Here is a 72,089-nt window from a genome sequence, read left to right as displayed (position 1 = left end):
TTTGAAATAACGTATTACATTATCCATTCATTAGGTCAATTCTGAATGATTTTTATTAAATGATACAGGGGTATACGGGGGCATGACAGGAAATACCCGAGAATCACCGAATGAGTGGTTGTGTTGTGTTGAGTTACTTTGAGGGGACGCCATCTTGACACCGCTACATTATGTAAGCTGTACGCCGACGAGGAATGGGAGTTCATCCAAGATCCCACACATCTTTTTGTCATGAGTGAAGTGCTCCAGATGGTTTCGCCTTTCGCCGCGAGGCTGTCATGACAGCGGTGTGAAACGTGCAGGGCGGGGCGTGACGTGTGACATAACAACATGCTAATCGGGTCTCCATATTTAACATCATCAGCAAATGTAGAGCGTGGTGGTGTGTGTTGTTTTAATTCCTCAATCCTCCTCTCAATCTTGTGGGGGGGAGGGGGGGGGGCGTTGGGTTGTCGCTGCTCCACATTTCCACCAAGACATCGCTACTACAATATGTACACTTATTTCCCAGCACTTATTAATGTTTAACATACACAGAGTTGTCAATGAGATGATTTCTTTATTAGTAATATTTATGAGCTAACCCCCCCCCAACCTGACACACACACGTATCTTCAGGAGTTTGGCCTGGTTATCAGAAGATGCCTTTAACGGCGTGGATGTTAGCATTGCTAACCATCTTAAAGTGGGACTAAAGGAGGCGCTAGAACGCTGACGTCCAATACGCAATATTCTCATGCAGCAAATGAATAAGCAGACGGCCGTTGTTTTTACTGCCAGGGCTGCTGCTGTTGTTGTAGTGAATGTTCTCATTAGGATTCCTCGAGATTCCAGCTTCCAGACGCCGGAGTGTGCCTCCAGCAGGCTGCACTCTATCAAATTAACTCCAGCAAAATACTTCTTGGCTTATTGCTCTGCAACCAGCGGTGAATTTCTTTTAAACCGCGTCGGAGCGTCCACTGAAGGTTTTCCATTAGCGGCCAGCTACGAAGGCAGAATGCTTTTTTTTCTGTTTAGATGCTATCGCAGCAACTTCACTCTCTTGCCAACAAATTTTAAACGACGCTCAATGGAAGCAATCAGGCTTTATTCTGTTGGAGGGAATGTCATTGAGGCGGAAACGGTCGCCATTTTGACACATTTTGGGGAAAACAGGATGAAAGTTGCATGTAGGAACAACACTTTTGTGGCCGCACAGTCGAGTGGTTAGCATGTTGGGCCACACAGTCGGGAGATCAGAAAGACCAGGGTTTGATTACCCGCATCTCTGTTTGGAGTTTGTATTGGGCTATTGGCGACTCCAAATTGTCCATAGGTATGACTGGGAGGGAATGGTTGACTGTGGGTGGCAATGGTTGTCTATACGGGCCACCTATGCCAGCCAAGGGCTTAATAGGCTCCGGGATACGCTTATCCCAGATGCGGATAAGCAGATCGTCCAAGCATGAGGCAAACTCTTGGGATAGCAGAGTCAAAGAGTCAAAGGAAAGGAAAAGTGAAAGCAGACATTGAAAGACGCTCAGGGCTGCATGCTTGGTCTAAGCCGGGTGTGTTCAAATAAAGCCAAAGCTTTGTGTATCAACATTTCACCTTTTTTCTTGATATTTTTCTAATTTGGTGCACTTTTTTCCCATTTTTTTTTTATTTTTAGTGTCTGATTTAATTTCTACAACATGCCACAGGGTAATAATTTAGGTATAAGTTGCGACTTAACCTTTTCAGAGGAAACGTTCCCCTCCTGTGTGTCCCAAACTGTGGCGTCATTACGCCTATTTTAGGCTTGAGCCCCCCCTAAATAATTTTATATTTTTCATTAATTTTTTTTAATTTATAGATTTTTTTTAACCAAAAAATTATCTGACAAATTTCATATAATAGGGCAAAGGCAGGATAATAAGCAAGCCCATAAGCTAATACTAGCCTAGTAATAATCAGAAGAAGAATAATGATAGTAATAATAATAGGCTAATAAATAATATAATAATGATTATGATATGATTGATGACTGTCCACTGGACAGAATGGTTGCAGAGCTTGAGCAGCGGTTTTGCAGTGTAGACTGTGTGTACTTGTGTACATTTAATGGTGGCCTAAAACTATTGAGTATCTCTACTAAATCTGTCCAAAAGTGGGAAAGTTATATCCCGCTTCTTGTTCCTTATTTGGTTTTTGGATTTTTTTTTAATGTCTACTACATTCATTCATATCCTATGCATGTCCAGGGGGCTCAGCCCCCCCGTCCTCAGGACCTAGTGACACCCCTGGTCCCAAACCTTTTAGACTGTGTCAACATAAGCCACATAATATTTTTGTGTGATCAATTCCAAACACCAAAGACTGAATTTGAATGAGGAATGTTGACCAGGTCATCCATCACAGCGCCCCCTGTCGGTGGAAAAAATATAAATGAATTCTAAGGAACCCCCCACCCCACCTCGTTCTTGTGTTGTAGTGGTCTTGTCCAAGTGGAGCCGAACAAAGCTTTTCCATTACTATAATGACCCTCCTGACACCTCGGGGGGGATCTGAACTGTGGAGGCGGAGGGTTGCTTCCACAGCAAAGCCATTAAATAATACACACCCGAAATCCGCCCCCGGGGCGGCTACCATCGGATGCTGCAACATAGCCTGCGATAATCGATGGCAGCATCGATACCAGAAGAGAGTTGCCGAATTCCCAAGTTCCTTTTCCATAAACCACAACAAGGTTGAAATCAACTTCCATTGTCCGAAAAGACAAACACTCACTCGCATTCGACATTCGGGACCCACGCACAAACCACCTTTCCAAAGATGACGCTCACTTTGAAGCTGTTCTTTGAACAATATGCTAAGAACTGTTCTAGTTAGACTGTATCATATGGCTAACGGTTCCAATGAGGGATGTATGAGGGGGAATCCTGATGGTTAGCAGAAGAGGACACACATGCGCAGTTTGCAGTGTTTGGCTTGGGAATGGGGGGTGGCACCCTATGGATGGATGGATGGAAATATACATCCAGCAAACATCGCAGAGAACAAGCTGATGACAACAAGCTAATGTTTGGTCATGTTTTGGATTTTCTAAGGATTCCGAGGGAAGTGAATTGAACATAATCTAACTGTCCCTTTCATATGAGTAGATGCCTTCAATGATAATGGTAATGGTAATGGTTTAATTTCATTTGAACATGCATCAGATTACAATTGAGTGCATCCCATAATCAGTTCCCAGTTCCACATGTCCAAAAGGAGTAGGAAGAAGCAAAGCTTATTAAATCCTACCCCTCCATCTGGTACTTTTACAATCAGTAACTGTTAAAGTTTTCACTTCCTGCTTTCCTAATATAATAATAATTAATTTTGTATTATTTATTTATTTTTTTTACTTTATTTTATCTTTTTTTATTTTTGTATTTTTTAATTTAAATTAAAAATATATATATTTCTTTATTTTAAATTTGTGATTGAGAACAAACTTTGCCTTGTTCAATATTGAAATATTTCTGGCCACATATTCTATGAAGAAGGAACCCTTGAAGGAAATTCACAAATTTGGACAGTACGTGGAGTTCCACAAGGATCTGTGTTAGAGCCCTCAAAGTTTTTCAATAAAACAGCCAAAGAGAGGCCAAAAATGACCCGCGTCCTTCCAATCTTTGTTGCCTGTTCTGTGAGATGCCAAACATTGATCTACAGGCTATAATAATGATCCGGTATATGATTGTAATTAACAAGCATAACAATATCTAGTATCGAGTATGGTTTGTTGGAGAGAGTAGCAAGTGTACATGCTCTCAAGAATGTAAATGTACATGGTAATGGTCATGGTTTAATTTCATTTGAACATGCATCAGATTCCAATTGAGTGCATCCCATAATCAGTTCCCAGTTCCACATGTCCAAAAGGAGTAGGAAGAAGCAAAGCTTATTAAATCCTACCCCTCCATCTGGTACTTTTACAATCAGTAACTGTTACATTTGTTCACTTCCTGCTTTCCTAATATAATTTAAAATCTTTTTATTTTTTATTTATTTTTGACTTTATTTTATAATTTTATATTTATTTTTTATTTTTGTATTTTTAAAAAATATATATTTTTAATATATTTTTTTATTTTATTCTTTTTTTTAATTTCTGATTGAGAACAAATTTTGCTTTGTTCAATATTGAAATATTTCTGGCCACATATTCTATAAAGAAGGAACCCTTGAAGGAAATTCACAAATTTGGACAGTACGTGGAGTTCCACAAGGATCTGTGTTGGAGGCGGTATATGATTGTAATTAACAAGCATAGCAATATCTAGTATGGTTTGTTGGAGAGAGTAGCATTTGTCTGTTGTTTCTTAACGCTGAGCCTAAAATGCACCTGAAGTAGCATTATGTTGTCTTACATTTGTTCACTTCCTGCTTTCCTAATATCATTTATAAAAAATAAAAAAATATATATCATTTTTTAAAATTATTTATTTTTTACCTCATTTTATATTTTTTAAATTTTTGTAAAATATATATTTTTAAATTTATTTTTGTAATTTTTTGTCACATTGCAAAGTACTCGGTGATATGAGCATCCAATGCCATAATGGGTACCATAGTAAGTGTCAATATAGTGATATATATAGCACATCATGACTGGTTCAAGACTCTTCATCCTTGTATTTAGCAAACATCAACTGCTTGTATTGTTTCTTGAATTGGCTCATCGTTGTGCATTGTTTGATTTCCTTACTCAGTCCATTCCATAGTTTGATTCCACATACTGAAATGCTATGGCTAGCATAACGTAGTCCTAGCATAGAAGTGTTTCATATGTACTTCTTCCCTGAGATCATATTTCTCCTCTCTTGTAGAGAAGTATTGGATGACATTTTTAGCTAATTGCTTATTTTTAGCCTTATGAATTATTTTAGCTGTTTGAAGATGAAGTATATCAGCAAGTTGAAGTATTTGTGATTTTAGAAATAAGGAGTTAGTATGTTCTCTGTAGGCGGCATTATGAATTATCCTTACTGACCTTTTTTGCAGTACATTTAGCGAGTGAAAATTGCTTTTATAGTTAATAGCCCATATTTCCACACAATAACTTAGATATGGTAGAACCAGAGACCAACGATGTGTTCAATGACACCATTTTCACTGTAAGTGCCACTTGGTTCAGGCATGCAACCTGTGTTCACTTTCCTTTCCTTGGCTGCCATCTGAAGAGGCATGACAAGACATGACGGAGGTTAAAGTCGGCCTTCCTCAGCGTATCGATGTGCGAATACGTACAGCATGCACAACCGACAAATATTTGTAATGTATTTGTTAATTGTCAATAAACTACAACAATATCTAATTAAAAATACACATTTTCCCTGTATTCTCATGACGTTTCATCTCCTATTAATGCATTTCGTGTAATTCTAATATTCGTGTTGCTCGTAGTCGGCATATTTCCATATAAATGTGCACAATAATAGAAAGTATTGGTGCCTCACCTGCCAAGTGCGGCAGTGTGGAGCAATAAGAAGAGGGAGCGTCCTCCAGGGGCGTCCTCCTCCCTCCTCCCTCCTCCACACTTCAACCCGATGGCCACGCAGCACTTGCCAACAAGCAGGCTTTTTTGGGAGGGAACCACAGGGGAGCCTTGTGTGCGTGTGTGTGCGTGTGTGTGCGTGTGTGTGTGTGTGTGTGTGTGTGCGTGTGGTCTCTCAAGCCGAGAGATATTTATTCCTCTCTGAGCCTCTCTGGCTCTTTTACACCACTTTTTACACCACTCTTGTCTCTGCAACACTCTGAGTGTGCGTGCAGCTGCTGCATTGTGTCTCCAGAGTATTCCTCCGGCTAATGGAAAACACTCGGCGCTCCATCACAGAGCAGGAGTCAAGTCGTCGTATGGCCAAAAGCAAAGTTTCCTCCAACACGCTCCGAGCCTCAAAGTTTATTTCTTAAATGTTGTAACTGCTGCGTGAGTGTAACACGTACGTCGCCTTGCATGTTTCCTTGAGCATGATCTCTCAGAGCGTTCTAGTGGAAGTCATCAAGTTTGCAGCCGCCGTGTTGGCGCTCTGGGTTCATCTTGTGCTGAGCAAAGACCGCATTTGACGTCCGACAGCCGGCGAGTGCACATTGAAAAGCAGCACAGTAGAAGTACAGTAGAAGTACAGTAGAAGACGACACCGTCCATTCCAAGACACCATTTGCTTACATTGAGAAGTTATTTGTCCTATTGGAAATAGGACGGAGTTGTCCCTCGTTTATCCCAGGTAGTTGGTTCCAGATCCGACTGTGATAAGTGAATTTCCGTGCAGTCGGATTTAGCTCATTAAAAACCTGATTTTTACCAATTGAGCCCTAGACTTATTTTCTCTGATTATATCTACTACATTGGGTAATGTCAATGTACAGGTGACTCTAGGGATGTTATTTTATGTCTGGAGGGCTCTAATGATGTTCTAAACTGCATTTGGAAAATCAAAATAAGGTTTTCTATGCTCTAATTACAAAATATTGCATTTATAAAGAAGGAATCTGACCTTGTGAGTCTGAGACTAATTCACTGCAACAAATGAGGGATTACTGTAGTCTGTTCCAGGGTCAAAATGTGGCCTTCATGGAATCAGGCTGCTACGTCCTGTCCTGCACTTTTATTTTGTATGACGTACTTCCTGTCTGGTGTAATGTGCAGCTGCTGTACCCAAGTGGAGCTGTGTGGAGCAGCTGGCTGCAATTAGCAATCAGCTTAGTCGTTAATACTTCGCTGGTTCCTTTGGTAACTGGGCCTTCAATGGGAGGCCAGAATGATTTTCACCAGACACCGTTAGGAGGATGCACGACCAACATGATTAACTCTTTTTATGCTTATTTTACGTTTTTTGTGCCAGGGGCAAAAAGAGGTGATGACGTAGCTCCACAATAAAAACTACCATATTTTCTGGACTATAAGTCGCTCAGGAGTATAAGTCGCACAAGGCCAAAAATGCACAATTTGGTCGAAAAAAAACATACACAAGTCGCACTGGAGTATAAGTCATATTTTTTGTGGGTACCGTATTTTCTGGACTATAAGTCGCTCCGGAGTATAAGTCGCACAAGGCCAAAAATGCATAATTAGGTAGAATAAAACATACATAAGACGCACTGGAGTATAAGTCGCATTTTTTGTGGGTACCGTATTTTCTGGACGATAAGTCGCTCCAGAGTATAAGTCGCACAAAGCCAATAGCATAATTAGATCGAAAAAATATAGTTAAGTCGCACTGGAGTATAAGTCGTATCTTTTGCGGGTAATTTATTTTATGACCAAAACAGACATTACGTCCTCTTGGAAGGCAAGTTGTAACAATAAAAGAATAGAGAACAGGCTGAATAGGTGTAAGATATGCTAACACAATGCTTATTCAGCTACACAAAAAATAAATATGTGTCCAGTGTTTATGGAACATAAACACTTTTTTCATTTATAAGTCGCTCTGGAGTATAAGTTGCAGGAACAGCCAACCTATGAACAAAAGTGCGGAAAATTCGGTACGTTTTGGCTAAATATATATGGCTACATTTGTGTCAGAGAGAAACTTATGCTTGAAATGTGTCTTTTCACAAAAAGCCTTTTTTGTTGGGAGCTGATATTTTGCTGAAAGTGACCAATGTTCTACTGCTGGTTACTAAAGAACGGAAAAAGGAAGAAATAAACTTTTGTTTTCTGGTGAAAGATGAGAGTCTAATCTTTTGGTAGGTACCATGTTTATATAACCAGACAACACAATATTCTGTGTGCCTGGAAAAATGTGGATTTGAGAAAAATGAGATTGAAATAGTTAACAATTGATTGTTAACCGAGAAACAATACACTAACCAGGATGTACACTAACCGAGGTTCCACCATATATAATGTTGTACTAGTTGTACTAGTTGGACTTCTATTTGGAAAAATGAGATTGAATTAGTTAACAATTGATTGTTAACTGAGAAACAATACACTAAGCAGGATGTACACTAACCGAGGTTCCACCATATAATGTTGTACTAGTTGTACTAGTTGGACTTCTATTTGGAAAGATGAGATTGAATTAGTTAACAATTAATTGTTAACCGAGAAACAATACACTAACCAGGATGTACACTAACCGAGGTTCCACCATATAATGTTGTACTAGTTGGACTAGTTGGACTTCTATTTGGAAAGATGAGATTGAATTAGTTAACAATTGATTGTTAACTGAGAAACAATACACTAAGCAGGATGTACACTAACCGAGGTTCCACCATATAATGTTGTACTAGTTGGACTTCTACGGCCATCATTCTCAATTAAAACGCTACTAAATGCTACTGGTGACTATGTTAGCATTAGCATGTTGGCACACGCAGAGCCAAGGGTGAAAAAAGATGGAGGTGTGATTTTACACACAGCAGGGTCAAGCAGGACAAGACACAGAGGACTTCCTCTTCTCTTGTACTTCAGCAGAAAAGCTGAAAACACTTTTAGCCTCAGTCTGAAGCACACGGACTCTTTAAAAGTCCAACGTATCCACAGCACACCTCCGTGTTTTTATACACTGGGAACAAACACGGCGCTAATGAGGCCCACCAGCATGCATGATGTCCTCTGCAGTCTTGCTTAACCCTTAGATGCATAAGTGGGTCAAAAATGACCCGGTCAGGTTGTTTTCTTATCTATTATCTTCGTAATGAAAAATTGTTATCATTTCATATTCCAGGTCTTATCTTTTATACATTTTAAGAAATTTTTGTTTTTGTGTTACTACCCCAACCTTCCATAAAAATGACCCTGTCAGGTTGTTTTCTTGAAATATCCTTATAATGATTTTTTTTTCTTGAAATATCTTTATAATGAAACTTGTTATCATTTCATATTCCAGGTATTCCTCAAAAAACACGTTTTTGATATCATGTCACTCACATTTTTAACTTTTATACATTTTAAGAAATTTTTGTTTTACTACCCCAACCTTCCATAAGTGGGTTAAAAATGACCCGGTCAGGTTGTTTTCTTGAAATATCTTCGTAATGAAAATTTTTTATCATTTCATATTCCAGGTATTCCTCAAAAAACGTGTTTTTGATATCATGACACATTTTTAACTTACCTTTATGCAACACACAATCGATCCTCACATTTTCTATTGTTGTACGGGGTCATTTTCTTTTTCAAAGATGTAAAAAAGTGAAAAATGAAGATGTTTCTAAGATGAAATCATTCTTGTGTGGTCCTAAATATAATACTAAATATCATACAAGTGATTATTCCTAACCAAATGGCAAAATTGGCATAAAAACGCATTGATTCTAATACAGGTCATTTTTGACCCACTTATGGAAGAGTGTAGGGTCCAGTCACTCATGCATCTAAGGGTTAAACAGTGTAAGCCGCCACTTTCACCACGTGGCTCCACCAAAAGGCTGCTGCTGCTGCTCTGTGATTATTGACACCTAGAGTATTTACTAATAACATGTCATTAAATAAAGTAACCACCGACATCAGTTCACCGACTAACCATTGGTGTTAGTCAAATATTTTACAGCGTGTGAAAGCCCACACTTACTGGATGCCATTAAACACAACACAGCAGCACTGCAAAAACACGGTGGACATGCTGAAGTGAAACACGTATTATGTCCAACTTTATTTCATCCAATAAGCCGCTAACAACCCGCCAAGAGCGCAACACTAAGAATCCTAGTAAATTCTCATCTGGAGTCCGATAATTACCACATCACCATTACAAAGGTCATGTCAATGTGGCGTGATGACACACACACACACACACACACACACACTCCTCCATTCGCTGCCACCTCCCTCTCCCTCATACACACACTCCTGGAACCCCCAAGGGGGTCCTCCACTCCACCAAATTAGAGAAGCGCCCCCAGCAGCAATTCCCATAAATATTGACCGGCTTTCAAAGCGTCCCCGGAGAAGCGTTGGAAGCAGCGGCTTGTGAATTAAGTTGCCAGCAGCTAACAACACAACCGCCGTTCGATACCGACACGCAATGACTGCGCCGGCGTAGGCTAAGTCCCCGCCGCTGCCCCCGTGAGGCCTCCTCGGGCGGGATCGGCGGTGTCGTTAATGTAATTAGCAGCGGTGAGAAGGTAAATGACGACATCACGGCATCTCGTGAGGGTTTGGTTTTACACTAGCAAGCGGCAAATGAATAGCGGACACATTGGGGGGGAATCCGACTTTTACAGCATTGGCGTGGCAATTTCCATACAACGAGTCGTGCTTGTCACGCCATCGGGTGCGCTTAATCGAAGAAGGGCATCCATGTGGCTTCCTGTCATTAAATAACTCAGCCGACAATGGCGCAGGTGGGCGGGTGCCGGGCGGATGCTGGGCATTAAATCTCATTTCCCTCAGCCAAAAAAAAGAAGCCAAGCAGTCAGGGTAGAGAACACTAATTTACTAACGAAGAAACACATGATTTGATTTGTTAGCGGACCGAGTGGACCGGACTCCAGGGACCGTGGCGGCAGAAATTAATTCCGCACTCAGTAATCACGTCTTCTGTAAATACTTAAGCTCGTCAAGAAGATGTTTACCTTATGTTGCAGGTCAAATGTGATTTTAAAAAATAGCCTCGTGATTAATAGCCGGAGTCTGAGAAATGTAAAATGCCTTAATGGCATACTTTCATCAGTACAGTTAATGAAGTACACAGTGTACGCTCTGCTTATGTTGTATTTGGTATACTTGCATACTTAAAGCTGAATTACTACATCTTGACCTTGCAACGGTGCTTCAGCAGGGGGTGGCTGAGCACGTTGTGTGCATGTCACTCCAGAGTATAAGTCGTACAAGGCCAAGAATGCATGATTAGGTAGAAAAAAAACATACATAAGTCGCACTGGAGTATAAGTCGCATTTTTTGCGGGTACCGTATTTTCTGGACTATAAGTCGCACAAGGCCAAAAATGCATAATTATGTAGAAAAAAAACATACATAAGTCGCACGGGAGTATAAGTCGCATTTTTTGTGGGTAATTTATTTTCCAAACTACTTGACCAAAACCGACATTACGTCCTCTTGGAAGGCAAGTTGTAACAATAAAAGAATAGAGAACAGGCTGAATAGGTGTAAGATATGCTAACACAATGCTTATTCAGCTACACAAAAAATAAACATGAACACAAAAGGTGTCCAGTCTTTATGGAACATAAACACTTTTTTCATTTATAAGTCGCTCTGGAGTACTAGTCGCATTTTTTGCGGGTACCGTATTTTCTGGACGATAAGTCGCTCCAGAGTATAAGTCGCACAAAGCCAAAAGCATAATTAGATTGAAAAAATCTCACTGTCACACTGGAGAATAAATCGTATCTTTTGCGGGTAATTTATTTTATGACCAAAACAGACATTACGTCCTCTTGGAAGGCAAGTTGTAACAATAAAAGAATAGAGAACAGGCTGAATAGGTGAAAGATTATGCTAACACAATGCTTATTCAGCTACACAATAAATAAACATAAACAGAAAAGGTGTCCAGTGTTTATAAGTCGCTCTGGAGTATAAGTCGCAGGAACAGCCAACCTATGAACAAAAGTGCGGAAAATATGGTATGTTTTGGCCAAATATATATGGCTACATTTGTGTCAGAGAGAAAGTTATGCTTGAAATGTGTCTTTTCACAAAAAGCCTTTTTTGTTGGGAACTGATATTTTGCTGAAAGTGACCTATTTTCTACTGCTGGTTACTAAAGAACGGAAAAAGGAAGAAATAAACTTTTGTTTTCTGGTGAAAGATGAGAGTCTAATCTTTTGGTAGGTACCATGTTTATTTCGCCAGACAACACAATATTCTGTGTGTGATTGTTAACCGGGAAACAATACGCTAACCAGGATGTACACTAACCAAGGTTCCACCATATAATGTTGTGCTAGTTGGACTTCTACGGCCATCATTCTCGATTAAAACGCTACTAAATGCTTCTGGTGACTATGCTAGCATTAGCATAATGCTTCATAGTGCTTTGGCGGGGGGGTGAGCACGTTGTGTGCATGAACGACCACAACTCTTGTTGACTAGCTATTTAAGTTCCTGTGTGCAATAGTAAACCATATAATGTTGTACTAGTTAGACTTCTACGGCCATCTTTCTCGATTAAAATGCTACTAAATGCTTCTGGTGACTATGTATGTTAGCATTAGCATAATGCTTCATAGTGCTTTGGCGGGGGGGCTGAGCATGTTGTGTGCATGAATGACCACAACTCTTGCTGACTAGCTATTTAGGTTCCTGTGTGTTATAGTAAACAATGGTGAGTGAAAGAAGCAACGGCCAGATTGTTGCAGGCGCTGGATCTCGTCGATGTGCTGAAAAACTGTTCATTGTTATTTTACAGTCATACAAGTGCTGATATTTGCATATTTTGAGGGCAGGATTCTCCTCAAATTGAGCCATTGTGTCTTTTGTTTCAGCGTCTGTTATGTAACATATTTAAGCCTTTAGTGTTTGAGTCCATAAATGTCTCTCAGTACCTGAGAGTCGTTGGAAAAGGTGAGTGCTCGGTGATGGACACTTAGTACCCTGAATAGAATCAGTGTACACCAGGGGTGGGCAAACTACGGCCCGGGGGCCACATCCGGCCCGCCAAGTGTTTCAATATGGCCCGCCTGTTTTTTCCAAAGTATTTCATTTAAACTCAACACATAACCTGGCATCGTGGCTTGGGCCAACTTTTTGATAATAATAATAATAATAATAATAATAATAATAATAATAATAATAATGTTGTCAATGATAATAATACTACTATTATATTAATATTGTTGTTAATAATATTAATATAATAATGGTAGTAATATTATTATTATTAACAAAATAATAATAATAATATAATAACATTACTATAACTAATAATAATAATTCTAATAAAAATAACAATAATAATAATAATAATACATTTATAACACACTTTACATCAAATAAATGATTTCGAAGTGCACATATAGCAGATTGCATGACACTTTTACATGTAAAATATGTGTAAAAATATAGGTGTAAAAATGGACTGTTATGTGTAAAATACTACATAATCCCCCCCGTCAATTTTGTTAAATTAATGCGGCCCGCGAGTCAAAAAGTTTGCCCACCCCTGGTGTACACAGTAAACTTGTTGAAGTATTCCATTGGAGACCAATTTAGTTCCTGTGTGCTGCTGTCCCAAATCTATTTACTGGTGTTGCGCCCTTACGGAAATTGACTATGGCGGTGAATTGCCATCACGCTACGACACATTCATCGCACAAAAAATAATACACCTGCCAGCTTTTTTTCACGTCTCATCCATTATCCATGTCACGTCTTGGCACGCTGGTGATGTGTCGGCGATCCCGGGATGCAAGAGATGACACCCAGTTTTTAACACCAGAGAGGAGAGGTGTTTGGCGTTGGCGTTGGTGTGGATGCGGCCTTAGCGGTGTAGTGACAGCAGCTCCTTGAGAAAAGCCAAAGTAACGTATGGTCTTATAAATGAGGCCAGAGGATAACGTCGCACCCCAGATTGATGATGCCACCGTGTCGGCAGTGGATTAGACCGGTGCTAAAAACGACGTCGGCGAGGCTTCTTGGCGTGGCCTCTAACGGCAGAGATAACCGTCCTGTCCTCTCCGCTCTCCTCCAGCCTGATAAATAACGACCCTGCTGCATCGCCGGCCACTCCGACGGCTCGCAGCCGCTGCATAATTTAAAGGCAAAACATTGTTTTGTTTTGTCAGCAGAGTGCGGCGTCATCCGCAGAGATAAGTACACACATATTGATTTTACAGCCGCACGGCGGTGATCAGCATTGACCTGACTGGAAAGTGATGACATCACGCTCTGTCTGTGATGTCATGATGACTGTCAGCATTCATGACTTCTCCTCTGAATGACCATGAGTCAAACGAGGGGTTCACTGGCAGGTGAAGGGCAGATTCCTTTTAAATCCATCCATCCTGCCAACATTGACATTTTATGAGTACTCCACCATCAAACGGAACGATTGCGTAATATTTGTTCTGTTTTGTTGGACTTTTTGGCAATTTTGTGGGAGGGAAAAACCACAAATGATGAACTAAAAAAAGCCGGCCAATCAAATATATCTGCGATTGGAAGTGCAAGTTGAGCTCCAACGAAGAACAGGCGAGAACCGGTGTCCCTTATGTCGACGCCGTGATGCTGTAGCATGATGGAGCCTTTACTTTGAGAGCTTCGTCATGAAATGATGAATTAGCAGTGATGGACACTTACTACCCTGAATAGTCGCCATCTCTGATACGTAGCGGAAGTTGTGTACGCAGTACACTTACTGCAATGATCTGAAGGAAGTATTCCACTGGAGACACAGTACTTAGCTCCTGAGTGTTGCGCATTTTACTGGAAATAGCCACCGGGTGTGAGGATCGGAACCGGGCCAATTATTTTCAGTTGTGTTGAAATACTTCTTAGTCCTAGTTTTTTATTGATTCATTCATTCATTTTCTACCGCTTATCCTCACAAGGGTCGCAGGGGGTGCTGGAGCCTATCCCAGCTGTCTTCGGGCGAGAGGCAGGGTACACCCTGGACTGGTGGCCAGCCAATCACAGGGCACATATAGACAAACAACCATTCCCACTCACATTCATACCTATGGACAATTTGGAGTGGCTAATTAACCTAGCATGTTTTTGGAATGTGGGAGGAAACCGGAGTACCCGGAGAAAACCTACAGGGTCTCCTAGCTGTGAGGTCTGCGCGCTAACCACTCAACCGCCATGCAGCCCCCTAGTTTTTTTAATTATCTGAAATAGTTCATATTTGTAAATAAATTATTTTGGTGTAAAACAACCCAATGTTGTGTTGTTTGATGTGGTATAGTTGTTTAGATATTTGAGCTTTCACAAAAGCAAAACCAACGGTGTCAAAGTGAAAGTTAGGCTTGAAATGTATATTTTCACAAAAATCTGGTTTTCTCCCCTTTTAGTCGGGAGCTGATATTTTCCTGAAAGTCACCAATTTTTTGACTACTGATTACTACAGGACGGAAAAAGGTAGAAACAAACTTGTTTTTCTGATGAAAGAAGGGAGTCTAATCTTTGTATTGGTGGGTTCTATGTTTCTATAAGCATAGCACACAATATTCCGTGTACCTTGAAAGATCAATCAAAATGGCCAGTAGTGAATGAGTGAGCTGTAAAAAGTCACGATGTACTGGATAATAAATGATATTATCAGCAGCATGCTGACCAACAGAAACTGGCAGCAAAGGCTTGCGTACTAAACCGAAGAGATGCTCGAGGCAGCCTCATCTTGTGATCATTCCGCCTTGTATTTGATCAGGAAATGCATGTTCAGCGCTTTTTACTTACAAAATGTTAACAACGATTGGAGCCATATAGAAATATACTTGTATAATAATGGATACTACATGGACTATTAATCAACCAGAGTTCTTCTTCGGGCGAGAGGCGGGGTACACCCTGGACTGGTGGCCAGCCAATCACAGGGCACATATAGACAAACAACCATTCACACTCACATTCATACCTATGGACAATTTGGAGTGGCTAATTAACCTAGCATGTTTTTGGAATGTGGGGGGAAACCGGAGAGCCCGGAGAAAACCCACGCATGCACGGGGAGAACATGCAAACTCCACACAGAGATGGTGCAATTGAACCCTGGTCTCCCAGCTGTGAGTCTACACGCTAACCACTCGACCGCCGTGCCGCCCCTAGGAAGAAGCAAAGCTTATTAAATCCTACCCCTCCATCTGGTACTTTTACAATCAGTAACTGTTACATTTGTTCACTTCCTGCTTTCCTAATATAGTTTAATTATTTTTTTTTTGATATGACCATCCAATGACATAATGGTTACCATAGTGCGTGTCGATATAGTGATATATATAGCACATCATGACTGGTTCAAGACTCTTCATCCTTGTATTTAGCAAACATCAACTGCTTGTATTGTTTCTTGAATTGGCTCATGGTTGTGCATTGTTTGATTTCCTTACTCAATCCATTCCAATCTTAGCAAGACATAGTGAACGATAGTTTCCATTGGACTTTGCGGCAGCAGCATTTTTAGACTCCTACAACTGCTGTTGTTGAAATTGCCGGTAATTACATCTCAATCAGATCATCATTGTCAGCCGTTGGCAGCGTTCTCCTCTCCTCTCAAGGTGGAGTTTCGACCATGCAGCTGGAGATGTTCGTGCATTCAACAATGAGTCACGTAAGTGTTAATGACTGTGGGTCTTTATATAGTGGTGTGATTCCGCAGCGCCTTCCTCCTGCTTCAACTGTAATGTATGTGTTTTCACCTAAAACGCAGCGCGAGGACTGAATAATGAATGGTGGTAGGGGCTAACTGTCCGTCAAAAGTAGGGACTTCTCAGCTGACTTCAGGAGACTTTTAATGATGAAGCTATGAGGTTTGAGGTGCTGCTTCATTAAGTGTAAGCCATGTTTTAAGTCACAAGTTAACATTTTTTTACTGTCAAGAATTCTGTTTCCATTTTGGTAGCCGGCTAATAGGATGCTAATAGGACGAGTGGTTAACGTGTAGGACCTGGGTTCAAATGTGGAGTTTGCATGTTCTTCCTGTGTGTGAGTGGGTTTTCTCCGGGTACTCCGGTTTCCTCACACATTTTTCCTCCCCCATTCCAAAAACATGCTCATTGGCCACTCCAAATTGTCCATGGGTGTTTGTCTATACCTCACAGCTAGGAGACCCAGGTTCAATTCCACGCTCGGCCATCTCTGTGTGGAGTTTGCATGTTCTCCCCGTGCATGCGTGGGTTTTCTCCGGGTACTCCGGTTTCCTCCCACATTCCAAAAACATGCTAGGTTAATTGGTGACTCCAAATTGTCCATAGGTATGAATGTGAGTTTGTCTATATGTCCCAGTACCAGTCCAGGGTGGACCCCGCCTCTCGCCTGAAGACAGCTGGGATAGGTTCCAGCACCCCCAGCGACCCTCATGAGGATAAGCGCTAGAAAATGAATGAATGTTTGTCTATACGTGCCCTACCATTGGCTGGCGACCAGCGTACCCCGCCCCGCTCTTGCCCAAAGTCAGCTGGGATAGGCTCCAGCATACCCTCGTGAGGAGAAGCGGCATTGGAAATTAATATTTTGGGCTTAAACCTGCATTGCGTCATGAGCGAACAATGGTAACTGAAGAGAGAAAGATATCATTAGCTGGTGGTGGTATAAACGCAAGGATCTACTGTATAAACAGGAAGTTACATGAAGTAAGACGGGCCAGCTTATCGTTTTTGCCCACCAATCAAATGATTTAGCACCGCCCCTTTCGGTGCCCCGTTCTTAGCTGCGGAGCGTCTTTGGAGTATCCATTGGCTGAAGAATTTTACAACAAAAGTGTACTGCAGAGTGGAAACTTTTAACAAGTTAAAACGTCGCGTCCTACGTTGGTGGCCGTGCCCTTCTTTCGACCTCCATCCAGAAGTCGTCACAGCAGAACCGGCAGTGACGAACAAGCCGCCGCTCTCTGGCCTCGTCACTCCGGCGGCTGACAGAAGTTAATTTTAAGCCAACTTGTTGCTGGAGCGCTACACGCTAGCATGCCAACCCAATGAAATGAAAGAGTTGTATTATCTGGATGAAACAGGGTGGTCTGGTGGTCGGACATCAGTGGGCAAAAGGGGAAATAATGAGTTCTTTCAAGGCAGCGGCGAGGGCGCCTTGCAAACTTCCCGGGGAGAGCTTAAGGAAACATTTAATTAGAAAGTGACAAGCTTGTGCGGCGAATAACAACGTTTGTGACGCCGCCGTGGCAGCACCGACGCCTCAAAAGACGTGCAATCAATTGATCCTGAAGAGGCTGGGAAAAATAATTAGCCGCCCACGTCGTTGTCCTCCGCTCTGAGAAAGACAAGAAGCCGTTAATGATTCCACGCCGCCAAATGATTTGCATACTCCGCTCTGTGACAGTCCTGTGCCAAATTTCATTCCCCGCGTTAACGTGTGGGAGGCAGGTGCTCGCTGTGACAGTTGGACTAAATAAATTAGTCATAATGACTCACTGCTAGCGTTTTTAGGAGGGAAGCAGCAGCCCAAAACAGCTTTCCACATCCCACATGTCAGATGTAGACTCAACGTGCACAATCGAGGAAGAAGGCTTCTTCTGGAAGCGACACAACAACACCACGCAAGCGCTTTCTGGCTCAATCGTGGCTTTTGGCTGAAACATTTCACTTCCTGTACATCCGCCATCTTTTAGGTACCGTCCCATCGCTGGTGGCACCCAAACGGAAGAGGCCAAGATCTGCACGCTACAAATCAAGCATTTGTTGGAAAACAAAACCACAACGGAATTGAGAGAATTATCTTGTGTCATTTTTCTATATACGTAATGTCGGTCGCCACATCGCGGTTTTTCAAAAATATATGAATAAATAAATCATGCCTGTTTCTGAGAAGCGGATCCCATGATGGTTTCGCTCTGCGGTCCACCACCGGGTGGCACTGAGGCACCCGATGTCCACTCAGTGCTGCAAAGCTGTGTCACCCGAGCCAGCTCCACAGCATCCAGGGCCTTGAGGAACTCCAAGTGGATCTCAACCTGCCATGGAGGAGCCCACTATAGAGTCCTCGGGCACTGCTTCTTCACTCCAAGTATTCCATCCACTCGTCTCCAGTCATGGTCAGCAGCACACCAACCATAGCTTGTGTTGACCGTGCAACTTCCCCCTCCTGAGACGGGGGATGACGGTCCAGAATGTCTTCAAAGCCGTCTGGATGTGGTTCTCTATCTTCTTCTTCTTCTCTTTTTTGGCTTTTCCCTTCAGGGGTCACCACAGCAAATCTATCTCCTCCAGTTGTTCTCAAGGGCTTCCCCAAGTCCGAGTTTTTGCCTCAGCGACTGCCAAAGCCTCACGTCGCTCTGTACTCTAAATGACTCTTTGGAACGCATATTGTTTTGAGAAGCAAGGAACACAGAATGCCAACCACAACTCGGCTCACAGGACAAAGTGGATGGAAATGTGACCGTAGATGTACTACACTGCTGATGAAGATGTCAAAACTTCATGACAATAAATCCAAACTATCCCTTTAACTAGGGTGACCAAGCGTCTTATTTTGCCAGGACATGTCCACTTTTTACATCCTGTCCGGTGTTCACCGTTTTTCATGGGACCATTACACGTGTACATAAATTGGCCGTTTCACAAACAATGAAAATGAATGAGATGATTTTCAAAGAAGGATGTACATTTTTGCATAGAGGCCTACTATCAACAACTGTCAGTCCTCTGCATCAATCTCCTGGTATGGCTGCTAATCCAAGTTCATCATTTTATAAGGCTAATAGATTATTAGAAAACCCATCTAAAAAATCTAAACTAAAACTAAAATCTCTTACCATGCTGTTAACTACTCGAATCAGAGAGCAGCACAAACTGGGTCTAACGAGGACATAAAAATGCTGCACAACTGTGCAAGAAGACAAATATGTGAGAGTGTGTAGTTTAAGACAAAGACGCCTCACAGGTGGTCACCTGGCAGCTGCACTAAATAGTAGCCGTCAAACACCAGTGTCAGTATCATCAGTGAAGCGGCCACTTCAGGATGCTGGACTTCATGGCAGGACTGCCAAGAAAAAGCCATATCTCAGACTGGCCCAAAAAAATTCCAAGTGATCCCAAACTTTTGAGCGATGGTGCTATATAGTCTGGCCCCTCGTCAATTTAGTTAAATCAATGCAGCCCGCAAGTCAAAAAGTTTGCCCACCCCTGCTGTAAAGACTAGGATAAGAAAAACAAGGCTAAAATTAAAACTGCAAGCAGTGATGAGCGGGCTCGAGCACCCCGACGCGGTCGGGGGTACGCGCGGGTCGGGGGTACACGCGGGTCGAGGGCGCACGCGTGTTCGGACGGGCGCGCGGACGCACCGTACGAAAAACCGCAACGATGGGATAAGCGGTAAGGGAGTTACGGCACTTGCAATTTTCCACCCGGAGGGGGCGACGCCGGCGGCGAGGCTGGTGCGCGGTCACGTCCCGTCCGGCGCCCCGAACCGCCATAAAAAAATTTGCGACGATCGGACCGTGCGGTAGGTACTTGCGGCGGATATACGTTTCCGCCTGTGGGTGGCGCTATACAGTCTATGCGCCCACACGGTAACGGACCGGAGGGTACCCCGAACCACCAGAAAAAATTAGGTGCCGATCCGACCGTGCAGAAGGAAGTTACGGCTGATATACATTTCCACCAGTTGGTGGCGCTATAGCGTATGTACACACACTGTCATAGACCAAAGGGTAACCCGAACCACCAGAAAAAAATTCGGGCAGATCCGACCATGTGGGAGGAAGTTACGGCAGATATACATTTCCACCAGTTGGTGGCGCTATAGAGTCTATGGACACGCAGATTCAAAGAGTGGAGGGTGACCCGACCGACCAAAAAAATTTTAGAGACGATCCGACCATGTGGAAGGAAGTTACGGCTATATACATTTCCACCAGTTGGTGGCGCTATAGTGTATGCACACACACTGTCATAGACCAGAGGGTACCCCAAACCACCAGAAAAAAATTTGGGCAGATCGGACCAAGTGGGAGGAAGTTACGGCAGATATACATTTTCACCAGTTGGTGGCGCTATAGTGTCTATGTACACACACAGTCATAGACCGGAGGGTACCCCAAACCACCAGAAAAAATTTGGGGCAGATCCGACCATGCATAAGGAAGTTACGGCAGATATACATTTTCACCAGTTGGTGGCGCTATACAGTCTATGTACACACACAGTCATAGACCAGAGGGTACCCCAAACCACCAAAAAAAATTTGGGACTGATCCGACCATGTGGAAGGAAGTTGCGGCAGATATACATTTCCACCAGTTGGTGGTGCTATAGTGTATGTACACACACTGTCATAGACCAGAGGGTACCCCAGACCACCAGAAAAAATTTGGGGCCGATCCGACCATGTGGAAGGAAGTTACAGGTGATACACATTTCCACCAGTTGGTGGCGCTATACAGTATATGTACACACAGTATAACAGACCAGAGATTGACCCAACACACCAAAAAAAAATTCAAGACAATCTGACCATGAATCAGGAAGTTACAGCAGATATACATTTCCACCAGTTGGTGGCGCTATAGAATCTATATACACACACAGTCACAGACTGGAGGGTGACCGAACCCACCCAAAAAAATTTGGAGACGATCCGACCATGTGGAAGGAAGTTACAGGTGATAAACATTTCCACCAGTTGGTGGCGCTATACAGTCTATGTACACACAGTATAACAGACCAGAGATTGACCCAACACACCAAAAAAATTTCAAGACAATCTGACCCTGAATCAGGAAGTTACAGCAGATATACATTTCCACCAGTTGGTGGCGCTATAGAATCTATATACACACACAGTCACAGACTGGAGGGTGACCGAACCCACCCAAAAAAATTTGGAGACGATCCGACCATGTGGAAGGAAGTTACAGGTGATATACATTTCCACCAGTTGGTGGCGCTATACAGTCTATGTACACACAGTATAACAGACCAGAGATTGACCCAACACACCCAAAAAAATTTCAAGACAATCTGACCATGAATCAGGAAGTTATGGCAGATATACATTTCCACCAGTTGGTGGCGCTGTGTTTTGAACATGGGTTCTGGAGCGTTAGGTGCGTCCTGTCATGATAGACGAATCCACCGAAAATCATAGTGATACGTGCAACGGGTGGCGAGGGATAATGAATTGAAACTTCTAGGTGGCGCTAGTGTGTCAATTTGGATTGGTGTCACATGGGAGCACCACCAGGGCGCTCAGGCCTGGATTCTGACCTTACGTGTAAGATTTCAGCAGCCTGTGACCTTCTGCAGGCAAAATATCAGCCTTCGATGGTCAATGGCGAAGGCTGACCATTCGCCGTGGCCACGCCCACCACATGTGCTTTACACACATCACAGTCCATCAACTGACATCATCAGTCTGTCAGTCAAACTGTGTATTGACTTTGATGTACATTGCTTCAAGGCAAGGCCAGACACCAGGCAGGGCCAGATAAGGTAAAAGTTAAGGTTAAAGTAAAAGTTTGGTGGCGTGCCACGCCCACATCCTAAGTAGCAGCCCAAAATCCTTCGCAATTTAACGTGGGCCATCCGTCTAGTGTCTGTTGATGCTACAACGGACTCATTCGGTCAAACCCCCTAGGAGGAGTTCGTCGAGATACGACCCCTACATCCTCCCCCAAATGGCCGCCGCCACCTAAAATGGCCGACTTCCTGTTGGTTTTAGAACATGGGTTCTTGAGACTTTTTTGTGCGTCCTGTCACGAGTGATGTCTCCTCCGAAAATCATGCCCATACGTGCAACGGGAGGCGAGGGATAATTATTTTAAAACTTGTAGGTGGCGCTAGTGAGTCAATTTGGCTTGGTTTCAAGCTTGGCCTGGAATCTGCCCCCCCTTATGAGTTTTCAAGCACATGCGATCTTCTGCGGGCGAATGATGACCCTTTCTTTGTAAACGGCGAGGCCTGAGCATTCGCCGCCAGGCCACGCCCACCACGTGCGCTTTTCCTGCATCATGGTCCATCAACAGGCTTCACCAGGCTGTCAGGCAGTGACCTTGTGACCTCGGTGTTCATCTGATGAATCTCCTGCCAGAAAAGGCCTCATGTAGATGACACGCCTTTAGCCTGTCGCCAATAGGCGGCGCTGCGACGAAATCAGGAAGTGACCTACGGGGACCTTCGGGGCGGGGCCATGATCACATGTACCAAGTATAATGAAGATCTGACCACGTGGAGCCAAGTTATTCACGTCTACAGTTACGCTCAGCGTGCAAGGCCCGGACAGATGAAAAAGGGCAAAATTTGGGGGCGTGCCACGCCCACATCGTATGGAATATCCCAAAATCCTTCGCAATTTAACGTCGGCCATCCGTCTAGTGTCCGTTGATGCAACAACGGACTCATTCGGTCAAACCCCCTAGGAGGAGTTCGTCGAGATACGACCCCAACTTCTGGCCCGAAAAAGGCCGCCGCTATCCAAAATGGCCGACTTCCTGTTCGTTTTACAATATGGGTTCTTGAGACTTTTTGGTCCGTCCTGTCATGATAGACGTCTCCACCAAGTTTCGTGACGATCGGTGAAACTGGTGGCGGGGGCCAATTTTTTCAAAAATAAAAGGTGGCGCTAGAGAGTCAATTTTGGAACATTGTTTTCGGGACCCCCACCAGATCGAAATTTTCGCCAGACCTGACGCGCTTGCAAAATTTGGTGAGTTTTCGGGCATGTTCAGGCCCTCAAAATGGCCGTCCTTTCGTCGGAATAATAATAATAATAAAAAACGGAACGATTACAATAGGGCTTTCGCACTGGTCAGTGCTCGAGCCCTAATAAAGTAAGAGTAAAGCTAAGTTGGTCTAAATTGAGATAAAATAAGATGTGTTAGGCTAGTTGACGATAAACTCAGCTAATCCGATCTATATCACAGAAGGGATGAAGGCCAGATTAACTGCGCTTTAGTAAAGTGTGATGTTAGCATTGCTCCGGTGGCCTCTAAAACAGAGTTACACATGGAGACACCGTGAGCTTATTTATGGCTTCCATAAAAGCCAGTAAGCGTGAAAGGTAATAAGGGTGGAAGATGGAGGACAAGAGCGGGAAGCAGCTGCGAGCTCGGCTCGCTGAGAGAGCATAGTTTATCAGGCGGAGGATCGAGCAGCGCTCAAATCAAACAAGTAGGGCCCTATAAATTCCGTTTTATTTTTTCCCAAATTCCGTTTTATTTTTTCCCAAATTCCGTTTTTTCCGTTTTAATTTTTTGGAATTCCATTTTTGTTTTACCTTTTACTCATTTTACCACAAAAGAGTGCGTTTTAATAATGTTTATGAATAAAATGCACACTAATTAATTAGAAATGAACTTACATTCATTGAGGCGACACAATATTGCACTTTTCCTCAATACTTTACTACTGCATCATGTAACACAACATTGCACTAGGTACTTCAAATAACATATTAAAAAATATCAAAGTGCTCAACCAGCCTTTTCTCTTCAAGCGAAAATATACTTTACTTTATACAAAACACAGTCAATTTTTTAACATAGAACATATTAAAACAATCTTTTCCACAGTACATAAAGTGCATCAAAACAAGGCAAAATCCTCGACGAAGTCTTTTCTTAAGTCCGCTGACTTGAACGAGGCAGTAACGCATGTCTGTCCGGGCTCCCTGCTAGCGTTAGCGCTATGCGTTTCTTTTTTTTTTTAGATGACTTTTGGATAACAAGTGGTCATCACATGTGTTTTTTCGCTTCCAGTCAACTGAGTGTTGACAGAAAGTACAAAATAACATGTCACCAGATACATAGAAGTCACCTGGGTACTGCTCGGCTCTGTATTTCGGCGTTAGCGTGGTATTGCGCAACTTCTTCGCAGACGGGGGGAGTGCCATGTTTGAAAAAGGGCGGTAGGCAGGTATTGTGTCACATTGATTACCGACCTCCGGGAACGATTCCCCAGGTTTATGTTCCTCTTTCTCATGAAAACAGCATTTCCGCGATATTCCGCATTCAAAATAATTTCCGTTTTTATTGTCCAATTCCGCGATTCCGTCCGCGATTCCGTGAACGCGGAATTTATAGGGCCCTAAACAAGGGGTCGGACCAAACACACAAAGCCGATCCCACCATCACGTGGAGGTGTGGGGAGACGGTGGGCGCCTAAAAGGTTCTCCTTGCGGATAAACTCACATCACGGCATATGCACCAACAATTTCACACCTTCTCGTTAGGCCGCGACCGCCACCACAAAAGCACAAATTCACGCTCTTCCGCACAATCCCGGCGGCCGCTGTCATGCAGACAATTTCCCACTCTACCTCTGCCAATTTTATGGCCAAAAAAGGAGAGAGAAAGAAAAGAGGCTCTGCTCGGTGGCTGATAAAGAGCACATTTTGACTCCCGACCGCCTCCAGATGAGCGAGTTCAGTCGAGGTTTGCGGATTTGTGTTGCCACTCTTTGTGTCGCCTTATGTGCTTAACGTAAAGGTTGCAGGGAACGATGGATTGGGAGATCTGCACAAGTAAGACAACATAATGCTACTTCAGGTGCATTTTAGGCTCAGCGTTAAGAAACAACAGACAAATGCTACTCTCTCCAACAATCCATACTCGATACTAGATATTGTTATGCTTGTTAATTACAATCATATACCGGATCATTATTATAGCCTGTAGATCAATGTTTGGCATCTCACAGGATAGGCAACAAAGATTGGAAGGATGCGGGTCATTTTTGGCCTCTCTTTGGCTGTTTTATTAAAGGTTTATTAAAACCTTGAGGGCTCCAACACAGATCCTTGTGGGACTCCACGTACTGTCCAAATTTGTGAATTTCCTTCAAGGGTTCCTTCTTTATAGAATATGTGGCCATATTGAACAAAGCAAAATTAGTTCTCAATCAGAAATTTAAAAAAGAATAAAATATAAAAAATATATATATATTAAAAAAACATTTTTTTATTAAAAAATACAAAAATTTTAAAAATTGTAAAATAAAGTCAAAAATAAATAAATAATAAAAAGTTTTTTAATTATATTAGGAAAGCAGGAAGTGAACAAATGTAACAGTTAGTGATTGTAAAAGTACCAGATGGAGGGGTAGGATTTAATAAGCTTTGCTTCTTCCTACTCCTTTTGGACATGTGGAACTGGGAACTGATTATGGGATGCACTCAATTGGAATCTGATGCATGTTCAAATGAAATTAAACCATTACCATTACCATGTTCATAGCCTGTACGTGTCACCTAATGACCAGTGTAGAATCCTGCAATCACAATCTGAATTTTAAAAAAACGAGATACGGCCATGTGAGGAGAAACAATTATCGTTATTTCTGTTTACAACTTGACAGACTAACAAGCTACATTTACATTCTTGAGAGCATGTACACTTGTACTGCGTGTATGTATGTACAGTATGCGCTCACTAAGTCACCTTGAGTAGGCTTAGGCACACTGCGCTGCCATCTACTGGCCCGGCATACACACTGCATCCCTAGCAGCCATTTCTGCAGGCTCAGGAAGAAAAAGCAGCGTGCAGACAATGTTGCGTTAGTGTTGACACCGGCGTGTGTTAGAGGGGTTTAGCGTTGGTTCGAGTGCAGCGACACGGATGCCCACCTGGATGCAGACAGACAGGTGTGAAGCGACGCGTCAGGAGGCTGAGCGCTCATGCGGAACTGCATCAGCTTAGCCACACTAAGCTCCATCTGCAAGTGTGTGCGGGTTTTATTTGCAGAGCAGTTAAGACTTTCGAGGCTTCTAAGGTAAAGATGAGCGTGAGGGGCGGGGCTAAAGTGTGAGGAGGAATGTGAAAATAAAACTATTTGCATATTGTCAATAGGAGTGCTCAATGCTTTATATATGTATGTGTGTGTGTGTGTGTGTGTGTGTGTGTGAGGAACATGTGTGGGTTTGTGCGTCTGACTCAGTGCAAAGCCGGAGATGATCAAAGGCGGGACAGACTGCAGAGGACAGCGCCAAGCAAAGATGGATGCGCTCCAGTCCTCACATCACAAGGCTGTCTCTCTCTGTCACACTCCCAAATTGCCCAGTGAACAGCTGATAAGATGCGCCGGGGGTCGAGGGGCGCTCTGACTTCGTCTTTTGCGGGGAGCAAAAACAAAACGCTGGGTGTTTTCATCTCCTCTCTGGAGTTCTGAAATGGAACGTAACCGAAACACAGGTTGTCATCGTCCCCCCGCCCCCGTCGCCCCCCACTGGCAGGGTGCGTTATTGGAGGTTTCCACACAGGTTGCCATCCATTAATGTGCCGACGTAGTTTTTATCGGCGCACCAAACTATTTTTCCTCTTGTACTCTCGTGAATTCATCTGTGGCCTCCATATAACCCTCAGCGGGGGTATGAAAACTGCGCCCCCCAGGCCACGTCAGGCCCGCCAAGTGTGTTAATACGGCCTACCGGACATTTCCAAATTCCTCCTTTATACATTTAACATGAAAACTGTAGCCGGCAACGTGACTTGCAGCGCCATTGTGGCACGCTCAATGTTGTTGTTATAGCTGGACTACCCAGCATGCTTTGTGGGCATTTGGAAATAACATGTTTTGCGCTTAGATGTTTACCACCCACATAGTAGTCACTTATTTATATGATGCGTTCACTTGCTTTGAATGTGTTGTGGTTTTTTTTGTTTTGTTGCACCGTGAGCAAGTATGCCATTCTGACAGCCCCTCAGCCAAATTTCGAGCATGTATCAAATAATTTAACTATACAGTACTACATGTAGCTATGCTACACAGTGATACAAAGACTTGCATGGAGTATCTGCTGGAGGCTAGCAGCCTCTTGTCACCAGAAAAAGTCCTTCACGTGCTCAGACTCGACAGCCTTGGTCCTCTGGGCATTTTATGATCGCTTCAGGCTCTCATTTTAAAGGACTCCTCCCCTCACATATACAGACTCCAAACAATGACATTACACTTTGGAGAAGTTAGACATTTTCTCCAGAGGCCGTCCGTTTAAGCGCCATTGATTTGTCTCCTTGCATGTCAGTTTTAGGGAATTGAACCTTTCATTATTCTCAGAGAACTCATCTCTGGTCTATTTTGAAGCCAGCTGCTCTGATTTTGGTGCCACATTACAAATAAAAGCTTGCCTGAACCAACTAGCCGCCAGCAGCTAGCCGCCAGCCGCTAGCCGCCAGCCGCTAGCCGCCAGCCGCTAGCCGCCAGCCGCTAGACGCCAGCCGCTAGCCGCTAGCCGCCAGCCGCTAGACGCCAGCCGCCAGCCGCTAGACGCCAGCCGCCAGCCGCTAGACGCCAGCCGCTAGACGCCAGCCGCCAGCCGCCAGCCGCTAGACGCCAGCCGCCAGCCGCTAGACGCCAGCCGCTAGACGCCAGCCGCCAGCCGCCAGCCAACAGCCAGCCGCCAGCCGCTAGCCGCCAGCCGCCAGCCGCCAGCCGCCAGCCGCCAGCCGCCAGCCGCCAGCCGCCAGCCGCCAGCCGCCAGACGCCAGCCGCTAGACGCCAGCCGCTAGACGCCAGCCGCCAGACGCCAGCCGCTAGACGCCAGCCGCTAGACGCCAGCCGCCAGACGCCAGCCGCCAGCCAGCAGCCAGCCGCCAGCCGATAGCCAGCAGCCAGCAGCCAGCAGCCAGCAGCCAGCCGCCAGCCGCTAGCCAACAGCCAGCCGCTAGCCAGCCGCTAGCCAGCAGCCAGCCGCTAGCCAGCCGCTAGCCAGCAGCCACCCGCTAGCCAGCAGCCACTAGCCGCTAGACGCCAGCCGCTAGCCAGCCGCTAGCCAGCCGCTAGCCAGCCGCTAGCCAGCCGCTAGCCAGCCGCTAGCCAGCCGCTAGCCAGCCGCTAGCCAGCCGCTAGACGCTAGACGCTAGCCAGCCGCTAGACGCTAGCCAGCCGCTAGCCAGCCGCTAGCCAGCCGCTAGCCAGCCGCTAGCCAGCCGCTAGACGCTAGCCAGCCGCTAGCCAGCCGCTAGACGCTAGCCAGCCGCTAGCCAGCCGCTAGACGCTAGCCAGCCGCTAGCCAGCCGCTAGACGCTAGCCAGCCGCTAGCCAGCCGCTAGACGCTAGCCAGCCGCTAGCCAGCCGCTAGACGCTAGCCAGCCGCTAGCCAGCCGCTAGCCAGCCGCTAGCCAGCCGCTAGCCAGCCGCTAGCCAGCCGCTAGCCAGCCGCTAGACACTAGCCAGCCGCTAGACGCTAGCCAGCCGCTAGACGCTAGCCAGACGCTAGCCAGACGCTAGCCAGACGCTAGCCAGACGCTAGCCAGACGCTAGCCAGACGCTAGACGCTAGCCGCTAGCCAGCTGCTCGCCAGCCTCTAGCCAGCCGCTAGCCAGCCGCTAGCAGCTAGCCGCTAGCCAGCCGCTAGCCAACTGCAAGCCGCTTTGCACTAGCCGCTAGCCAGCCGCTAGCCAGCCGCTAGCCAGCCGCTAGCCAGCCGCTAGCCAGCCGCTAGCCAGCCGCTAGCCAGCCGCTAGCCAGCCGCTAGCCAGCTGCAAGCCGCTTTGCACTAGCCGCTAGCCAGCCGCTAGCCAGCCGCTAGCCAGCCGCTAGCCAGCCGCTAGCCAGCCGCTAGCCAGCCGCTAGCCAGCCGCTAGCCAGCCGCTAGCCAGCCGCTAGCCAGCTGCAAGCCACTTTGCACTAGCCGTTAGCCAGCCGCTAGCCCCTCGCCAGCCGCCTCTTTTGGTAATCTTAGTGTAAAAGTAAAAGAGTGTAAAAGTACTCTTACTTTTTTACTTGGTATTTGTATGACTTTCAGCTGAGGCTTGCCAGCTTCGGGTCGTGTTTGTTGACACATGGTTGAAACACGATTCCCGTCCAGCCTCACGTAGACTTGCCCCAGGTAAATTGAGTTTGAGACCCCTGCTTTAAATCAATGACTAAGTTGGTCGGGATGTATTTATTTAATCCCCCTTCATCCCCACCTCTTAATTTACATGTACCTTCCAAATGTGTTCGTCATTGACTTGCATTGCATTAAAGGCGTGAACAAGAGTGCTAATCTGCATGCTTATCTGCCTCCAGACAGTCACTAATATCCTTTTTAAAAATCCCGCCAGTTTAATGAGGCAGTAAACCTCTTCATTTCGCTCTTTGGTGGCAAGTCTTTGGAAGGTGAGAGTGTCAAAATAAAAAAAAACATGGCTGCCACGCTCGTTATCAGGCCTCCACTTTTGGGAAGCACTTATTGTGTGGTGTTTGTGCTCTCTTCGCTAATCAGTATGAATTATTAATTTTGCTGTGCACGGTTTCCCATCTCCATTCACTGAGCTACAAATGTGTCTTAATGCTCAGCACCGAGAGCTGGAGGAATAAAAAATAGAGGGGGCGCAGCAGGTTGCGCATCTGCACTCCCCCCGCTGAGGGTTTTACAGGAGGAAGGCTTTGACGCTAATCCCGCCAGCCGGGTACAGTAGGAACGAGGACGACAGAGTGATCCCACGCTGCACCTCGGAAGAGTCACCCAATGGCACCACTGTCAGAAGCACTTAACTGGCAAATTGCTATTTAAGGCTAGCGCTCTTAGCAGATGCGCGTCTGATGCGCGATGATGGACATCCTTTTTTTTTGCCCGTGGGAGAGAAGAAGCTGCCTCTGAAATTAAACTACAACATATCATCGCACCCTGTGAACCGTGCATGACCACAACTTCCTGAATGAGCCTTTATTCTTGTCACTTCTACAGAAGGACAAGCCAAATAGTGCAATGATCCGCCCATGCATATACAACACACTATGCAGTCACACAAGGGGTGACAGGACGGGATGATTGGGCGATCAACGGGGGCAAGAAAGGGGATTTGCATGCACGGATAGCTGTTAGCTTACCTTGGCTATACAAGGTGCTCAGTCAGGATAAAGTCTTGTATAGTATAATGTAATACTTACAATAAATACAGCACAAAACCTAGGATGTAGTCATGTACCTCCCCCAGCTGGGATAAAGAAATAATGCCCGTTAGCATGCTAAGGTCACATGTTTTATTTGCCGTTTGTACGCCAGATGTCAAGGCCTGTCAAGTTTTATATTTGGGAGGAATAGTATGCCAAATATGATTGTATTTTCGGAAAAATATGCTTGGAAGCATTCAGGGAGTTGTTGTGAGACTGATGTGAAGTTTGCATCCTGCACCATGCCATGATTTAAAAAAAAAAAAAAGCTTTCATTTGATATTGATGGATTGTGCAGTTTTCATAAGTAGGTTTTCTTCTTACTGTATCCAAAAACAACATCAGCAAGGCGTCTGTAGAATCTATAATCTATAAAAAGGACATTTTTCTGTCTTTCACCTCATTAGTGAGATGATTCATTTTCAAATTCAATACTTCCTGTCAAAAGACCCAAGATTCCTTTCGAATGGAACATGCACAGAACACAAATCAATATTCCTTTGGCGTATACATGACCCAATATTCAGGTGCAATATTCCGGTTTTCAAACCGTGCACAACCGAGTTATTGCGGTTATGATAGGGTTATTTGACTGCATGTAAACGTAGCCATTGTCTAAATTGAACGGTTTAGTTTAATAACATTAACCAAGGCACCACGGTACCTATTTTTTGTGGCCCCTAGCAGTCAGGGGTACTTGGAACTGTCCTAACTTTCTCCCCCTGTACGGCGCCCCTGGCCAATGTCACTCATGATGGATACATTGAAAAATGTACAATTACAATTAATCTTCTGGACTATAAGTCGCATTAGGCCAAAAATGCATAATTAGGTCAAAAAAAACATACATAAGTCGCATTTTTTGCAGGTAATTCATATTACAAACTACTTGACTAAAACAGACATTAAGTCCTCTTGGAAGGCAAGTTGTAACAATAAAAGAATAGAGAACAGGCTGAATAGGTGTAAGATATGCTAACACAATGCTTATTCAGCTACACAAAAAATAAACATGAACAGAAAAGGCGTACTGTCTTCATTTATAAGTCGCTCTGGAGTACAAGTCGCAGGAACAGCCAACCTATGAAAAAAAGTGCCACTTATAGTCCGGAAAATACGGTAATCCATGTGATCGGTATTGGCATCACCTTCTGCATTCATAATGATTTCATATTCTTTTCTGTATTGTGGTTGTCTGGAATTAATTCATTGGATTTCCATGATTTCTTAAGGGAAAAATCGCTTCAGTTTTTGCACATTTTGATTTTTCGAAACCAATGCTTGACTGTATTCCTCGAATACTCAACTTGGTGTACGGGTTAAATCTGCATTCACCAGCCAATCAAGACAACATCCGGCCTTGTGTGATTCTCACTTGATGGAGGCAACAATGACATTAGTGGTTCAGATCCAGAGTGCCTTGGAGCCCGTGTACTCCATGTGCATCCATCAAGAGACAACAACACTGTTAAAGCACCCTTGACCAGGACAATAACATTGAACAGCATCAAAGTGTCCCTTCACAGCTTGATTATGATAGAAAATGTCTATGGAGTCCAACACCAGGGTCACATCAAGTCATTACTGCTCTGATCCCACACCTCCTACAGACCTTGACTCCTCTCACCTTGACTCACCGCCACGCATGCTGCTGCTGCTGCTGATGATGATGATGCCGCCTTTGCTGGGCGGGGATTCCTCGGGAATAAAGCCAATCCATCATGCTGCTCCTCTCCAATAACAGGAAAAAAGCAGGAGAGCATGTGGAGCACAGCTGAGGAAGGAGGAGAAAGAACATTTAACATCCAATATTCAAGCCTGGCAAAGCCATTAAGTGTAAACAAAATCCCTCAAAGACAAACGTGGAACTATTTTGGGATTCTTCACGGGGAACATTTGCAGGATAAACATGCACCAGCATCACAGGCCGGAAAAACGAGCACAGGGATAACAGGAAGTTCTTTTTTTTATTTCAGTTTGATTAAATTCTTACAGGGCGGCATGGCGGCGAGTGGTTAGTGCGCAGACCTCACAGCTAGGAGACCAGGGTTCAATTCCACCCTCGGCCATCTCTGTGTGGAGTTTGCATGTTCTCCCTGTGCATGCGTGGGCTTTCTCCGGGTACTCCGGTTTCCTCCCACATTCCAAAAACATGCTAGGTTAATTGGCCACAGGTATGAATGTGAGTGTGAATGAATAAATTCTTATATCTGCATGTCTTTCGTGTGTTTTGTGTACAGTGTGAGCGACTTATGCGTTAATGTAGGCGTAAGTTCGGACATGCAGGGAAAGGCCACTCCCACAGCAGTTTAGTAACAGAACCCAAGGATGCACCTTTAATTCCCAGCAACGTAGCTAAAACTTGCGGATGAGGCTTGACCTCCTTTTAGCGCTTACAAAGCTGTTTTATAGTCCTTCACAGGTGTTAAATGTTTAAGGCCGGGTCTTGTTTTGCAAATAAGTCCATTTAGCTCAACTACACAATAGTGTGAGACGCGAAGCCTTAAACCTCCGCAGGCAGATTATGAATAATGACTCCAATCTGGCGTGCTATTGGCTGGGCCGGGGCTCAAGCAACCCTAAAAGCGTATTGTTCTCTCAGCGATTCAATCATTCATCCCCAAAAATAAGCAGCCAGAGAAATAAAATAATTGATTCTGTGCCTGCCAGCTAAGTGGAACACATGGATGAGCATCAAACGCCTCCTTTTTAAATGTTTGAAGAAAGAACCGTTGCACTCAGCTGTAAAGCTTTCTTTAGTCTGCACTTATTTTGTCACAATGGGGGGTGCTTGTGCTTTCATTTTAAAAGGAGCGAGCCTGCCCCCGCATACAACTATTGATTAGCAATTAGACTCCTGACAGATAGTAAAGCGGCCACAAGCTTGATTGGAATTGGTTGAACGAAGCAAACAAACAAGTACAAGATCTGCAATCACCTCTGCTAACTGGTCCTGGTTGACCTGCGGTCCATCCATCCATCCATCCATCCATCCAGGATGTGTTAAACAATCATGTTAAAGGTACATTTACATTATTTACTTGCAATTCAAAAATCGTTTTTTTAGTTTTCTATCTGTGATGTCACCTCATGCGGCGCATTCTCAGCGGGACTTTCGCTACCTGTTGAGTGATGCAATGCAGCCTGAAAGCGGAGTAACACGGCGCTAAATCTCATCTAAGAAGGACGGCTTTGTCCTTAAATGGACTCACACAGGATGGCGAGGTCGATTCCCTACTGTGGCCTATTTGACAGCCTCGAGACAATGATGCAAAGATCTCTTATGAATCAAGGAAGGCTGCAGCCATCCACTTTGGTACACGTTCATTTATTCTACATATATATATCAGTTTTCAAATACTTAAGGTCTTACCTCTTATTTGTACATGAAGTACATGAACAGTATCCTTCCCCAGGAGAAGTTTTGATACTTTGTTGTAAAAGTCACCTCACCCGCTGGTGTGAACTGTGATACACGATAATACACATAGTATGGGAGTGACAGGGAACCGGACACTATAAACCTTGCTATACAACCTGCACTTGGTGTTCCCAGTCTCACTTGTTTGCTTGATTTTTTTTTTTTTTCAATTGGAGTTTAACAGCTGCCGTCGTGTTAATGTCCAAGCAATTGTAGCAATTCTACACTTGATTAAACATACTTAAGATTTGGCGGATCAAAATACAAAATTCAATGTATCAAACATGTCATAGCAGCGATCTTGTGAACCCAATATCCTGTATCGTCTCAAACCGACTGCTATTAATAAATGTTTGTGCAACGTCATATTATTGGTGACATGTGACAAACAGAAACTGGTGGGCGCCACGACCCAAGACAGTAGTAGGCTGGGCCCATTCTATGTGCGTGTTATGGTACACGTTTGGAGTTTAGCACGTTGCCCTTATTTGTATTTTCCCATCCAGGCTCCTGACACAAATGCAAATCATGCAAAAGAAGCCATCATTTTCGGGGGGCTGTCAAATCATGGAACATGGCGCTCTCACTATCATTTGAAAAGGCTGTATTCAATGAAGGGGAACGATGGATATTTGGCTACATAGTACACCACGGTGTTGCATCCCTAACAGTGATTTGGAGTATGTGCGTCGTCATGATGCTACGAGTGTCTCTATGCACGCTAGAGCATCTTCTATTAGCTGGATGTAAATAGGAACTCTGTCATGAAACTTGTTACATAATGTCGCCACCATGTTTAGTCCAAGGGAGGGGCTTTGAGGGTGAGAGTTAATTACGTTGACTAGATTCTCTTATTCTTCCAGCTTACGTGCTCGCTCGTCCTTGTGGCCGCCAACAACCAATAAAGCAAATGTCGAATGATCACCTCGTCATCCTTTTCATAGCATCTGACCGACACTACGACATTACTTTTACTTTTACTACTACTTTCTACCAAATAGTCAAAGGTGGCACTGCCAAACCGTTTCACTAATGTGTCTTTTTTTTTTAGCACTAATTGTTCGGCCATCCTTGAACACGCTAAAGTTACGTGCTGTGTGAGGAAGGCTGAGACTTATGACTTTCAGACGCTGCATGGTATTCTCTATTCTTCCTTTCACCTTGTCCTTGTTCAACGATGGTAATGACGTGCTTAAGTACGTAGAGGTGAGGCTTAATAATGTTAGCTCTGTGTTTTGTTTCGGGGGGGGCATAGTCTCATGCTGTTTGAGCTCATACGTCTATTCAGCCGAGTAATGAGCCTCCCGTTGAGTTCATTTCGTTATCGATTTGTGTAACTTTGTTTTTGATAATTATTAGTTGCAATTTTTTACTGATTATTCTTTGGACACCATGTTGGAAGATCACAGTTCACCACTTCTTACGACAGCTTGTCACCACTTGTTATGAATAAATCCAAACACAAGACAAACCAATGTTTGGCCACTCTAGAGCAGTAAATCCCAGGAACCCCCCCCCCAAGAATGATATATGCAGTTGGGGAAAAAAAAAGACATGTTTTTTTTTGTAACAATTAAATCCAGAAAAGCTACAGTATGGAGACCATGCCATCATCAAGCCCCACTGTCTGTAGGTACAGTGAGACCATGGAGAGACCATAGACCATCTTTCTTACGCCTCTGAACGTGATCGTTACTCCTTCCCTTCAGCAAAAGGCTTTTGTTTCGAGAGGAATAATGCCGCTCAGACAAGAAAGAGCCACACTGTTTTACGGGTTTTATCAGTCAAGGAACTGGGTTTACATTAGACTACAGTTGTTCCCACTACTCACGAAGGTCACAGTCATATCACCCACTCTACTTTTTAGACTTGGCTCACACCCCCACACCCGCAAACCCAACTGACCTTTAGGAAAATGCTGTGTGATGTAACAAAAGTTGAACTTTTTGGAAGGCGTATCCCCCATTACATTTGGCGGAAAAGTCATTTCAGAAAAAGAGCATCACAGCAACAGTAAAATATGGTGGTGGTAGTGTGTCGGTCTGTGGCTGTTTTGGTGCTTCAGGACCTGGAAGATCACAGTTCACCACTTCTTACCGCAGCTTGTCACCACTTGTTATGAATAAATCCAAACACAAGACAGACCAATGTTTGGCCAGTCTAGAACAGTAAATCCCAGGAGACACCCCCTCCCCCCCTAAGACTGATATATCCAGTTTGGAAAAAAAGACGTGATTTTTTTTGTAACAATTAAAGCCAGAAAAGTTGAACTTTTTGGAAGGCGTGTCCCCCATTACATCTGGCGGAAAAGTAATTTCAGAAAAAGAGCATCACAGCAACAGTAAAATATGGTGGTGGTAATGTGACGGTCCGGGGCTGTTTTGGTGCTTCAGGACCTGGAAGACTTGCTGTGATAAATGGAAGCTTGATGATTTTTTTGCAACAATTAAAGCCAGAAAAGCTACAGTATGGAGACCATGCCATCATCAAGATCCACTGTCTGGAGGTACATTGAGACCATGGAGAGACCATAGCAGCGACCTGGAACATGTCCTGCCGTAGTTTGGGAATCACTGCTTCACACCAACTCAAGTTACGGTCTTACAAGGCCAGGCTACAGCAGTTTCAGGGTGTTGGTAATCTTGTATCCCAGAACATCTTTATGTTCTATACTGGTCACCTTCCAGGAACCAGTATGAGAACACGGATTTAACACAGCAGCTCCCCATTCCCGCCAGCCAGTGGTTTAGACACAATGGCTGTCTTGGCTTACTTTTAGGGGACAGTAAAGTTACATTGTTAAACAAGCTCTACACCGACTTTGAGTGACTACTTAAAAAACCGACAAGCCCTGAAGCTAACAGAAAAGAAATCCTCGGCTGATGGCGACTTTTCTCTTGCTGGTGTGATTTACCGACCCGGTCACCCCGCATGATGGTACCTGCTCATTATTCCTGCCTCCCACATGACCTGACAATGACAGTTTCCCACGCAGACAAGACAACGACACAATGGGCTGACGAACATGACGGCTGTCTCTTTTGTCAACGTCAACAAAGGCTTTGAGGCTCAGACGCGTTTTACCTTCTCGTTTCTTCGTCCTTGCTCACGTCTCGTGTCGTCACTCTTCCACTTCCCATGTTTGGCCAAGTCTTCGACTCGTGTGGTGACAACCTGCATAGACAAAGTGACACATCATGTAAGTCATTGTTATCTCCAAAGGGGGGGTCTGGGGTAAACCAGGCAGACCGTCCTTGTGGGTACACAGTCTTACTGTTAAGGAGACATTAACACTTCCTTCTTCGCGGCACAAACTAACCTTTCTGTCCGTCATGAGAACGTAGTAACAGATCAAGATGTTAAACACAGGAAGTGAAGAGACAGTAATGGCTGACACACAAGTGATAGGATTAAATAAGCTCTGCTTCTTCCAACTCGGGTGCAGACATGGTGAATTGTGAAAGTGTAACCAACTTAGTAAGTTTAAGAATGTTCCAAATACCATAGCATCGCATTGCCATGGCCATTGACGCCCAAGGAACGGCTAAATGGGGAACACGAGACGGCTCAAAGGAGAGAAGAGTCGCACAGGGAGGAACACGGTCATGATTGAGGTTGCTGTCCAATTAACAGGCGATGACTTAAATGGCTGGCGAGTTGAGGAGGTCGTTACGTGAAGAGCTGTGAAGAGTTCCATTAGGACGCTCAAACGCTGGACCCATGACTCCTCCACTCCACTTTTATGTGTCGCCAATAAAGCCGCGCTCAGCTCATTCCGCTCCACAGAGGCTCTTTTTTTTTTTTTAATAACTTCAATGATGGCTCGGAAGACGTGCAGCCATGCGTACGCGCGTTTAGGGCGCTGGGACGGCCCTCCACGCCTCGCCGCCCTGGCGGAAAATGTCAAAGACGTGATCGATGTTTTGTGAGTTAAGCAAATGTTTGAGTGAGCAGCAGCAGCAGCATGAAGGTAGAACGTTCCGGGGGATTCTACACGTGTGTCATCCGGTCATACACCGATTACTCACACGCATCTGAACGTGATCGTTACTCCTTCCCTTCAGCGAAAGGCTTTCGTTTCGAGAGGAATAATGCCGCCCAGACAAGAAAGAGCCACACTCTTTTACGAACTGGGTTTACATTATTTTGGACAACATTAGGCTACAGTAGTTCCCACTACTCATGAAGGTCACAGTCATATCACCCACTGTACTTTTTACACTTGGCTCACACCCCCACACCCGCAAACCCAACTGACCTTTAGGAAAATGCTGTGTGACGTAACAAAAGTTGAACTTTTTGGAAGGCGTGTCCCCCATTACATTTGGCGGAAAAGTCATTTCAGAAAAAGAGCATCACAGCAACAGTAAAATATGGTGGTGGTAGTGTGACCCTCCGGGGGTTGTTTTGGTGGACCTGAAGGATCACAGTTCACCACTTCTTACCGCAGCTTGTCACCGCTTGTTATGAATAAATCCAAACACAAGACAGACCAATGTTTGGCCACTCTAGAACAGTAAATTCCAGGAGACACCCCCCCCCCAAGACTGATATATGCAGTTGGGAGAAAAAAAAGGCATGATTTTTTTTGTAACAATTAAAGCCAGAAAAGTTGAACTTTTTGGAAGGTGTGTCCCCCATTACATCTGGCGGAAAAGTCATTTCAGAAAAAGAGCGTCACAGCAACAGTAAAATATGGTGGTGGTAGTGTGACAGTGCTTCAAGACCTGGAAGACTTGCTGTGACGACGGGAGCATGAATTCTGCAGTAACCAAAATATCCTGAAGGAGAATGTCTGGCCATCTATTGGTGACCCAATGACCCAAAACACAACAAAAAGTGGCCCAAAACTCCTCCATGGCGATGTAAGACACTCATTGCAAGTTACTGCAAATGCTTGATTGCAGTTGTTGCTGCTTAGGGTGCCCCAACCAGAGCCAAGTTTCATTTAAAAACTGCATTTTGTGTTCAGTTGTGGACTAATATTTACATTAGTTTGATGAGCATTGAAGTCTGACAACCATGCAAGTCAGGGCTTCACAGCACTGAATAAGCGCTAATTGTGTAATGCTAAAGGAGAAGCTAGAGCCATTGTCTACCATCTATGGCTATATGGACCAGAACGTATATCCCAGTCTATTGTATCGCCGTCATTATCAGCACACAAAAGGCAATCATTTGTGAAAACATGCACCGCTATTGTGGTGCCTGAGCTATTACAACAATTCTATACAATTACAACCATTATTGTCAACAAAAGAGCAGAAATGTCTTTACGGAAAATGTTAACTTGTACTAAGCATTTGTACACGTTGACAACACTAAAAACCTTCAGGATGTGGAATTGCAGGATAGAACAGATTGAGCAAAGAATTCAGTCAATGTACACATTTGAGGCCGTTGGTGTTTATAAAGTAGTAGAAGGAAGAACATTGGAATGTCTAATTACTTCTGAACTTACTACTGAGTCTTCATTAACTAGGATTACTGAAAGAACAGATCATATTGATGCAGTTTAAGATGAAAAAACAGCCACTAGGTGGCAGAAGTGCATTTATAAGCGCTAAGTGTGCACCTCTCCCATTGAAATAAACGCTCTGCTCCGCAGCAACATCTTAAACACAACCATTTTTGTGTTCATGTTGTCTAGACATTTTGGCTAAATATATATGGCTACATTTGTGTCGGAGTGAAATGTATCTTTTCACAAAAAGCCTTATATTTAGCTGAAACGTCCCTATGTTCTACTGCTGACAGTAGAACGGGAAAAGGTGATGAGAGTCCAATCAATAATTCATTCATTCATTTTCTACCGCTTTTTCCTCACGAGGGTCGCGGGGGGTGCTGGAGCCTATCCCAGCTGTCTTCGGGCGTAAGGCGGGATACACCCTAGACTGGTCGCCAGCCAATCACAGGGCACATATAGACAAACAACCATTCACACTCACATTCATACCTATGGACAATTTGGAGTGGCCAATTAACCTAGCATGTTTTTGGAATGTGGGAGGAAACCGGAGTACCCGGAGAAAACCCACGCATGCACGGGGAGAACATGCAAACTCCACACAGAGATGCCCGAGGGTGTGACTGAACCCTGGTCTCCTAGCTGTGAGGTCTGTGCGCTAACCCCTAGACCACCGTGCCGCCCCTCCAATCAATAATTAATATTCAATATTCTGTGCACCTTGAAAATCAGTCCAAATCATCCAAAATGGCCGACAGGGACAGCTTTTGGAAAAAGGCTGGAATTGAACGAGTTAAATGTTGCATAATGATCCTATCAATTAGTGTTGAGATGATTGACTTGTTAAGAAATAGAATTTCCTCACATTCACACTTGGAAGATAAGAAAGATGAATATTCAAATTATTTTGGGATGGTAACAATAGACAGAGCCATGTAGCCAAAGTGGCCTAAATTATATACGAAATATACAATATAAAAATGTTAAAACATAAAGCCCCCAAATGACAACCGGTAAATACCGCCCCCCTCCCCCCACCCCGTTCCTCTATATCGAGCAGTCATCTCTCCTAGCGCTGGTAAATGGCTTATTTTCTATGATTACATCCACTACATTTGAGCATAAAGGCGACTTACTTCATATTTACACGGTTCTAATAATAATAATAATAATAATAATGGGAGTTAGTCAGGGTCCAAACCTTACAAAAACGGTACTGACAGTGAGAACTTACGTAGCTGCCCCCCCTCCGAGGAGTCTTCATTCTGCATCTCGAGACATTTTGGACAATTCCGAGCTTCCGGGTTCGTGGGAACAATCTAGTCGACACTCGAGGGAACACTTCCTGCTTCCTGTTCACTCCCATGCCGCATCCAATCAGTCACCCTAAAGAACAGGTGAGGAACACCAATCAATGGCGCCGGAGGCTAATTAACCCCTTATGTTCTCAACCGGCTCCTCGGAGGTGAAATTGAAATTGATTGGATTACCTTTGGGTGGCTAATTGCCCCCCTCGAGCCAACGGGATGGGTCAAGTGACAGTGTATGGGGAATCGATGCCATTAATGTCACCCAACGACTTCACGGATGTAGAACGCTCAACACAGGAAATGGCTGCATTTGGAGCGCACACACTGGGAGGCGTGGCCTAAGTATGGCGGCTCAGCTTTTATCGCCAATTCAGTTTTGAGTTGATTGGCTCATTAGTTTACTGGCAGATGAGTTTCAATGAAACTAATATCCTGTTCAGTTGTAATTAAACAAAGCAGTATCATTTATTTGAGTTAGAAGCTAATTGAAATGAGCTCCTCACATGCAGTCCCAGTCAGACGGGGGCGGCAGCAGCGGCCTCAACATCCTGTGCAACATGTACAGCTCTAGGAATTATAGCGTACATAACCCCCACTTTGCGGCACGGTGGTCTAGGGGTTAGCGCGCAGACCTCACAGCTAGGAGACCAGGGTTCAATCCCACCCTCGGGCATCTCTGTGTGGAGTTTGCATGTTCTCCCCGTGCATGCGTGGGTTTTCTCCGGGTACTCCGGTTTCCTCCCACATTCCAAAAACATGCTAGGTTAATTAGCCACTCCAAATTGTCCATAGGTATGAATAACCCCCACTTTGATGCTTGTGCTGGGGACCCGGGATGTCGGGCCGCCCTTTGTGCTGGGGACCGGGGATGTCGGGCCGCCCCTTGTGCTGGGGACCGGTGATGTCGGGCCGCCCCTTGTGCTGGGGATCGGTGATGTCGGGCCATCCCTTGTGGTGGGGACCCTTGATGTCGGGTCGCCCCTTGTGCTGGGGACCGGTGATGTCGGGCCGCCCTTTGTGCTGGGGACCGAGGATGTCGGGCCGCCCCTTGTGCTGGGGACCAGTGATGTCGGGCCGTCCCTTGTGCTGGGGACCGGGGTGTCGGGCCGCCCCTTGTGCTGGGGACCGGTGATGTCGGCCCGCCCCTTGTGATGGGGACCTGGGACGTCGGCCCGCCCTTTGTGCTGCGGACCGGGGATGTCGGGTCGCCCCTTGTGCTAGTAACCGAGGATGTCAGGTCGCCCTTTGTGCTGGGGACCGGGGATGTCGGGCCTCCCCTTGTGCTGGGGACCGGGGATGTCGGGCCGCCCCTTGTGCTGGGGAACGGTGATGTCAGGCCGCCCCTTGTGCTGGGGACCGGGGATGTCGGGCTGCCCTTTGTGCTGGGGACCGGGGTTGTCAGGCCGCCCCTTGTGCTGGGGACGGGTGATGTCGGGTCGCCCCTTGTGCTGGTAACCGAGGATGTCGGGCCGCCCCTGGTCCACGCTGATCAGTCTGAAGGGTTGGCTACTGCAAATGCAGTTATATAGATAATGTAGATAATAAAAGATAATGTAACATACAGGTATTGTATTCCTCATACACACCTCATAATATTAATGCACCACCAAGTCAGTTGTGGTAAGTGCGTATGAGGTGTGTAACGGTGCCATCTACTGTACGCAGCTGTAATGACAAGCTAGACAGACAGTCCCATTATAATGTGTTTAAAGCTCCAAATGTCAAAAAAGAAAAAACGTTAGCACCAAATCTATGTGTGGTAATGCAAATGTATTGTTCAGGGCCGTGAACTCTGCCCAGCAACAAGTGACCACAAGTGAGAAGAAGAAAAGCTGCTCTTTAAAGCAGGATGGAAATTGTGTCCGAGGTTAAACAAAGAGCATCATGAATGTTTCATGCTATATGACAATATGCATATGTGTTTATGCATTTACTTGTGGCAGGCTGGAACCTCCGAACACCGAACGCAGCGTGTGCGCTAATGAAGTCCTGTGGTGCATCCGGAATCGGCGTGCGGCATAACTAATTGTTGTGGACTCTGCAAAGACGCTATTAGCAGGCGGAAAAAGACGTTGTGTAATTTATGTGAGGTTGCGGTGGGTGCCGCCCGCAGGCCCGCTGCATTAAAATCCACGTCTAAAAGTGCCTAGCTGGAGAAGAAGCCTCACGCTTCCCGTTTTCCCTTGTCCTGCTCGGCCTTGCTCGCTGGGGATTCCACACAAATGAATAATACATTTCGCCCATTTAATTTGGAAAGCAGCCGTAATGAGGCACTTTTGCTCTGTGTTTGCCTCCGCCCGGGCCTCTGGCATGCCATAAAGCGCCACGTGACGCCGGCTGACTTGATGCGGTTAAATAGACTGTGCTAAAGCGACAAGTTGGGCCCGAGACGCCAGACGCGTTTACGTTGGAGGGGGTCGCAAATTGACTGAAAGATCATCAAGCGCTAACAAACTTTGCTTTCACGCATAACAAAGACTGCGGCGTTTGTAATTAAGCATTCTAATTACATAATAGCTCATCACGGTGCGGCCGCCGCATTAAACGTTTGCTCGGGCGAGCCGTTGAGTCAACAACAGTTAACCGAGCAGCACAATGTAACCATTTAACTTTAACCTTAGTAATAAATAAGCCAAGTACATCAAGCGTACACAGCGGTCGAGCGGTTAGCGTGCAGGTCACACAGCAAGGAGACCCGAGTTCAATTCCACCCTGTGTGGAGAATACAACACTGGTCGCTAGGTGTCAGTAAAACAACATTGATGCTACACTAGCCACTGCAGGAAGTACGCTGTCAAGAAAAAAAAACAAGTAACAAGTAACAAGGTTAATATGAGTGTAAAGGTGACTATAGGGGTGTTATTTCATGTCTAGAGAGCTCTAATACTGTTAAAAACATATTTAGGAAGTGGTAAACAGGTTTTCTATTCTCTAACGCGATATTCCATTTATAAAAGGAGGAAGCCTATTTCACAGAAATTCACTTATCACAGGCATACCTGGAAGAAATTAACCGTGATAAACGAGGGATTAAAGTATATTTTAATAAATGAAACAAGGTCATCATTTGAGTGAAATAAGCGGGAGAGCAGTTCCATCCTCTTCCACTAATCCGGGTCTCAGTAGGGAAGTCCAGACTTCGGGGCTCCTTGGTGCGTGTCCTCATCCTCGGTCCGCCCCCGGGACCTTCTCCCAGCTGGGCATGCCCGGGACACCTCACCAAGGAGGCACCGGGAGGCATCCAGACCGTCTCAAGTGGCTCCTCTCAATGTGAAGGAGCAGCGGCTCTGCTCCTTAAAAAAAAAAAAAAAAAACATTTTTTAATTTGTGCAATAAAAAGCCAAGCAATGAAGAAAACAAAATGACAAAAAAGCTTTTAATCAAGCGGGGAAGGTCATTTGCATGAGGTCTAAGAGTGACAAAGAGCGCGTACTGCGGTCCAGGGCCTGGCTGGACGTGGTTCTTAAAGCTCAGAGGCGTGCAGACAAGGAAGGCTACGGTCCATTAACGCACGCCACCTCAGCGCCGTTTCACCATAAATGCTAATTTACTGTGAGGCGGGCGGAGGTTGTAACATTTTACAGCCGGCACTCTCAACAAATATGATCTGGTTTGAGAGGATGATGATGGTGTTTGACCACAGGACAATCGTAAGACGCGTACGCCATGTGGATATGCATATACGATAATATACAAGAATAAAAACACGCCACAGAAGGCAAACAGCGCCTTCTTTCTGCTCTTTTCTTGGCCAATTAAAAACAAATAGGGTATAAAAGTAAAGTTTGTTTGGTTGCAGGGAATCGACTATTTGAGGGCTGCGACGGATGCCTTTGGGAATAAATGGATTTAAAAAGTGGAAATGTAAGATGAGAGAAGCTAAAAGAGCTACTTCCTGTGCTGTGTAATTAGCTGCATTACAACAGAGAAGCGACAACAATATTAAAGGCACATTATGTAACTGAAAGGCATTAATTCATTCATTTTCTACCGCTTTTTCCTCACGAGGGTCACGGGGGTGCTGGAGCCTATCCCAGCTGTCTTCGGGCGTGAGGCGGGGTGATTGGCCAGCCAATCACAGGGCACATATAGACAAACAACCATTCACACTCACATTCATACCTATGGACAATTTGGAGTAGCTAATTAACCTAGCATGTTTTTGGAATGTGGGAGGAAACCGGAGAAACCCACACAGACATGGCTGAGGGTGGAATTGAACCCTGGTCTCCTAGCTGTGAGGTCTGCGCGCTAACCACGAGACCACTGTGCCACCCACTGAAAGACATATCACAATATGGCCATGATGGCTTGTATTAAGAGGAATGTTGCATGAAAGTATGAAAGATGCGGACATTGTTGACATTAACGGCGCTCACCGCCGAGCATCCCTTTGCTTTCCGATTTAGTGAAAAATAATGTGAGACGTGAGCGCATCAAGTGCGGCGGCGAGGAGGTATTTCACAGCTAACGCTCCACTACGGAGCTCCAGTGGCCTCACATTGAAATTCAGACCTTGTCCCAGCTGGGGAGCCAGCACATTTCCCCCACATTGGTACAATAGACGTCTAATGATGCGGGAGAAGGAGAAATATTAGCCTGAAAAGTCCTTAAAGTGAGCGTATTCAATGACCACTCGGCACATTTGAGAGAAAAATGTTTTTTTCTTCTTTTGTTGGAGCTTCAGGCTGATGCTGCTGCTGCTGCAAGGAGGGAAGACGGGATGGAGATGGACTGTGACATTGTCGGCTCTGGACCCATCATCCCTCTCAGGAGGAGGGGACGTGAGGGCGGGGCGGTAAAGAAGCCCTGTCCACCCTTAAATGTTTTTGGAGAATCTACAAAAAATGTTTTGTGAGGCTGAAGGTGTGCCAGATCCAATCAGGGGCACCCTTGATGCTCCATCTCATCTTCTTTGCTTTGCACCACAGCGCTACCGACTATCCAGCTCTGCTCTTGTTGCTTTGGCAGAAGATTCCTAAAAACAGCAGAGCACTCCTGTCATTTTGGAGTGTTTGCAGTACTAGGTCCTCAAAAACTTCCATCAGACAGGCTATCATTAAAAACAGCAGTGCATCCCTATCGTACAGAGAATCTTTGATCAGAATCTTTTAAAAACAGCCAAGCGTTCCTGTTATACACAGGATCTTTGACATTTCTGCAGCAGATCCCTAAAAACAGCAGAGTGTACCTTTCATATGGAGGATCTTTGACTGGTATATTTGTAGTGCATTCTTAAAAACTGCAGAGCTCCTGTCATATGTGGGATCTTTGAGGAGCAACTTTGCAGTAGATGCACAAAAACAGCCAAACGTTCCTGTTATACAGAGGATCTTTGATATTTCTGCAGCAGATCCCTAAAAACAGCAGGGTGCACCTTTCGTATCTAGGATCTTTGACTGGTACATTTGTGGTGCATTCTTAAAAACTGCAAAGCTCCTGTCAAATGTCGGATCTTTGAGGAGCTACTTTCAGTAGATGCACAAAAACAGCAGAGCACTCCTGTCATATGTCAGATGTTTGACTGGCATTTTTTGCTGTCACTCTTCAAAAACAGCAGAGCACTCCTGTCATTTTGGAGTGTTTGCAGTAGGTCCTCAAAAACGTCCATCAGACAGGCAATCATTAAAAACAGCAGTGCATCCCTGTCATACAGAGAATCTTTGATCAGAATCTTTAAAAACAGCCAAGCGTTCCTGTTATACACAGGATCTTTGACATTTCTGCAGCAGATGCCTAAAAACAGCAGAGTGCACCTTTCCTATCGTACAGAGAATCTTTGATCAGAATCTTTTAAAAACAGCCAAGCGTTCCTGTTATACACAGGATCTTTGACATTTCTGCAGCAGATCCCTAAAAACAGCAGAGTGTACCTTTCATATGGAGGATCTTTGACTGGTATATTTGTAGTGCATTCTTAAAAACTGCAGAGCTCCTGTCATATGTGGGATCTTTGAGGAGCAACTTTGCAGTAGATGCACAAAAACAGCCAAACGTTCCTGTTATACAGAGGATCTTTGATATTTCTGCAGCAGATCCCTAAAAACAGCAGAGTGCACCTTTCGTATCTAGGATCTTTGACTGGTACATTTGTGGTGCATTCTTAAAAACTGCAAAGCTCCTGTCAAATGTCGGATCTTTGAGGAGCTACTTTCAGTAGATGCACAAAAACAGCAGAGCACTCCTGTCATATGTCAGATGTTTGACTGGCATTTTTTGCTGTCACTCTTCAAAAACAGCAGAGCACTCCTGTCATTTTGGAGTGTTTGCAGTAGGTCCTCAAAAACGTCCATCAGACAGGCAATCATTAAAAACAGCAGTGCATCCCTGTCATACAGAGAATCTTTGATCAGAATCTTTAAAAACAGCCAAGCGTTCCTGTTATACACAGGATCTTTGACATTTCTGCAGCAGATGCCTAAAAACAGCAGAGTGCACCTTTCCTATCGGAGATATTTGACTGGTATATTTGTGGTACATTCTTAAAAACTGCAGAGCTCCTGTCATATGTCGGATCTTTGACAAGCAACTTTGCAGTAGACAGCAGTTTGCTGTCACTCTTCAAAAACAGCAGAGCACACCTGTCATTTTGGAGTGTTTGCAGTAGGTCCTCAAAACTCTTTGACGGATCTTTGACGAGCAACTTTGCAGTAGATGCACAAAAACAGCCAAGCGTTCCTGTTGTACACAGGATCTTTGACATTTGTGCAGCAGATCCCTAAAGATAGCAGAGTGCACCTTTCCTATCGAGGATCTTTGACTGGTATATTTGTAGTGCATTCTTAAAAACTGCAGAGCTCCTGTCATATGTCGGATCTTTGACTAGGAACTTTGCAGTAGATGCACAAAAACAGCAGAGCGCTCCTGTCATATGTCGGATCTTTGACTGGCATTTTTTGCTGACACTGTTCAAAAACAGCAGTGCACCCCTGTCAATTTGGAGTGTTTGCAGTAGGTCCTCAAAGATCTTTGACGGATCTTTGACGAGCAACTTTGCAGTAGATGCACAAAAACAGCAGAGCACTCCTGTCATATGTCGGATCTTTGACTGGCATTTTTTGCAGTCACTCTTCAAAAACAGCAGACCACTGTGGTCAAATAGAGGATCTTTGACTAGCATTTCTGGCAGTCGATGCTCACAAACGGCGACCCTGTCACACAAGTGATGTTATTGTAGTAAATCCTTAAAAAAAAGCAAAGCACTCCCCGTCATATTGAGGGTCTTTGACCTAAAAATTATTACCTCGGAACCCCAATGAAGAAGAATATAGACAGGAAGTGACACATGAAGAACGAATTAAGTGTCACCATATGCCTCCTCCCTTGTTAGCAAGGTTAAAATTTCTCCTATGAACAATGCTTAACTTCTTTTTGCACTTGTATGACACGCGCTTAATAAAGCTTTTCCAATAGCGACAAAAACAACTTCCCAGTCTTCTCATCCAAGTTGTGCCATGCAGGATGCTGCAGTGTCACGGAGAAGAAGGGCGGAGCGAGGGAAGCAGAAGTGTGATTTTAATCTGCGCTTGACAGCCGCTCATCCGTTTAATCTAAACAGCTGTTGACAAAACAACAACTTCCTGCGGCGCGAGTCATTAATCGGACGTAATTACAAACCGCACATGAAAACTGTTTATTTGATGTCGGCAAGCTTCACTTCCGACTGTTTGCAAGTCACAGCAAAGCATTTAGTCGATGATTTTTATTTATTTTTTGGATACATTTGTCAGCTCTCAACCTGGATGGCGACACGCTGCCCTCTAGCGGCCAAACCCTGCATTGCTGCATAAATAGACCTTTCATAATTGATCATTTGGGGATGATTACTGTCATTTAAAATAATGATTATGTTTCAGTGGTTTTGTTGTTAATAATAATGATTATTATACATAAGTGAATATTTTTTAAGTTGAAATATAAGCTGATTTGTTTTTAATGTGGGAAACTTAGACACACGGTCTTGCTGCATCATCAGGTTGCTTCCGATTTCATCACGTTATCTTTGTTTACCGTCCAAAGACAGATTGGCAGTTATATATTAAAACAGTCAGCATTGAAATGTTATGCTAACCCTATGTTCTATGCATAGAGTCCTGACCTGCAGCACCATGGCGGCACCACGCCAGCCAATCAGCACGCTCATTTGTTCATGTCGGCCACCACGTCCTTCTCCAGACTCTGAGCAAAGCGGTGGTTGAGGAAGAGTAGCTGGCCGTGAGGAAGCAGGCGGCTAAGGAGAACGTCGATGCGGTTGCTCTTCAGCAGCACCTGAACAAGGTGAAATAAGAGGTTTTAGGTTTAATTCCCGCATGATATGCGAACAATATTAAAAGCTCCCCTTCTTGATGATGTTCTTACCTTTAAATGTCCCAAACGTGAGACCTACCATGACGTCATGAAGGAAAGACCTCCTTTCTCACAGACATCATACAGTTTCTGGTCTGGGCCTAGCTAAATGAGCCCAACTATAGTACACCCCCTCACCCCACTTTGTAAATTAGCAGGCTTTGCCACACATCTTAAACCAAAGCTCTGCATCATCTAATTCAGGGGTCTCAAACACGCGGCCCGCGGGCCGAATGTGGCCCGCCGGACACTAGTTTGAGGCCCCCGCCTTAATATGAAAGTTTAATGTTTTTATATGGATGCTGTATGGTATCATGTACCCAGAAAAAATTATTACGTTTGATTCATGTTCATGTTAAAGGTTAAATAACTGTTAATAGTTATCCTCCCTTTCCGTGTGGAAGTGGTAAGTTTATGGCTATTTAAGTTTAAAGGAAATAACTTGAAGGCTACCATTTTGGTCGCTAGCTCTCTCGTTTGCGAGTTAGCATGTGTCTCAAGACCCTGCAGTTGCGCAATATGTTGTAAATAAAGAGTATAAATGTGACTATAGTCGTGTTTTGTCATGTCTACAGGGCTCTAATAATGCTTTGTTCATTTTAATCTGAAAAAAATCATTTGTCTATCCACCAACTATATGTGGTTTCTTAAGTTTTTATTATTTGCCATTTTATTATTATTATTATATTTATTTATTACTGATTGATTGATTTTCTTTATTCTTGATTTGTTTATTTATTTTTCATCTTATTTTCTGCAGAAAAATAAAAATGAAGATATTTGAGAACAGTGGAATGTTTTTTCAGAGCTTTTATTGTAGAAAATCGGAACCAAAGCACTGAAAAAGTTTGTATATTTTTCTGTTTTTAATAAATGCGGTTTTGGTTTTTTTTTGGAAAACCTGATGCGGCCCAGCCTTGCCCAGACCCTAGCTCCAGTGGCCCCCAGGTAAATTGAGTTTGAGACCCCTGATCTAATTGGACCGTAGAGGTGCGCCCGCCCTCACCTCGCTGCCTTGGCCCAACAAGTGCAGATGCTCCAGGCAGTGTCTGATCAGGTTCCGGAGGGTTCCCTCCGCCAGAATGAGGTTCTCGTAGGGTTCGCACACCATCACAAACCCCAAACTTTGCACGGCAATCCACAGTGCGCTCATCTCCTCGGAAAAGGGGTCTCCGGACCGGAGCCGCACCACGCCGCTGTTGGCCTCCTGCAGGGCCAAAGCCTCCTCCCCAGGTAGCGCCTCCATCAGAGGACGCCCGGAAGCTTCCCGGGACATGGAGACGGCACTGTGCACCTGCCTGGACCAGACAAGACATTTCATCAGCCAACAATTTAAAAGAAAACTGCACTTGTGCTAAAGTTTTGCCAATCATCTAAGATCCTAATGTCAGACATGAACACAAGTGACGTCATAATGTATTTTATATTTATGTGAATTGTGTTTTTAATATGCAGGAGTAACGGGTACATGACTTCCACTCGGGTATCTGAAGGGTCACTCAAGTGTGGGACCCACCACCCTAGCTGCCCTGATTGGTTGCTAGTAAGTCTATGATCTGAAAAATGCTGTAGCACATTCACTACTAATATTAATGAATACTAATATTTTGACCTTAATTCTGCTTTAACACGGACCAAAAATGTTCAGGTCCACTCCAAGGACCAACCTACCGAGCCACCACGGCGAGCTTCTCAGCCGAGAGAAGTCGCCTCTGCTTCGGGTTGAGCTGCTGCTGCTCCTCGCCATGAAATACAGCCTCGTCCGGTCCGAAGACGCGGGAGTAAAGAACCCTGCTCTCCCCTGGAGCGAGGGCGGTGATCGGGCACACGGTGTGGATGATGAAACAACGAACCATGCTAGTTTGAGAAGTCTGGCTAGTCTGTTTATCCGCTGTGCCGATTGACTTCCGGGATTTTGGTCACATGACCGGCTTGTCTTGTTGCTATGTGTAATTTAAGCCACCAGATGACGCCCAGGAGACAGCGAATGTAACCTGGGAAGTCATTTACCACTAAAATATTATACTGTAGTCTAGAAAAATCCACTAAAAGTTAAAAAAAAGTGCTAGTAAAAATTACTTTTAAGGAGGAGGGGCTCATAGTGAAAACTTTAAATCAGATTACGCAGGTGATTAATAGTTTGAGAAGTCTGGCTAGTCTGTTTATCCGCTGTGCCGATTGACTTCCGGGATTTTGGTCACATGATCGGCTTGTCTTGTTGCTATGTGTAATTTAAGCCACCAGATGTCGCCCAGGGGACAGTTAATGTTTCATGGGAAGTCATTTAACCACTAAAATATTATCCTCTAGTCTAGAAAAAACTACTAAAAGTGCTAGTAAAATTACTTTTAAGGGGGAGGGGCTCATAGTGAAAACTTCAAATAATATTGCAGAGGTGATTAATAAAAAATGATTGTGTATTTTGTGTGCTGATGGCCATGGGAAAGAAACAAGTGGTTCATGCATGTCTTTGTTTCCATTGTGTGTGTGTGTAAAGTAGTCAGCTGCCATGCTAACAGCTGCGGCTCACACTTGTTGTCTCGAAGCAGGAGCTGCAGTGACTCAAGAAAACACACGGTCTGATCTGGGCCCCGTTTCACAAAGCAGGTTTAGTGAAAACTCTGAGTATGTTAACCCTGAAATGAGGGAAACTCTGAGTTTTCCATTTCACAAAGGGAGGTAAGTCAAACCAGAGACAGAGGAGTAACTCCAGCCTGTTTCACAGAGAGAGGTAACTTAACCTCGGTGTCAGTTACTATGGCAACAGACTCTGTGAACATAACCTGGTCGGGACCAGGTTTTCTTCAATGAACCTCGAGTTTCTTTCTGTCTCCGCCCTCTTACGCTACACACGGTGTGATTCATTCATTGTCGCGCGTGTTTAAAGCCAGTTTGGTCGTTTTTCATAATCACCATCACCAACAGCAGTAAAATAAACAGAAAGACAAAAAATTTTCATTTGGTCTTCTTTATTTCCTACAAATAAGAAAAAAAATGGTTTCTTACTTTTTAATTGTTACAATCATCAACACAATTCACCTATGACCATGCACCCACCTCTAGCTTGTGTTTTAATAATTCAATTTCCAGATCCGTTTTAGTTATCTGGCGGTCCAGCAGCACCATTTCTTTTTCTGTTTTTTGTACTGTTTTTAATAAATGCACTTTGTAGATTTCTTTTAGTGGTAGCTGGGAACACATAAGGATGACATTATACAGTTGCACATGAATTCCACTGAATTAACCTCTGGAATTTACTGAATATCTCACTGTGTCAATCTGTGCTGTGGAGGTTGAGGGACCCTCTTCCTGCTGCCCAGCCATGCTCTGTTAAAATGGATAAGAATCCGTTAATACTTCAGTGTAGGCTAAAAGTCACTATAATCCACAAAAGCATGTAAAGACATGTGAATGGAGAGGAAATCAGTAACATCAAGATTTTACCTCTGTAGACCTCTCAGGCTCCCTCTCAGACACCACAGAGAAGGCAGCTTTCTTCATCATCCTGTTTAGAGTGTTGTGTTTCACTATGCTATACTTTAAATATGGCATAATCTCTGGACTATTGGCTACTTACAGTTAAAGTGGCACATGGATCCACTAGACCAAGTACGCCTTCAGAATCTGTTGAGACAAAAGAAAAACACATGAAAGGGAAATTAACATTGAACTATAGGCCCAAAAGAAGTTTGAGGCCTAGGCCTATTGCATCTTATCAAGGCTGGTGGCTCCTGTGTAATCATGTCCGAGGATGAGGTTCCTCCAGGGATCCCCTCTGCGACTGGCCTCCCGACAGTCTGACTCATGGCCAGCTCCTCTGCCTCGGTCAGACGTGGTGGGGGTGGTCATCCGCCAGTTTTGCGGGCATCTGCCCGCTTTCTGTTGGCTGAGTAGAAGTTAGATGTTGCTTTTCATATGTCCGATTTAACTGTATACAGGCGAGGACATTTATGTGTGTGAAAACAATATTATGTTGGAGATAATGCACACTGAAACAGCCGCTGAATGATATTTAGTGGTAAACATGATTAAAAAGAGGCACCCTGACTGTTATGCTGAGGGCTTACCTGTTTGAACAATATTTTTATATTTCATCTTCAGCTGCTTCCACGTTCTTTTTTTGCCGGTGGGATTACATCTAAGTGAGATAAATTGTAGCTGTAACACCATTCTACTTGTTTGCATCTGTAGCGTAATATTATTGTGATTGCATAAATGTATATAATAAATGTAAACTTACGCATTGACTCGAGCAGTAATCTTCTCCCACGCCGACTCGCGTTCTTTCGCTGCTGCAGCCGTGTTGCTTTTCTTTTTAAAAACGCTTTCAATGTTGCTTTTCTTTTTAAAAACGCTTTCAAATTCGCCGTATGACCGCATTAATATATCCAGTTCCAGAGGACTGAAATATGACGATCTTTTCTTATCACTCGTTGCCATGGTGAATCGAGGGAACGGGGCTCCATTGATCAGGGCTTTTTAAAGTCGTGGTGCACGCGCTTAACTCAGAGTGAACAAACTCTGTGTTGATTGAACCAAATGAAATCACCTGTTCTGAAACCCGTAACTCAGAGTTTCCTGTCTCAGAGTAGATCAACTCAGAGTTCAGGGTTAGACTCAAGAGTTGGTTGAACCTGCTTCGTGAAACGGGGCCCTGTTAACATTATCACAGCTGTCGTGTTGACCTCTGACCCTCTGCTCGGCGGTGCAGCTCAGCACAGACACACTCCTAATTGTTGTGTATTTTCATACTCTATTTATATTTCATATGTGTTTAATTTTACTTTATGTAAAAAAAAAAAAAAAAACATAAAGAGAAAGAAATCCTTTTAGCTTCTGCGTGAAAATGACAACTGGTGCAGATGAGTCACGTTTCCTCTGAAGAATAAGAGGAAACATGTGACATGCTCTGACCAATCATGCTGCAGCCCGCCTCTTTCAAAGAACAACAAGGCAATTCCCTTTTTGTCACACAGCTGTGCCTGAGCACATGGAAGTAAGGGACTACGCTCTGTTGAGTCAGACAGGAAGTTCAACTTTCTAACGCTAAAACACGATTGGCCAGCCACACCTCAGCACACGTCTTTGTTTACAGCCATCATTTTAGCGCCAACTGGTCTGCGTTGATCTCCAGACAAGCTAGAACTGAATGGCCTTCATGGGGACATTTTTTAGAGTCAACACGCCTGCTGCTTCCATGTAGAACTGAACAAGGTCAGGTTCTGGAACACTGGAACACTATCACAGGTTAAAGTTCTAGAATGGGCACATCTATATGTGAGCGTTGTAGACCCTAGAACTGAAACCGTGGGTTCTCAGTTCTTGGTTCTTTGAGGCACAAAGTCTAAAGGTTCCATAAAGTTCTAGATGCAAGAGTACATCTGGAACTTCAACCTCTGATACTGCCGGCTGTTTAAACTTTAAACTTGTACATTTGTTTATAAAAGCAGTATCAGAGGTTCAAGTTCTAGATGTACTCTTGCATCTAGAACTTTATGGAGACTGTTCTAGAATTTACAGTTCTGCTGTCAAATGTTAAAGTTCTAGAACCGTGAGACTACTGTGTCTACCAGTGATTACAGTTCTTGGTGTCACTTCTTGGTTCTTTGATGCACAAAGGCTAAGGTTCCATAAAGTTCTAGATGCAAGAGTACATCTAGAACTTCAACCTTTGATACTGCCGGCTGTTTAAACTTTTAACTTGTACATTTGTTTATAAAAGCAGTATCAGAGGTTGAAGTTCTAGATGTACTCTTGCATCTAGAACTTTATGGAGACTGTTCTAGAATTTACAGTTCTGCTGTCAAATGTTAAAGTTCTAGAACCGTGAGACAGTTCTTGGTGTCACTTCTTGGTTCTTTGAGGCACAAAGTCTAAGGTTCCATAAAGTTCTAGATGCAAGAGTACATCTGGAACTTGAACCTCTGATAGTGCTTTTGAAAACAAATGTACAAGTTAAAAGTTCAAACAGCCGGCAGTATCAGAGGTTGAAGTTCTAAATGTACTCTTACATCTAGAACTTTATGGAACCTTTAGACTTTGTGCCTCAAAGAACCAAGAACTGTAATCACCAAGAACTGTAATCACTGGTAGACACAGCAGTCCCCCGGTTCTAGAACTTTAACATTTGACAGCGGAAGTGTAAATTCTAGAACAGTCTCCTTCTTGATGCAAGAGTACCTCTGGAACTTTAACCTCTGATACTGCCTGTACGTCAATTCTAGAACTTTGACCTTGGAGATGTAATAGTAGTCACATCTTGAACTTTAACTGCAGAGATGTGAAAGAGCTAAACTCTAGAACGGTCTAGAACAGTAATCTCAGAGGTTGTTGTGTGACCAACGATACAGTTCCAAATGGAGACACAAAGGCTAAAGTTCCAGAATGGGGGGTTCTAGATGCGAGGACTCACATCTTAGCCTCTGAGATGTGAGGTCCAAGACTCTAGAACTGTAATCCCTGGGACTTCTGTGTCCAACAACGAGATGTGCGAGTTGGAGACACAAAGGTTCAAGTTCCAGAATGTGAAGTTCTGGATGCGGGTGTACTTGCTTCTAGAACCTTAAACCTATGATACTGCCTGCTGTTTAAAACTTCAGATGTTTAAGTACTAGATTTGCAAGTTTTAGACAGACAGTATCAGAGGTGAAAGTTCTAGAATGGAGTACTCACATGTAGAATGTTTAGCTCTGACACACTCCCATTTACATTTTCAGAGTGGAAAAATCTAGAATGAGCTGTTCCAGCTGTGTGAGTTCTCAACTCAAAAACTGTCATCTCTAGAATAATACGGTTCTCCATACAGGTCTACGTTTCTAGAATGTCTCACATCTACAACTTGAATGATGCAAAACTCCTCGCCTCTAGAATCTCTGGGACTGCCATGTGAACCAACGTTTGAAGTTCTAGATGTGAGTGTTCTAGGCTGAGAGTGGAAAACTTCCTCCGCATCTACAGTGCAAGTTCTAGAAGTCAAGCTTCTAGAACTGTAGTCTATGGGACTTCAGGCATGTAAATAAAAATAGTGAGGGAAAGCTTCATGAAGACTAGAAGCTGAAACTTGATTTGAGTTTGTGTAAGTTCCCGTTAGAACTTGAAGCAAAGAGGCGGGTCCTGGTTGTCAAAGCTGCTGGGAATCTGGCAAAGAGCCAGGAGGGAGGGAGGGAAGCAGGGAGGGAGGGAGGGGGGCGTTGTCATTCTCCCATACAGCAACAAGCTCACGTGTTTATTACATGTGACTTCCTGTCCCGCCTCCTGTTGAACTCCAGTCAGGACATGACATCCAGAGGGAGGAATGTGTGTGTGTGTGTGTGTGTGTGGGGGGGGGGGGGGGGGGGGGGGCACGTGCCTTGGCTGAGGCCACTCCCAAGGTCGCTTTGAGAGGGAGAATTTGAACAAACCGGCGCCATCCGCCAGCTCACGTGAAGGCGGAATGAAGCATTTTGGCCGCATGACTTTTATTACAACCCATGATGTGCTTACTTTAGGCCACGCCCACCTGAAGCGAAACAAAACATATGGTTATATTTAGCACTAAAGTGCTGCTTGTCACGTTAATACCACAAACACATTCCTCCTGGGTGTGACGCGTTTATGCAGAGGACTAAGATCGGTTAGATCTACACGAGACATTCAATGTTGGGACGGGAATAGGAAATCATGTAAATAGTGCATAAAACACCCATCAGCCCCACAAAATAGTCCTTTGTTCCTGGAAAGTCAAGTTAAATTCTGAGCTGTTCCATCAATTAATGACCAAACCTTTGAGAATCCGTGTAAATAAACCAATAAACAAAGTGAAAGGCCTCAAATGCCCTTTAGAGAACTCCATATAATCCCCACCATAAATCAGACATGATGCAGTCATTGAACACACCTTGCATTTTTATTCAGCTGCTCTCCCGAGAACCGTGTGCCAAAAGCACTCGACAAAATCACACATTTTGGCCGACATGTTTAGTCTCATTGTGGAGGGAAAAACAAAAAGGAAAACGTCCTCCAACACGCTTTGCTGTACTGCAGGACGCCAACAAATCTCACTGCAGGCTGCTTTGGCGTCTGTGTGCTTTTAACCAGACCATTAGCACAAAAATATGGTGCAGGTGATCACAGATGAGCGACTGGGGTGAGGGGTCAAATAAAATAAAAATATAAAACCCACACTTAAAATTTAGTTGGTTTTTGATTTTTGTAATGCAGAAATCAAAGCCAATAAGAAGATACTAAACACGTATATATAAAAGGCAGTATTCATAAAAGAAAAGCACTTTTCTTTATTTAGGTGGTTGCATTAAGTGCTAGTCAGGGTGGTGGGGGGTGGGGTGTGGCAGGGCGGTGCTGGGTCCTGAGACATACGTATTTATGTACGGAACACTGATGACAAACAAGTTGTTTCAAGTTTAGAAAAGCTTATTGCGGCTGTGAACGCCTCGTTCAGTGTGCTGCTGTGAATGGGAGGAACCGAATTTGCATTAAAACTAACCAACATTTAGGGGGGGGGGGGGCTCACAGCTTCTTCAGCCGACTGTACATGTCTCGCTTGCTGCGCTCGTCGGCCCACGAGCGGCTCTTCAAGCGGAACTTCCTCAGGTCCTCACGGAAGTCCTCGTCCATCATGGGCCGGTAGCACTCGGGCTCACATTGCGTCTGCAGGGCGACATACACACTCAATGCACAACATGTTTACCACTAAAAGGTGAAGGTTTGGCATTTGTTGGAGGGGGTCACACCACCAGATGAGCCCAAAAAGACTCACCCAATTTTACATTGAACGTGATTCAGATTACAATTGAGTGCATCCCATAATCAGTTCCCAGTTCCACATGTCCAAAAGGAGTAGGAAAAAGCAAAGCTTATTAAATCCTATCCCTCCATCTGGTACTTTTACAATGACTAACTGTTACATTTGTTCACTTCCTGCTTTCCATAATACAGTTTAAGGTTTTTTTTGTTTTGTTTTTTTTTTAATTAATGCACCTCGTACCGAAGTATGGGGTGATATGAGCATCCAATGCACATAATGGGTACCATAGTAAGTGTCAATATAGTGATATATATAGCACATCATGACTGGTTCAAGACTCTTCATCCTTGTATTTAGCAAACATCAACTGCTTGTATTGTTTCTTGAATTGGCTCATCGTTGTGCATTGTTTGATTTCCTTACTCAATCCATTCCATAGTTTGATTCCACATACTGAAATGCTATGACTAGCATAACGTAGTCCTAGCATAGAAGTGTTTCAAATGTACTTCTTCCCTGAGATCATATTTCTCCACATTTGTTCACTTCCTGCTTTCCTAATGTGATTTAAGTTTTTTTTTTTACTTTATTTTATCAATTTTTATTTATTTATCTATGTATATTATAATTTTTAACTTTGTTTTTTTTACTGAAATGCTATGGCTTTTTTTTTTTTTAAACGTAGTCCTAGCATACAAGTGTTTAAAATGTACTTCTTCCCTGAGATCATATTTCTCCTCTCTTGTAGAGAAGCATTGGATGACATTTTTAGCTAATTGGTTATTTTTAGCCTTATGCATTATTTTAGCTGTTTGAAGATGAACTATATCAGCAAGTTGAAGTATTTGTGATTTTAGAAATAAGGAGTTAGTATGTTCTCTGTAGGCGGCATTGTGAATTATCCTTACCGACCTTTTTTGCAGTACATTTAGCGAGTGAAGATTGCTTTTATAGTTATTAGCCCATATTTCCACACAATAAGTAAGATATGGTAGAACCAGAGAGCAATAAAGAGTGTGGAGTGATTTCTGATTGAGAACAAATTTTGCTTCGTTCAATATTGAAATATTTCTGGCCACCTTATGTTGTATATTTGTCATATGAGGTTTCCAGCTCATATTTTCATCTATTGTGATCCCCAGAAGACATTTTTTTTTTACAAGTCTGTAGCACTGATGTAGGCGTACGGACCACAGCAATGGGCCGTATCGCATCTTTAGGTTTGGTTTCCACTGTTTAAAGATCTTCGTCTGCTCTACAGCAACCAAAAAGGTAACGCTTGCCAACATCTCAGCTTTCAATTTCATCGCTACTGAATTTGACGGCTTCGGTGGAAACTGGCCTATAAAGACCAACCTGGAAAAGCGGGAAGAATTCCTTGTAGCCTCCTTTCAGGATGTAGAGTTCCGGGTAGTGGAGTTTGGGATAGTCGTTCATGGTGCGGTCCTGTTCCCGCACAAAGCGGCACATCCGTGGCCCACGTTCCGAGGAGAATTCGCAGTGGAAGATGATGATGACGCGCTTGTCTGGGCAGGACGGGACTATGGGTGCCCGCAGAAGGAAATCCTGCACCTGGTTCTCCAGGTACAGGTTCAGGGCACCCTGAAAGGCAGGGAGAAATCGATTTTACAGAAAACAATAAAACAAAACACATTCCCAACGATTACTGGACACCAAATAAGCGAGAGCTGAATTGAAACGATAACATCCACGGTGCAGAATGTCTGCTTAAGCAGAAATGCTAACGAAATGATGAGGCAAGGACATCTCACCACATTACGTTTTTTAATGTGATTAATTCAGGGTAACGTTAACCTATGTTGGCATAACTTTTTTCATCAGGATGGTTGTGTACTACACATCAAACACAAATTGTTTGAATTTGGCAAGTGTATATAGATTTTGAAATGCCGCAAACTGCAAAACTTTGCTTTCTCTCGAGTCACTGTCTCCCTTTTCTTCATTGCCAGTCCAACACATGCCAATTAAATCAAATGTTTACAAATACATTTCTGGGGGTCACAATAGATGAAAATATGAGCTGGAAACCTCATATTACAAATATACAACATAAGGTGTCCAGAAATATTTCAATATTGAACAAAGCAAAATCTGTTCTCAATCAGAAATCACTCCACACTCTTTATTGCTCTCTGGTTCTACCATATCTTACTTATTGTGGAAATATGGGCTAATAACTATAAAAGCAATCTTCACTATCTAAATGTACTGCAAAAAAGGTCAGTAAGGATAATTCATAATGCCGCCTACAGAGAACATACTAACTCCTCATTTCTAAAATCACAAATACTTCAACTTGCTGATATAGTTCATCTTCAAACAGCTAAAATAATGCATAAGGCTAAAAATAAGCAATTAGCTAAAAATGTCATCCAATACTTCTCTACAAGAGAGGAGAAATATGATCTCAGGGAAGAAGTACATTTGAAACACTTCTATGCTAGGACTACGTTATGCTAGCCATAGCATTTCAGTATGTGGAATCAAACTATGGAATGGATTGAGTAAGGAAATCAAACAATGCACAACGATGAGCCAATTCAAGAAACAATACAAGCAGTTGATGTTTGCTAAATACAAGGATGAAGAGTCTTGAACCAGTCATGATGTGCTATATATATCACTATATTGACATGCACTATGGTACCCATTATGGCATTGGATGCTCATATCACCGAGTACTTCCGTACTAGGTGCATTATTAATGAAATAATAATTTAAAAAAACTATTATGGAAAGCAGGAAGTGAACAAATGTAACAGTTAGTGATTGTACAAGTACCAGATGGAGGGGTAGGATTTAATAAGCTTTGCTTCTTCCTACTCCTTTTGGACATGTGGAACTGGGAACTGATTATGGGATGCACTCAATTGTAATCTGATGCATGTTCAAATGTAATTAAACCATTACCAAGTTAGAATGTATAGATGATTGTGGAAAACAATGGTGGAGCTTCCAATTGGACACAATTCACTGCAGGTGGTTGCGGTGCACGCTGCATACTTATAGATGTGAATATTTATCTGCATATATATTAATTCTGAGGTATGGAATACAGATTTCCAACAAGTCCACTCACCTTGATGTGTCCTCCATCGTACTCGTAGGGGTAGCGGCAGTCGATGACGAGGACACGCTCTACAACGTGATCAAACTTGCCTGTCAGAGCCGAGACCACCTATGGATGACACACCAGGTTTATTCAATGTGGGAAAACAAAATGGCTGATGAAAACATGTCAGGTTTTTTGAAGAATTTGTATTTTAAAAAAAACAAAGCCAAGGGCTTTTGAAAACCAAGGTTCCACCGTACAAGAATTAATATTGAACTCACCGTGTCGGACGTAACATATTTGAGGTCTTGATGTCTGCCGTCCACTGTTGGCAGTGCAAAGGGCTAAACACACAGACAAGGATAAGATTAAAAAGTCCTCTTCACATCAGAAACAATTGAGCATCGGCATTGCTGCTTACTTTGGTAAAGTCTCCAATGAGCTCCACAGACCCGTCGATGTCCAGCACTTTATCTATCTCCATCTGGCAGGACATGGACCTCTGCAGCTGCAGGCAGGCCTGCAAAGCCAACAAGATTACTTCCACACACACACACACACACACAACAGGAAGCCCTACAAGCATGTACACCCACACGTTAGACCCGACTCACCACTTTGGGGGAGTGGGCATCTGGGCCAGGCCCAGAGACCTCAGACCCTGCCAGGCTGCGGCGTCGCTTCACCCGCACGGGTGTGTTTTCGTCTCTGGTGCAATCGGGACGCTTCCCGGAGGTGCGGACCACTGGGCTGGGCATGGACGGGGAGCGGAATAGGTTCCGGGGTCGACAGCGGATCACAGGCTGAAGAAGATGACAAATTTAAAAACGAGAAGAGTCGGGTGAATTGTTCCAACCTTGTACCATACAAATGACCAAACGGGTATGATTATCAAGCGTAATGACTCCATTTTTAGTATTTACAACAACAAAATCGTGCAGTGAAAAGGGACTAAAGAAGTAAAGACTTCATTGGATCAGTAGAGGTCACTACAACTAATTTGCTGCATTTCGGGGCTTCCATAGAAACAAACACGTACAAAGGAACATTTTCCAAGTTAGATATTGCAATATAAACTAGAGTAACATGGTTGAAGAAGGCCCTACCGCATCATCTCCCGTGGTGTCGGCCACTAGGGGCGCTGTAAGCAGACTGGCCATTCCCGTGGGCATGTCGGAGGTGTTCTGTGTGGTACGGGCGGCAGACTCAGCAAGCTCACGGGTGACGCATTCAGTCCATTAAAAAAGGAAAAAAGGAAAGGCGGCCCCACCTCCATGTCATCCAGCACATCCAGGAAGCCGTCGTCATCATCATCGTCGTCGTCGAGTGCGGAAGTGAGGGAGGAACGTCTGAGGAACAAGGGGCTGGTGTCGTTGGACTCCAGCTGCAGCAACAATAGCAAAGATGAAATTAGCATCATCAAAAATGCCAAATAAAAGCCGAGTGGGAAATGGCTGATCTGTGGCCCATCGTGTGTGCAGGTTGTTAGACAAACGCAACAATCCCCCTTTCCAGTCTCCTGCACTTGATGGGAAGGTTCCAGCCTCGCATGTGTACATACCATGAGGGCCGGCGCGGAGCTGGGGCGGTGGGCAAAGGCGTCCTTCGACAGCCCGCTGTTGAAGGAGCGCAGGCGGCTGCGGGCCACGGGCTCGGTCGGCTTCTTGAACTCAAAGCACTCCTGACGACACAGAGCCGATGGTTAGCGATGTCTGAGGCCATGAACATCGCCATGGTGACAATGAGGACCGGAGACTGACCTGGGCGATATTCTCCTTGTTCGATTGAGAGGCGGTGGCTGGGTCGATATCGGAGGGCTGTTGGCCGAATATTCCGTAGCGATCAGGGTCGGTTTCTTGTCCTTTCAGGGACGGGCTGAAGCACAGGAGCTGCAACTGCAGGAAACAAAGTCAGCGGGGGCTGCCTGCATATCTTTACACTACCCCTGGGGTGTCCAAGGTGTGGCCTCAAGGCCATTATCTGTCTGCAGCTTACTTTTTATTGGTCCTTGGCAAATTATAAAGTTGATTCAGTTTGTAAAAAGGCTAAATAACAAGAAACTATTAAAAGGCAAAGCTTTGTTTTGTTATTATTGGTTATTAATATGAAGACTTCATTTGGCCTATTTTTGTTCTTAACGATTACAATGTGACACGGGCCAAGAAAAAAACCGCACGGACCACAAATGGCCCCTAGGCCATAGCGTGACGCCAACTCTGAGCAACAACAGCCCTCGTTAACTATTCTTCTGGCCGCAAACTAATTATAATTAGAGAGAATAGGAGTTTGATTGATTGCACCTAGAACCAGTTTTTCCCCCATAGTGTGCACCTTAGAACATATTTTAAAAGATTATGGAACTTCTGCCCCTCCCCCTCCTCACCCCCAGCAACCTAATGCCACAAATACATTGAAGTCCTGTGACAAACAGAGCGGTTAATTCATTTAGTGGGGAGTCTATGGACTACTGGGACTGTTGCCCCCCGCCCCCCCGTGACCTGGGTCAGCGGAAAACAATGAATGGGCGGAGCTAGTTGACCGATTTGTAGAGATCGATTGTTGGCGTTGGCTCTGGAGAGACAACCTTGAGCGCTTACCGGTAAGGAGTTGTTTCGTCGAATGGGCATCTTGCTGTGAAGAGGGGGAAGCAGAGAAGAGTCAGCGTGGTTTCGGTTTGAGCAGTGAAAACGCTCCCCGGGGAAGGGCGCTAAACAAACAGGTTATCAAGAAAGGCAGCCTACTCGTTGAGTCGACTGGACTGTTGGATGGCCTTCTCGAACCTGAATCAGAGGAAAAGAAAAGAGGTTACATTTGGAACAAAAACTAAATGAGGTAAAACAGTTTGGGTGACACGTGAAGGACATAAGGGGGGGGGGGGGGTTCTACCAAAGAAAGTGGCCTCCTGAGTGGCTGGTCAGGAGGAAGTTGCGGTGGTTCCACCTGTATGCTAAACAAAGATGGAGGAAGGGCCGATGCACACCAGCTAATCCTCCATATGCCTGCTGAAACCCTCGCCGCCAAGCTCTGCAGCTTGCAAGGGCCCTTTGTTTGTCAAGGGGGGAGTGTGTCCCATTCAATGCAGGTCGAATGAAGGAAGGGGGGGCACATGTCTGGGGGTGCCCTCATTTCAATTGCTGGCGCAGCGAGAAGAAAAAAACCTCCATCCCTCCTCCCATTGAAGAAATAACGCATAGGAAGAGTGTGCCAAGAGACAGGAGGGGGTGTGCTAGGCATTAAACCGCAGCACAGTGGAATGAATGCCCCCCCCCCCCCACCCGCACCTTCAAACCAGACAGCTGTAAGCGAGGTGACTGAGGTCCTGATGACCAAATGCTGGTGTAAAGGAACTCGCACATCAGTTGGCAGCAGATGTCTGCAGAGGACCTGGAAGGCCACCCAGGATCAGGAGACCACCACCAAGTGGTCAAAGTGACATTTAAATTAAACTTTTAAAATATGCTCAAAGACAGACTTTAAAGCCTTGAAAAGATGTACACATTCTGCATGTCACGGACATTTTTTAACACCAAAGCGGTGGCGTTTTATGAAAATATTCATGTTATAAATCGGCAAAACGTACACCTGAAAGCAGCAAAGCGTCTTTCAGGGTTAAAATGCGCATGTTGGCTGGTCTGCTTTATAATTAAAACTAGTAAAAAGGTAACCGATGGAACAACCAACCATGTCTTTTAGTATTTAAAAAAAACTGACAAAGCTATGGAAAGTCAATTCTAACTAATCTGAGGGGGGGATTAGAAAGCCAAATTTTAATCCTACGCATGAGAAACTGATGAGCTCAGCAGAACCCACCAAAGGTGTTTGGCGGGGGTGTTGGAAGATGTGTGTACAGAAGCAAACTGATTGATAAGAACAGATGCAGGCAAGACAGTTTAACATACGAGTCCTCCATTTCCAGAGCATCCATGGGGCTGATGGAATCCACACTAAGGCCTGAAGGACAGAACGGATATCACAAATCAGTGCTCAGTACATTTAAAAAGGATGCAAACTTTTCTATATATGTGAAAGGACTTTATCTCTAGCTTCGTGTGGTTGAATGTGAACTGAGCACACAACAGAAAACAGACACTAAAAACTGCATTCTAAACTAAACCATAAACTGACGTCATGATGTGTAAGGGGGGGTGAGTGATGCATGTATTCTTATTACTGGCTTATGTTAAGCAGACAAAAGCTTCTCTGGGACTCACCAGAATCACAGGAGCCGTCTGAGGCAAAGGAGGCAACCTTCTCCAGGGGAGCATGCTTCCTCCTCTTCGGTGTATCACACTGGCTGTGGACAGGAAACAACACCAGCCCGTTAGTGTCCTTACTCGTTACCCATGCATGTGTGTGGAAAAAAAATCAATTTAAAATACCTTCCAAGTCTTATTAATTTGTTCATGTCCATGGCCAGATTGGTGACGGGCGAGAGAACAGTCGCGGGTCCAGGGGAGAGGAGGTTCCTGCAGTGGGCCGGCTGGATGCTCATATCCGGCAAAGACATACTGGAAAGCCCGGGGATGTCGTCGGGCCTGTTTGACGTACCGGCGCCAACGGGACTGATTCCGCCTAAAATGTTGTCCATTTCTCAATTGTCTTCAATTCCGTCGACACCTCAAGTTGCCTTAATTGGGTGGTTTTGTTTGGAATTTGGTGTCTGGCGGAGGGGGACGCCAATCAGCTAACCAAGCTAAACATTTAGCTCACTGCGAAAGTTACGTAAACATGCCCAAACAAGACTGTCACTATGTGGAATTTCCTGAGGAGGATTAAATGTAAAATGAAGCCGTGTGCTGCTGATAAATCCGCATAGTGTTGGGTGTCGGAGTGCAACGGCACTGACCGGTACCCCTCTGACAGTCTCCGCTTTCTGAGGGAGAAGAAAGACTCGATCCCTTTATGTTCAAAATACAGGACCCAGAGCGGCAATCTTTGAACCAATCAGCAGCGGGTTTGGGTCACAGTGGCCAATCGGCGTAGAGAACGACAGGCACGTGTTAGACTCCCCGGATATGACGCAATGTTTAAATTTTCATCTTCCTCCAACGTTGTTCGTCATACAATAATTGTTGTACAGTATTTGCTAGTTTTTCTAGTTTTACTAGGTCCGACCGAGTATTCCAAATATCCGACAATGTACAATAATTTCACCCCTTAAGTAGACGATCATTAGCAAACACACACGGGCAGTGCTTTTCCAACAGTGGGCTGTTATTTTATTTCACGGTAAACACTGCAATATAACCTTTATTATACACGGTCTGTGGTAATGTTTTGCTGTAGGAGATGGCCCTAAGCAACTGTCAAACCGGATAAAGGCAATCATTTTCCTCAAAATGCAATACTTTTAAGCTTCTGGCACAATAATTGATAGTTTCCTATTTGGCAACACAGTCTTCCTTGATCTTCTGTGATATTTTGTAGTCAAAACTGGATGATATTATGGTTTTACATTGATATATGTCTTACTGAGTCCAAAAATCTCTCCCGAATGACAAAATGGCAGAAAAAATCCTATTACATCAATTAAATATGGCATTTTTAAGACAAACATGACTGCTTTTCATGGGAGATATCATTTGAAGTTATGTAGTTTAGATTTCATTGAGCTCCAAATGTAAACGTTAGTCAGATATACGCACATTTAACCTTTTTTTTGCCATGAATGCTACACATACAGCTTCTATAGTGATTGAAGCCAACACAGAGGCCAAGCAGTATCATGCGACTGCTTTTTAGCATCCAGGCTTCGCAGTGACATGTGAGATTAAAATGAGGGGTGAAAATGTGCCAAGTTTTCCACCAGTGTCCATTCAAGCTTGGGTGTCACAAAATGGGGGCCTCTATTAAACTCCACTGTGGCCTCCATTTTGCATACTTCTGCCCTTATGCCTCCTGAAGACAGGCCATAGAGTTCCATTTACAGGAAGAGGGCCAGTGTGCGCCGTGACCTCTAACCTCACCCGACCCACCTTAAACATGAATGAACTCCTCCGCATGCAAATAAGCTTTCATGAAATTCCCAAAGAGAGCTACGAGTTCTGTGGCTCCCCACCCCATCCGTGAAAGGACGGGACAAAAGACTAAACCCCCGAAAAAAAAAAACCTCCTCTTGATGCTTCATGTTCCCACCCGACCCTGCCAGGACTCCCCCGCGGCTCATCCATTTTGCAGTCGCAGTTGACACATATTTCAGGGTTCAAACGTTCTGCACCCCCCCCATGTGTTTATTTCTCATTGAAATCACCATCCAGACCATATCATTTACTCAAGCTAAAATGCTAGCATCAATGCTAATCTTCTAGAAATTAATATCCATTTGTTTATTGTTGTGTGGTCATGCGATGTATTGTCCTTTCTGCGAAATATTGTACATACTGTAAATAATAATTATGCACAACGTTAGGCCGTGTTTCTTCTTGGAGGTAAGTTCAAACCTGGCTCCATACATGTAATGCGTCATGGCAATGGTATTATTTACCAATGCAATGGGGACAGTCTTTCATATTTGAAAAACTATTTACATTGTTATGATGCAATAAGTGTACAGTAGAGTATATTGTATTTCTGGATAGTATTCAGCATGGCAGTGAAAGGAAGTCGTTGTCAATGAAAGGCGTGCCTGGGAGTTGGTGAGTAGCAAAGTGCATTCTTAGCATGCTGGCTTATCTTTCGACAGCAAACCTGTGTGTGCATGTGTGTGTGTGTGCATGTGTGTGTGCGTGTGTGTGTGTGTGTGCGTGTGTGTGCGTGTGTGCGTGTTCAGCAGCAACCACATTTCCATTGACAGTAGCTGAAATAGAGCCGTCTTCTGACGACATTTGATGCATTTGTGCACTTCTTTGAGTTTCACAACTTAGATCTCCATCACCATTTGTCATGTTGACCCTAAACAGTGTCACTCAATCGTAGGTCCTGTATATAACGTCACAAATGATCAACCCTTTTTAAAGCAAGAAAACATAGTAGCAAAAAGCAAATAAAAATAACGTTAAAATGAAAGAAAATGTGAGAAATCTAATGTGCATATGTTGCATATATCGACGGGAGCTAGCCTAGCTTTAGCTTAGCCTAGATAGAACAGAGTCTGGGAGGGTGATATCACACATTGTTCTTTAAATAGCACTAAAAGGCAACATACTGTAAGCAATTTTATTAGTAATGGTATGGTAATGGTTTTATTTCATTTGAACATACATCAGAATGCATCATACAATTGAGTGCATCCCATAATGTAACTTTAATGTCTAACTTTTTACATCTGACCGCTTTTACTCATGTTTTAACTGTGTATTAACCAATGAATGTTGTATTTTGGTGTGTCTTCTATTCTGTTTACTTGCTTTATTCAACTCCATTCTTCTGTAAAGTGTCTTTGAGTATTTTGAAAAGCGCTATACAAATAAAATGTATTATTATATTATTATAATCAGTTCCCAGTTCCACATGTCCAAAAGGAGCAGGAAGAAGCAAAGCTTATTAAATCCTACCCCTCCATCTGGTACTTTTACAATCACTAACTGTTACATTTGTTCACTTCCTGCCTTTCTAATATAATTTTTAAAGATTTTTTTTAATGTTTTAAATTAAAATTAATATTAAATATATATATATATTTAAATAATTTTATTTTTTTTTGTCACGTATCAAAGTACAAGGTGATATGAGCATCCAATTCCATAATGTGTACCATAGTGTCAATATAGTGATATATATAGCACATCATGACTGGTTCAAGACTCTTCATCCTTGTATTTAGCAAACATCAACTGCTTGTATTGTTTCTTGAATTGGCTCATCGTTGTGCATTGTTTGAGGTCCTTACTCAATCCATCCCATAGTTTGATTCCACATACTGAAATGCTATGGCTAGCATAACGTAGTCCTAGCATAGAAGTGTTTCAAATGTACTTCTTCCCTGAGATCATATTTCTCCTCTCTTGTAGAGAAGTATTGGATGATGAAGTATTAGTGGTATTAGTATGAGATATAAACAGAAGCAGAGTGGTTAGCGAACAATGTAGCAGCAGTAATGATAAGAATGCTAAATGTACAGTGGATCAGAATCACTGTTACCAACTTTTCAGGAAGAAAAATATCGATTGGCAGTCCTAGACATGGATGCCATAGTCTACTTTGCACACCATTTTGCATATGATGTTGTAAAAGGCTGCAGTGAACAAAGCAGAACCTCATAGGAGAGACAAAAAAGTGAATAAAAACATGTTACTTACATTTAGAATTGCAAACAATCTTCCCATCACACTTGGGCAATTGAGAAATTTAATTAGCACAATTCAACAGCGAATAATAATAATAGCTGGTCAACGTTAATAGCTAACGTTAACATGACTCAGTGTGGTTTGTGAGTACTTGATAACATACGTAAAATACATGCATTAACAGCAAAAAGGCCTCACTTCTTACATGCTTATGCTTCACTGCTTTTTCATCAAGCATTGACATTTCACGCTTTGTTCGGCAGTCTTTGAAAGCACCATAAAAGTCTCTCTGTTCTAATGTAATATTACACCAGTCACCTTTGATGCTAATGCTGATCCTAAATCTTAGATGAATGTCATCTAGCAGCTAGCAGGAGGGTTTTGTGGGGGAGGGGGTGCTAGTCGTGTGTCAAAAGTGGTCATTTTTAGAACCTTCTCAATTCTTTATGGTTTTATGTTATTTGCTGGTGGTCCTGGAACGTAACCCCAGCGGAAAGAGGCCATCTACCGCATTAGAAATTAGGTTTACATGCTGGGGTGCAGTAAACATGCTAATAAAGACACTTTGTTGTCATTAAACTCTGTATTTGTATGTCTACATACACCAGCATAGCAGCTCCAAGTGTCTCCTGATCTTCATGGAGATGTTTCCCAGGTCGGCATGTTTCCCTTTTTTACAGATAAGCTGTGTAAACGAAGCTGATAGCGTTTTGTTGCCAAAACACGACATAGGTCTTGGCAACAGCTGAATTTAGATGTCACGTTATACTTTCCGTGTACTTTAAAGGTATTGAAACAGTGAAATTGTGCTGACTACCGCTTGGACCTTGTTGCCATGGCAACATCTGTTGAATAAAGCCGCATGGAGGTGAAGAAGACACACTTTAAAGTGCATTTTTCAGTCAGGAATCAAGCCATGCATGGAGACGGTCGGCCGTGTGACCCCCCCTTCAGCCATCACGACCACCTCCCTGGTGTTCAAGCAGACTATTGTTCTCCCTCTTTATCACCCCCCCCCCCCCCCCCCCGCCCAAGCGTCAATGCAGTCAAACCTCCAACTGGCGCAAGACATCCCCTCCCCAACACACACACATACATACACACCTCCAGGCTGAGGGCGAGGAAGGAGCAAACATCTGCTCCTGAAAAGAAGACGGAGGAGGACAGATGGACGACAACACGGAAGAGAGAGCAGCAGCCTCCGACCTGGAATAATGGAGGAAAACATTTGAGGAGGAGAAGAGAGATTGTGGAGATAAATGACACATCCTGACATGATGATTTTAATACAAAATAAACTTGTCACTCTGATTCTCCTGTGGGTATCGTGATGCTAAATGAGCCACTTTTAGTCCCTAGTGTAACTTTTGTATGGTGGCAATGGTGGCACCAGTATTCCAACGTACTATGGTATGTCCCGCCCTCTTCCTGCTCAGCCATGACTGATCATTGTCTCTATACTAATTCATTCATTCATTCATTTTCTACCGCTTTTTCTCAAGAGGGGGTTGCTGGAGCCTATCCCAGCTGTCTTCAGGCGAGAGGCGGGGTGCAATTATTGCATAATTGCAGTATTTGTGTTTATTTGTGAAATATCCCAGTAAAGCAGGGGTCTCAAACACGCGGCCCGTGGGCCAAATGTGGCCCGCAGGACACTAGTTTGAGGCCCCCGCCTTGATATGAAAGTTTAATGTTAGTGCGGCCCGCGCAAGTTTGATATGGATGCTGTATGGTGTCATGTACCCAGAAAAAATTATTACGTTTGATTCATGTTCATGTTAAAGGTTAAATAACTGTTAATAGTTATCCTCCCTATCCGTGTGGAAGTGGTACGTTTTTGGCTATTTAAGTTTAAAGGAAATAACTTGAAGGCCACCGTTTAGGTCGCTAGCTCTCTAGTTTGCGAGTTAGCATGTGTCTCAAGACCCTGCAGTTGCGCAATATGTTGTAAATAAAAAGAGTATAAATGTGACTATAGTCGTGTTTTGTCATGTCTACAGGGCTCTAATAATGCTTTGTTCATTTTAATCTTTTATTATTATTATTATATTTATTTATTACTGATTGATTTTCTTTATTCTTGATTTGTTTATTTATTTTTCATCTTATTTTGTGCAGAAAAATAAAAAGTAAGATATTTGACAACAGTGGAATGTTTTATCAGAGCTTTTCTTGTAGAAAATCGAAACCAAAGCAAAGTTTATTCATTTTTCTGTTTTTAATAAATGCTTTTTCTTTTTCTTTTTTATTTTTGAAAACCCGATGCGGCCCAGTCTCGCCCAGACCCGAGCTCCAGTGGCCCCCAAGTAAATTGAGTTTGAGACCCCTGCAGTAAAGGATGCATCACAAGTTCTTTCATTACACAATGTGTGACCTGACAGTAGGTACATAGGTAGAAGAGTGCTTAGGATGTTGGCAGGGGACCGGGTTCGATTCTCCGCTTGGGCATCTGCGTGGATTTTCTCCGGGTACTCCGGTTTCCTCCCACATTCCAAAAACATGCTAGGTTAATTAGCCACTCCAAATTGTCCATAGGTATGAATGTGAGTGTGAATGGTTGTTTGTCTATATGTGCCCTGTGATTGCCTGGCCACCAGTCCAGGGTGGACCCAGCCTCTCACCTGATGACAGCTGGGATAGACTCCAGCAGACGATGATAAGTGGCATAGAAAATAGATGGATGGATATCGCAACATAGGATATCGCTAAGAACACCAATATTGAGTATCTCTACTAAAATACCACTGGAAACATGAATAATGTAATGGCATTAATATTATTTTACACCATTGTCTGCCAAAAGAAGTAAAAAAAAAAAGGTGTCATGCGCTGTTATTTGGATGTTTGTTTTAAGTCAAACAGGAAATTACTACAAGTCCCAAAATGCTTTGCAAATAGCAGCCTCCAGCAAACGACTCGTTCGCGTTCATTATTTTAGACTGACGTTTAAGTGGTTTTATCACAAAAGTTAAGCGGTGTTTTTTTGATGCTGATAAGAAACAATTTATGGTGAATATTTGTACTTTCAATTGTGTCGCTATAATTCGCTAGCTAGCTTACCTGGCTAGCCTTGGAGGTCCCTACGGCAGCTTATGAGGGTC

General features: G+C 43.9%; 2 protein-coding genes and 1 long non-coding RNA gene across 5 annotated transcripts; all 3 read right to left on the bottom strand.

Annotated features, from left to right (window-relative positions):
* Positions 1–43,601: 43,601 nt before the first annotated feature.
* Positions 43,602–51,028, bottom strand: ap5s1 (adaptor related protein complex 5 subunit sigma 1). 2 transcript variants are annotated; one of them, XM_058077671.1, is made up of 4 exons: positions 50,619–51,025; positions 49,954–50,245; positions 48,700–48,869; positions 43,602–43,894 (listed from the first exon to the last, which is right to left on the bottom strand). In XM_058077671.1, the coding sequence occupies exons 1-3, from the start codon at positions 50,801–50,803 to the stop codon at positions 48,741–48,743; spliced, it is 606 nt and encodes a 201-aa protein (XP_057933654.1). In that variant the 5' UTR covers positions 50,804–51,025; the 3' UTR covers positions 43,602–43,894; positions 48,700–48,740. The 2 variants fall into 2 exon arrangements, with proteins under 2 accessions (XP_057933654.1, XP_057933655.1); XM_058077672.1 differs by lacking the exon at positions 43,602–43,894 and adding an exon at positions 43,921–45,579 and having other exon boundaries at positions 50,619–51,028.
* A 982-nt stretch (positions 51,029–52,010) lies between these two features.
* On the bottom strand, positions 52,011–52,430 carry LOC131132388 (uncharacterized). Its single transcript, XR_009130361.1, has 3 exons — positions 52,392–52,430; positions 52,218–52,274; positions 52,011–52,136 (listed from the first exon to the last, which is right to left on the bottom strand). It is a non-coding gene; the product is annotated as an uncharacterized LOC131132388 (long non-coding RNA).
* A 4,379-nt stretch (positions 52,431–56,809) lies between these two features.
* On the bottom strand, positions 56,810–65,726 carry cdc25b (cell division cycle 25B). Of its 2 annotated transcripts, XM_058077540.1 has the most exons (15): positions 65,143–65,690; positions 64,975–65,057; positions 64,663–64,714; positions 63,505–63,543; positions 63,361–63,394; positions 62,524–62,658; positions 62,325–62,444; positions 62,034–62,147; positions 61,870–61,947; positions 61,378–61,566; positions 61,185–61,283; positions 61,045–61,107; positions 60,791–60,889; positions 59,047–59,292; positions 56,810–57,593 (listed from the first exon to the last, which is right to left on the bottom strand). In XM_058077540.1, exons 1-15 carry the CDS (start codon positions 65,349–65,351, stop codon positions 57,453–57,455), a joined length of 1,701 nt encoding a protein of 566 aa, XP_057933523.1. In that variant the 5' UTR covers positions 65,352–65,690; the 3' UTR covers positions 56,810–57,452. The 2 variants fall into 2 exon arrangements, with proteins under 2 accessions (XP_057933523.1, XP_057933524.1); XM_058077541.1 differs by lacking the exon at positions 59,047–59,292 and having other exon boundaries at positions 65,143–65,726.
* Positions 65,727–72,089: the final 6,363 nt, after the last annotated feature.

This window comes from Doryrhamphus excisus, chromosome 7 (genome assembly GCF_030265055.1).
Source record: "Doryrhamphus excisus isolate RoL2022-K1 chromosome 7, RoL_Dexc_1.0, whole genome shotgun sequence".
Lineage (NCBI taxonomy): Eukaryota > Metazoa > Chordata > Actinopteri > Syngnathiformes > Syngnathidae > Doryrhamphus > Doryrhamphus excisus.
The sequence above is the reverse complement of the archived record's forward strand: the minus strand, read 5'-3'. Positions and strand labels throughout refer to the sequence as shown.

Excerpts from the sequence above, each read along its gene's own strand:
- cdc25b (XM_058077540.1), bottom strand. The coding sequence starts at position 65,351 with ATGGACAACATTTTAGGCGGAATCAGTCCCGTTGGCGCCGGTACGTCA. Across the intron at positions 62,148-62,324 it reads GCTCCGCGCCGGCCCTCATG|CTGGAGTCCAACGACACCAG; the intron begins GTATGTACACAT and ends TTGTTGCTGCAG. Across the intron at positions 57,594-59,046 it reads AATTCTTCCCGCTTTTCCAG|ACGCAATGTGAGCCCGAGTG; the intron begins GTTGGTCTTTAT and ends GTCGCCCTGCAG.
- ap5s1 (XM_058077672.1), bottom strand. The coding sequence starts at position 50,803 with ATGGTTCGTTGTTTCATCATCCACACCGTGTGCCCGATCACCGCCCTC. Across the intron at positions 50,246-50,618 it reads AAGCTCGCCGTGGTGGCTCG|GCAGGTGCACAGTGCCGTCT; the intron begins GTAGGTTGGTCC and ends TGTCTGGTCCAG. Across the intron at positions 48,870-49,953 it reads TGTTGGGCCAAGGCAGCGAG|GTGCTGCTGAAGAGCAACCG; the intron begins GTGAGGGCGGGC and ends CACCTTGTTCAG.